We start from the raw sequence: 60,948 nt of genomic DNA, 5'->3' as shown, positions 1-60,948 counted from the left end.
CTCATTATAAAAAGGCTGAGACAAACTTTCAATAATTGGATTGTAACATCGAGTTAAGTCTCTTTTGTTAAGTCACCAGGGGGTAAATAAAACAGACCTTGATACATTTATCGTTCGTTTCAACTTGACCATTTGTTTAAAACTCAGCCTCCTAAATATTTGGGGTAGGTAAAATATGTACAAAGAAATTCATACTTTTCCAACCCGGCCAATCTTTAAAAAAGAAGCGAACAATAAAATGTAATTACCCTTTCCAAATAAACCTCTTCGGTGGCGAGCGTAGTCTACTCTGACGTAATTGTAAAATTTATGTAATGGGAGTTTGACATAGTAATGTAATGTTGTTTGGGGAATTATGAAGTTCTCTGGGATTTCGATTGCATTTATTCAGGTTAATTTTTTATGACTTCTAATTGTACTTTTTCTAACGAGTTTGATTACTCTGTTCTCACACATATGTCTTTTTTTTTGCGTCCTTTTCCGTGATTACTTTTATTTATATTTTTAAAGACAGGTAAGAAGAAGGCATATTGATAAACTGCATGAAGAAATAGAAGAAAAACAAAAAAAATTCACCCCCTGGAAAATATTCAGATTGTAGACACAAGATTTGTCAGACCTTTAGAAACAAACCCTTCCCAATCTCACGCTTGTTATTCCAGGGGAAAAAATGGCGGAAAGAATCTGGAAAAGTGTCAAGATTCTTGCAGTTGGGAATCTTATATCTGTAATGCAAAATAATACATCAAAGAATAACAAAAATAAATGTTGGCTCATGTTTTCAAAAATCAGTCTAGACTACTGTAAAATTGAACTACTTTTCCACATAATTGATATAGCTAGGGGGAAACGTATGGTGGTAACCTTTCTTTGCTGGCTGGAGAGGTTTGTCTCTCTTTTATGCTTTCTTTGCTATTATATTCAATTTTGAATTATTTTTTCTCAAAAAATTATGATATGAACACAGGAATCTGCTCTACCTTAGTCCTGGCAATCAAAACAATTTGCTGTATCCATCGACAAAAACACTCGACACGATAAAAAAAGCAAATTCATCATCAAAAAAGTTAGGATTCAACAAACTGTTTTTCATCGCCAGGTTTCTCGGTTGGTATGAGAAAAAACGGTACTAGTGAAAAGATTATAACAGAAGTCAACCTAATTTTTTCTTACCTATCCAAATCATGAGGCAATTAAGTTTGACCATCTCAAAAATGTCTTGTCAGAAAGTCAGAAAGTCAGAAAGGAGGTACGCTGGCCGCCATTATAGGCGTTTCAACTTGATCCATCTTCCGCGAGTAATCGATCCGTAATAAATCGACGCTCCAATCAATGAGTAAGTTGTAAACCCGTGGCTCCTTCTTTATCACGAATGAATGACGTATGAATGACGCGTCGTTTTTAGTGGACGGAGATTAGTGACTCACCAAAAGAAGTGATTTTATCATGACCGGGATCATGACATGCGTCATGTCAATCAAAAACGTGTAAATTTTGATACTTTTTCTGTCGTAAAAAATTCATCCTAACCCTGACTGCCCTGATTTATCACAATGACTACCATGGGTTATCCATTTTGAATTCCATTACGTCACAATTATCATAATCGAAAGTGGTTACTTTTCCGTCCGTACTCTGAGAAATCTCGGTGAAAAAATTGGGGATCAGACAGCTAGAGCGTAGTGAGACCCTAACAGGCTAAGAACTAGCTAAACTGAACACTGACATAACTGAACAGTAAGTAAATTTTTGTACATTCAGCCTTCATTTGAGACTACTTTTATAAGTAGTATGGGGTAAATTTCATAGTCTCCAAACTACGTAATTCTGTCAATGATTTATCTATAAGCCAGGGGGGGGGGTGAAGCAGTTAGTACAAGACATCATGCCTACTAACTGCTTTCTCGGAAGAAGTTAGTAACACCACCACCTTGGTACACTTAGTACAGTTAGTACTAATGAATTTAGCCTTGAAAAAGGCTTTCGACCTTCATAAATAGACATTTTTTCAAAGAGGATGTCCTTTTGAATAATTATGTAGTCCAGCCATAAAAACAATGATAGAGCCATGCATAATTACTGTATCATGCATATTGTAATAATTATGCATGGTTTTATCATTGTTTTTCTGCTGGACTACATAATTATTCAACAGGGTGGCCTCTTTGAAAAAAGGTCTATTCAATAAAATCAAAGAAAATAAAATTTAATATCTTAAAAACTAGCTAATAGCCAAGGCCATGATGCGCCCGTTGCAATGTTTTTCTGGGAAACTGACGTCGGTTAGTGAGAACCAAGGAAACAAAAAGCAGGAGGCCCAAATAATTACAGTTTCTGTAAACCATTTCAATGACATGTTAAATGAGTCAGAAAGTTGCAATAAAATTTGCTTTTTTAAGTTTTATTTATAAGAACTGCAAGGAAAATGTGTAAAAACAAAACAATATATAGTTTTCTTAAAAATCACACAAGAAGTTTTCTTTGCCACTCCTTTATGGTCCTTGTACAGGAAAAAATAAATTTAGCAGCTTCCAAGTGTAGAACACCTAAAATCAATATACAACAACAGAACAACAAAAATGTAATGTACTTAAATTTATAGTGATCGACTGCAATCGATATTTAATCATAATTGATTATTTATCAATAATAATCAATAATCGCACCATCTGGATTTTTGTCCATAATTTGTTGAAAAATACTTTGGTCTTACTTAAATCAAATTCCAGTAACACTTTATCATAATAAATTATCTAAAAGTTCATCAAACCACCCATTGTCTTCAATAGCAAATCGCAGTGGTGAAAAACTCAAACCCATGCATCAATCGCAATCGCAATTAATAACCACAAGAACTGGATTTTGTCCATAATTTGTTGAAAAATACTTTGGTCTTACTTAATCAAATTCCAGTGACACTTTATCATAATAAATGATCCAAAAGTTCATCAAATCATCCATCGTCTTCAATATCAAATCGCAATTTGGTGAAAAACTCCAAGGCGACAATCAAAAATATGTTCCGTTCGCGTCAGCCGACTGACCAAATTGGCAGACAAAAATTCCTAGTCAGACGAGTCAGAAAATTGTCGGAATTTTTCATCAAGCGAACGAATAAATATTAAAAACTATACTTTGAAACCATTTTCCAAAAAAACGGACTAAATTTACTACCGATCGACCGACTCAATTTTAAGAAGATTTTTGACGCGAACGGAACATATTTTCGATTGCCGCCCAACCCATGCATCAATCAATCGCAATCACAATAATTAATAATCGCAACGTCTGGATTTTTGTCCATAATTTGTTGAAAAATACTTTGGTCTTACTTAATCAAATCCCAGTAACACTTTATGATAATAAATGATCTAAAAGTTCAAATCATCCATCGCATCATCGTCTTAAATATCAAATCGTAGCAGTGGTCCACTGATTTTTGTCCAGACAGTGGTGAAAAAACTCCAATGCATCAATTGCAAATCGATAATCGCACCGTCTGGATTTTTGTCCATAATTTGTTGGAAGATACTTTCATCTTACTTAATGAAATTCCAGTATACGATCTAAAAGTTCATCGAATATTGTTCATCACATTATCGTCTTCAATCGAATTGCAGTGAAAGCCGCCATAATTTGGTGAAAATTACTTCTCTCTTCTTCTTCATTACATTTACATAGGAAATGTATACGTTAGGATACTTCATCCAATAATCCATCCATAACTTTCTCCAAGCCCAAAAGGAAAATATGTTTTTTATTGCAATCAACCATCGCATCATCATGGAATCATAAAACAACAAACCAAAACAAAGCAAAAAATAAGTCTCACTTTTGGTAAAAAATAGTTCATAAAAATCAACGAAAACTAGAGCAAATAAAGTCTTTACACGATGCAAAAAGGCATGTCCCTGATGCAATGAATGATCGAGAACAAACATGAATAATCGAGCCGGAAAACTGAATCGTGAGATTTTCCCTAGGTACTCCTCATTAAGGCGCCCTTGACGGGCGCAATGATTCAATTTTCCATAGCTTTCAATAGGAAAAAACAACATTTTAGAAAATCAAATTTCTATTGCAACCAGCAAATTGTTTTTAAGATTTTAAAAAGAAATTTCGAAAATTTGAAAAAATAATCTACTTTACTTCCCAAAAAATTTTTTTGGTAAAATACGGTCTTTTTTTTTTAATTTTCTCACAAAATCCTATTTTTTACAGAGTTAGTACCAAAATTTGGCAAATTTTTAGCAGGGGACCACCCGTTTTTGCAGTTAGTACATCTGAGTACTAAGTGATTTTATCCAATTCATATGGCACACCACCACGGTACTAACCGGCATGATGTCTTACGTACTAACTGCTTCACCCCCCCTGTATAAGCCAGAAAGAAGTCAGAGAAGGTTGCAAAAAACTTTCCAACCCTGTCTGGACAGCTGACAATAAGGCTAGGCTAGACTACCTCTTTTCTCTTTTCTTTTCCAACAATACAATGCTTATATAGTTGACACATAATACACTACACAAAAACACATTCATTTAATTTTTAAGTGTTTCTTGAACTAATTAGCGTCTGCATGCTAAGCCTAAAAGTACACATGCAAACATATTTAGGTTACACTGTTACAAAGTCCAATTCAGTCCAAAGTAGCAATTATGTACTTTAATGGGATAAATTTTCGCGGGGATTAATTTTCGCGGATTTCGCGGATTTCGCGGATTTGGGTGTCATCCGCGAAAATAAGTCCCATTGGAAATTTGAAACAGGCCCATCCGCAAAAATTAGTTTCCACGAAAAATTTGAATTTTTTTTGCAATCCACTGGAATCCGCGAAATTTCTATTCTTATCGTTTTTTTTTTTTTTTCTACATGAGGGCATGCAACCCTCGAAAAAGGTCAAATCCTCGATATGCTTGTTAGCAAAAAATCGTTTTTCTCAAAATTTTCTTCACAAATTTACAAACTTGGAAGAGGTATTGGAAAAATTTTTATTTTAAGTGATCGCCTATTGTTAACTTTTCAATGCAAGAGGGTAATCCAACTGGCTTGAAATTAAACATTTAAAAGGATATGTAAGAAAAGGAGGGAAAACGGAAAACAAAAGAATTCATTTTCAATTTAATTTTCTTATCCCGAATTTCTCTTCCGCTTTTTTTCCCAAATAGGCTGTGAAAATTTAGCTCCGCACCATGGAAGTTCAAATTCAACTTTTGATAGTTGTAATACATCTCTTATTACTTGAAAAAAAAATTCTTAATTTTCCTGGAAAAATTTTATTTCAATGTTTTAAGCCTTTTCAAAAATTTTAATTTGTACCCCAATCCGCGAAATTAAATCCCCGCGAAAAATCAGGAAATCCCTCATCCGCGAAAATTAATCCCCGTGAAATCTTAAAATTTCGTGGATGAGCTCAACCGCGAAATTTAATCCCCGCGAAAATTTATCCCATTAAAGTATGTACGGAGTCATTACGTCATGTCTTCGCCGTTTATAATGTTATCCTAACTAGTAATATATATATATATATCTAATAAATCAGCAGAGAAAACGATTAAAATGATTATTTCAAATATACAAACTGAAGTAAAGTAACTTTTCACTGTGACCCAGCAAAGACTGAAAAATACCATGTGGCAACCAAACATTGTTTGAGTCACATACAAAAAGCATTGTTTTTTAGGATACAAAAGCTACCGTTTTTTAAAATGTGAAGAAATTCAAAGAATTTCTGTCCAACTATCTTCTTTCAGGAGATTTGGGTGACAGAGCAGCATATGCATTTCGTCCTTATTAGGACTCGTCAGCACTGCATACTGCACCCTGGCTAGGCAGATCGAATTGCCTAGCATCTCACGCCATAAAACTAATTGTGGCGCAGACTGAAAGAAGAAGTGGACAAAGGGAAATTCCCTAAGGAATTCTGTGAATGACTCCTCTGGAGTCAGGCTTTGAAGAGAGCCAAGAGGGAGGAAAGCCTCAACACTGCATGGTCTCAAAAAAGAATATATATGGGTAAAGGCCACATTTTTGGTACACCTGTCCCTTCCGTTACACTTTTGACTTTTACTGCTCATATCTTGAAAACTAGCATTAAACTTGCAAAACTTCCAATTGATTATTGATCTGGGGTAGAAAGTGCCCTTACAATTAGAGTTTGGCCAGCAATAGGACAGTCTTTCCTCTTACAGACCCTGCAGAAGTCTAAATTTCACATTTTTCTACGAAAAATGCAAAAAAAAAAAGATTCAAAATTGTTTTTTCTTCAACTGGGATAAAAATATTCACTTTCAATTTTTTTTCAGTCCACCTAATATTGATAGGAGCGAGTTTTCACAATATTTTGAGTAAATACTTTTTTCACTGTTGCTCAGGTTTTGCATTTTTCTAAAAAGCATGTTTTGCGACTCTGATCTTGTCCCTTCCGTTACGCAAATTCATTTTCAAGAAAATCTTTGTCAAATAGCTATAGTTTATGTTAAATTCTCACAAGTTACCATTGGGATTACTCCAAATTCAATTTGCAAACCATTATCCTCTATTTTTGACATGTTTTTTCATTGACAGTCCTTCCCATTGGAAATGTGCCTTGGTTTTTTCCCTTCCGTTACGCAAACATTAAATTGAACAGCATCTCAAGTCTTTGACTTAAAAACTTTTCCTTTTGGTTGACTACTACCCTCATTAGACTTCTTACTTGCAGGTACATTTAAACTTTATATTAACAATGTGGTGGGAGTTATCTCCTTGGAAAATTTGATGTCCCTTCAGGTCCCTTCCGTTTTGGATGTCCCTTCCGTTACGCCTTTTTTAAAAGGGAGTGTTACAGGGACTTGGATGTTCAATATAGTGTCTCTTTTTTCAAAGCCAAGATATCTGAAGTTATTGCATTGTTGAAAGACCTATTGTAGACTGTTCTCACATTTGCTACACTACAATAACTTCTTTTTATCTCTTAACCCTTAGACTCCATAGGACGCGTTTCCGCGTCCTAAAACAGCCAAAATACCAAGTCCTAAAGTTGGGGTCCCATCTCCCTAGGACTTGATTTAAAGGGAAAGAGTATAGAATTACATTTCCAACAGTGCAGTGGCGTGGTGGGAAAATATATCTGGGGTGGCAAATATGGCGCCCTTTTTAAAGATTTTTTGTTTTTGGCGCCCCTCTCTATACGCTCATTATGAACACAAAAAAGGGAGTGTGCGAGCGAAGCGAGCCAGAAAATTTTGAGTTTTTGAGGTGATAAGGGGCGCCATTTTTGTTTTTTCATTTGTCAATCTTTCGATATGGGCGCCTGAAAAATCCTTCTTGGCGTCGCTTATTTTTGGGCGCCCCTTCTAAAAAGGGCTCCGCTGGGGGGGCCTGGCCCCCTGGCCCCCCTGGCCCCCCCTGCCACCACGCCACTGCTTTCCAATGGTTGGTACCAAAACGAGTGTCGGAATCAAAAGCTACAAGCTTTTACGCCATTTTGAAATTTCAAATTTCAAAAAAAATCATTGAAATTTTTCAAAATTTTCAAAACTACTGCCCGCTCAAAGGGTTAACCAAAAAATTTTTGATTTTTTTTTGAAGACTCCAAACTGCTCAAAATACCTGAAAATGACAATTAGGAGTTATTCGAAGTTGTTTTGACCATAAAAAATCTTTACCAGGGGTCTCATTAACCCTTAGGCTCCATAGGACGTGTTTTCGCGTCCTGAAACAGCCAAAATACCAAGTCCCAAAGCTTGGGTCTCAGCTCCCTAGGACTTGATTTAAAGGGAAAGAAACCAAATGTTTTTGAAAGAGTATAGAATTACCTTTCCAATGGTTGGTACCAAAACGAGTGTCTGAATCAAAAGCTACAAGCTTTTACGCCATTTTGAAGTTTCAAATTTCAAAAAAAAATCATTGAAATTTTTCAACATTTTCAAAACTAATGCGCGCTCAAAGGGTTAAATAAAAGATTTTTTTTGAAGACTCCAAACTGCTCAAAATGCCTGAAAATGACAATTAGGAGTTATTCGAAGTTGTTTTGACCATAACAAATTTTACCAGGGGTCTCATTAACCCTTTAGGCTCCATAGGACGCGTTTTCGCATCTTCTTTTTTGAATGCTCAATGTAAAATTTTAAAGAAAAACTGAAATGCAAGTCACATTTTCGGTTTCAGGGGTCACCTACAGTGGGTCACCTAAATTTTAGGGATCATCTAAAACTTGGGATGAGGCTTGGATGGCCCAAAACAGCTATTTTCAAATTTTGAAAAATTTTCAGAAAATTTGTCCCTTCCGTTACGCTTATTCTATACCTAATATTTACAGTTTTTAGGAGTATTTGTAAGTTTATATAGTTAGTTCTGGTTAGTTCTATCATTTTAGGTTAAAAGATCATATTTGACTATTAAAATTCAAACTATCTTTTGAAACAAGTTTTTTCCTAGTAAAGATGTTAATTAAAAATTTGAAAGTTGTCCCTTCCGTTACGCAAATTAGGCTACCCCTCCAACCCGAAAATGTAAATTCATGAAAAACGATTAGGAATTGGTTAAAACACTTTGTAGAAACATTTTAAGAGTAAGTACAGTCTTATAAGTTTTCTTTTTGTAGAAATAACAAGTTTTTAGTTATTGGTTGAAAATCAGAAAAAAATCAACCACAACAACTTCTAGGGTCCTACAGTTCTGCAAAAAGGTAATATAGAGGAGCACATACTTGATTATCATCATAGATATCCAAATAAATAGGTTTTAAGCAATTTTGAGGATGAAATTTTTTTTAGCGTAACGGAAGGGACAGGTGTACCAAAAATGTGGCCTTTACCCATATGTGAAGAAATTCAAAGAATTTCTGTCCAACTATCTTCTTTCAGGAGATTTGGGTGGCAGAGCAGCATATGCATTTCGTCCTTATTAGGACTCGTCAGCACTGCATACTGCACCCTGGCTAGGCAGATCGAATTGCCTAGCATCTCACGCCATAAAAAAATATACAGTGAAAGTGCCATTACCACTGACATCATTAAAACTTTTTGTATGTCTTGATCATTTAGGTGCATTCGAAAATACCCTACGAAAGAAGACTGAGAGAACCAAAGTAGCGATTTTTAAACATTACATAATAACCAGGGATATGTAATAGCAAAGCTGGATGAAGGACAAGAATTCTTTGGCGGGTTGCTTCTTTGTTTTTTCTATTCTAAACTGTTCATAATAGAAATCCATCTTTGTCCCCTTGAGTGTTCTGTTTTTATAAGAAAAATGAAGCAGACAAAGTATATTCATGCAGTACATTTGCACATATTTTGCTACAATGTTCCCGCTTTTCATCAAAATAATATTTGCAAAAGATACCCCAAAAGCTTCCTTGTAAATGAAATCTAATTTTATCAGCGTGTGTTCTGAATTTGAGAAGCTTTCAGGATTCTTCTTTAAAATTTTGGATGTGAATATTTTGATAAATAATGTTTCAATTGACAATACCAGTTAGAAAGTCAGGTACCCCGCGGTGTATTTCAAATGAAAAAGTACTATAAATAATGCTACTGAAGAACTTCCTCATAACTTTACTAATGAAAACAATGTTTTTCTTTTTTTTTAATTGTCATCCACCGATGTTTTACAAACCCTCGTGATAATTAAAAGTTTTTAATCGTGAAGGATAAATGCAGCAGCAGAATCATTGGCTAAGAGGAAATTCAAATTTCACGAGTTTGTAATTAAAAAAATTAAATTTCATTATCAAATTTTAATGTTAGGGTACAGAGATAGAAGAGGGCTTTTTCAAATGTGCGTTATCCAGCTCCGCTATTACACATCCCTGTTAAAAAAATAATAACAAAATATTTTCAAAAAAGCAGTGAGGAAGTATACAGTATTCATTTTTCAAAAGAAGTACCTTATTATATTTGGTTTATATGTTACACTTTTTTATCACTTTAACTGCCATCTTGAAATTCTTGCCGTAGTGTTAAATGCTTTTTTATTAAAGAAGTTCATCAGTCTACTTAGAGAGGGAATAATTTGGTAAACATTAACTATTTACTAGCATATGTCTGGGTCATTGTAATTAAAAGCTCTCAAGGTATCAAAAAGACCTTTTCCTGATCACTATGTCATGCTGAATAATAAAAAACTTCACTGTCTTTAGCATCAAAACAATGAAGACAAGACGACTTGAAGTCGAAAATTTCGCCTAGAATTTGAACTGCATGGGAAAAAAAAGAAGTAGAGATTGAAGCTAATCTAAAATCTACTTTACTTGATGAAACAATTTTACAAGAACAACGAGGCTTAAAATTGCTAAAAAAATTAACTCTTATAAAGTACCGGGTGCGCCACAAAAAAGTTTCTCTCTTTGAAACTGATTTGCTTGAAATCTTAAATTTTCAAAAGAACCATGCCTATCCCATTGGAAAGAAGAAAGATAAACTTAAATTTTGATGGGTCATTTATCAAATTCGGTTTTCTAGATCAAAAGTTATGCTCGATTGAATAAAAAAGTTACTTTCAGAAAGTGCCCGAAAACGTTAAAAATCGACCTATCAAATTTTTAGTTTAAATTTGGCAATCGCATTAGCCTTTACGTGATCAAGAGCATTTTTCAGGAATTAAACACATAAATTTTGAAACTGATGGGTCGAAAGGGTTTTAAATCTTCATCAAAATCATTTTAATTTATTTTTACCAAAATTTTCCACAGATTTTTGGTTCTAGACTGGATAAAGTCTATGTAAGGCTGGATGTACCTTGAAACCCATATTTGATGTATTTTTATGAATTTTACCAGATTTTTTGGCTTTTTTCGACGAATTTTCTTCCTTTTAATGTAATTCAACCTTCCTTTATATAACAAAAGGTCGTTTAGACAGCTAATTATCATTTTTGATGACTGAGGCGAAAAAACCGGTGCATCGTGTAATTATGCTTCTGTTTAATTTGATAGGTCGATTTTTAACGTTTTTGATCATTTTCCGAAAGTAACTTTTTTATTCAATTGAGCATAACTTTCGACCTAATGTACCGAATTCATTAAATGACCCATCAAAATTTAAGTCTATCCTTCTTCTTTCCAATGGAGTAGGAATGATTCTTTTAAAATTTTTAGATTTCGAGAAAATTAGTTTTAAAGAGAGAAACTTTTTTGTGGCGCACCCGGTATATGCTTATAAAAGATAAATATGCTCATATTGTGCGCCATCCCTTGTTTACTTTGTAAGAACTAATTACCGAAAGGTATATCACCGTCTATCCAAGAGTTATTGAATTGATTCTTATAAAGTATATGCTTATAAGAAAAATAAATATGCTCATATTGTGCACCGTCCTTTGTTTACTTTGTAAGAACTAATTACCGAAAGGTATATCACCGTCTAACAAGAGTTATTGATTTGATTCTTATAAAGTATATGCTTATAAAAAATAAATATGCTCATTTTGTGCGCCATCCCTTGTTAACTTTGAAGAACTAATTACCGAAAGGTATCTATCAAGATTTATTGGTTTGAATCTTATAAAGTATATATGCTTATAAGAAAACAAAGAAAAAATCAAAACTGTGAGGCTAAAGACACAAAGATATATGACGTAATCCAAAGAAAACCCACGAAAATTGTCCGTGGTTATACGAGCGTGTAATTTGTAAATTAAATTTAGTGAGTTCGTCCACCGTATCAAGTACCTAGGCGAAATTAACAAGTGGAATAGTTTAGTATACACTGATACTATGGCCTATGTTATGGCCTCAACAGTGAAACCAGTGAATACCTTAAGGGAAGAAATTTTTGCGAGAAGAAATTTTCGCGGAATTTAATTTAGCGAATCAGAGTTTCAAAATGGCAAATTTCGCGGAATTTAATTTCGCGATTGACCCGATTTTAAAAGTTTCACGGAATTTAATTTCGCGATTGAGAAGAATTTATCAACTTAGATTAACTTTTAAGCATCACGGAGTTGTTTATATTTGTTTATATTTGATAAAAAATACACGTTATAATGCTTAAAAATCAATTGTGTCCATCTTTTTAGGTAATACCTGGTCAAAAACAACAAAATAAAAGAAGAAGAAAAAAAATCGAATTTCGTGGAATTTAATTTCGCGATTTAACAATTTTGGTGTGTTTCGCGGAATTTAATTTCGCGAATTACGCCCAAATTCGCGAAATTAAATTCCGCGAAAATTTCTTCCCTTAAGGTATCCATTAAGATTTACAAAAAGGGGTACAGTATGTGGCCCCCAAAACGGCGATCAAATTTGAAATTTCTCTCAAATCTAGAGGAAAAGAGATTTTACAAAAATTTTTGCTGCATGAAAACCTTTAACATCTCTACTTTATTTCCTGGAAGTTCTTTTTCAAAATTTTCAATTTCAACAATATTTTTCAATCACTTAAAGATAGGTAGCTTTTTTCTAATGGCCCCCAAAACGGAGGTTTGAAATTTTAGCGATTTCTCGAGATATCTTTAAGATATGAATACAAAATTTTGACCATAGTTTTGAAATATGATTTAGAGGGTTTTGGGCATAAATTTATTTGATAAAATTTTTACAGTATACCCCTGGTTGTCAAAATGCAGGTTTGGGGCCCCCAAAACGGAGGTGTAGCTAAAATCAAATTATTAAGCCCAGTGGTAATTGGGGGGAAAACTATGAACATATTTGTGTTTTCCCTTAAATTTACGACCCGATGGATGTAAAATTTATGTTTTTTATGAAATATTTCAGGATTTTCGATATTGCAAAGTCCAAACTGAAAATTTAGAAATTTTCAAAATGACAATTTTGATTTAACAACGTCTCAATCAAGTTTTTGAAAACAAATCTCTTTTGAAAATAGTTCCATTCATGTATGGAATAAGCTGTGAAAATTTTAGAAAAAAAGCTTAACTGAAACTGAAAATATTAAGCTTTGAAGATATTTTTCTCCTATATTTTGCAAAAAAATGACAGAATTTGCCGTTTTTGCTGATTCAGCGAAAAATTTTAGCTATAAACTCAAGGTGACAGGAATAGAATTCCAAGATTTTTTGCTTTTTCTCATATTTAGAATTTTCGGTTTTGTCAATGCTGATTCTAGGGCTCCAAAAAACTGGTTGACCTTCAAGATACTATATCTTTTACCCAGCCTCTAAAGTCACAGATGTATTTACATTTTCTGAACGGCATTAGGTGTAGAAAGTTTCCTATACCCCGTTTTCATAACTTATTTTCAATATCCAAGGAGCTAGAGTGAGTTATATGCAATTTTTATCTAATTTTGGTGTTAAAATATTTCCTTTAGACGCAAATATGTTATTTTGAATCCGTCTCAAACCAGCAAAAACATGCTCATTTTTAAGTATAACCATCATTCTTTCAAAATAAACAAAAATCGTTTAATTTTGATAAATCTACAAGTCAGAATCTTCATTTTAATGAAAACCTCCGTTTTGGGGGCCGTCTCCGTTTTGGGGGCCATATACTGTACCCAATATAGTAATGTTATGAATAGTGGGTGGAAAGTGAAAGTGGAACATTTCTTTTGTGAAAGTCAACACTAGTTGAACTTCTTCCCTGCTTTGGTTTTTAGTTACAGTAATTTGTTAGAGTAGTACGTACTCTACCCCTTAATAATAGTATAAAATGTTTTTTAAAGTGTGATTTTTTGTTGAGAAACCAAGCTTCACCCCCTAGCCGTAAGGGGGGGGGGCTAAAAGGTTCAACAACAACTGGTACCTAGAAATAGCTTCAGGTCAGGGGTCACCTACTCAGCTAGGGGTCACCTACAATTATTCAAACTAAAATGGGGGCTGAATTCTAAATTATTGTGTTAATCTCATGGTTGATTGAAATTCGATTGACGGTTTTGCTTACGTTAATTTGTAATTTCCCGCGAACTTGTAATTTCCTTCCTAGATTTTGTAATTTCCCGCAAAAGTACAATTTCCATTTCTTGGAAATTCATCACCAATCTTGTTCTTCAAATTTCTCAAACTTAGGGGCCACCTAGAATATTTTTTCTTACGCATGCGTAAAAAATATGTTTGCATAGGAACGGAAGGAAAACAATTCCAAACTATCTTCGAACGTCGGAAATTTAAGTGATGTTGATAATTGTGGATAAATCTTCAAATGTAACTCAGGCCAGGGGGGGGGTCAGGCAGTTGATCCAGAACACTATGCCTGTTTTAACCGTGGTGGTCCATTTTCAAATTTCTATAAGGCGAGACCAATTTGATTGGTTGTTTTACGGGCCCGACCGACCCTGAAATTCCAAACGTCAAAATAAGAATAAAATTGATTTTGGTAGTACATTTTTATTTTCATAGCTTTATAGACTGCCAATTTTTCAAAATTTTGGTAGTTTTTCTAAGGTTTTGAGAATTTTATGTTTAATTTTTCATTTTATCCGTGAATTCGACTTTTTGTGTCTTTTTAGTTTCTATTTCTTATTTTTGTCAAGATGTAGTAGTTTTTGCTGCCTTTTTAGGCAATTTTATAGATGAAATTCTACTTTTGGATCAGCAGTTTTGGATCATCTATTCCAGTTTTAAAAATTCTTGAGGCCTTTTTCATTAGCAAATATATAGGCTGGTGACCAATTTCTTTTGTTGTCGGGATAAGAGTTTCCAAAACTGTAAACTCTTCTTTATTTAGAAATCGTATTTTCAATACTTTGGGAGCACTCAGGGATTCTAGAATTCCAGTCTTCGACCAGCACTAACCTAGCACAGCCTAGCACTGCTATTTTTGGACATTTGTTTGATAGAGCTCTATTTCTTGATAATAAATGTCATCGTGAGTGACTGTTTTGATTTTAGGTCACTTTAATATTACTGCATGCAGAAAACTCAGTTTGAAGACTGTTGGAGCGCTTAAGGATTGCCTATTCCATTTATTCCTACATTTGCAAGGTTTGAAAATGGAACGTCTAATCCTGTAAAGCTTGCGATTTTGAACAATAGAATGCAAGAATACGAGAGAGCTGTTAATAATGAGTCGCTCAGCAATATTTTAGTTCTGAAAAAGAGCTTTTTAGGATGAAGAAAATCCTTATTTTTTCGATGTTCTTTAATAGAAACTTCAAAACCTTTTCATTTTCCTCAAACTTTGGAAGTTTTTTATTTGGAATTAGGGACAATATAATATCCTTGGAGATGATTGCCAGAGTCTCATAATAGATAGAAACAGAAAATCTTTATTTTTGGAATATCTTATCCCTCTCTGCTCGAATAGAAAAAAATACATGTTTACAATCCGATTTTGCATCTTTGTGGAACTTTTCATCCAATAATGCTGATTTTTCTTTCCGTCAGACCATAAAAACTGTTTTTGACGAAAATTAAGTGTCAGGTTTACGCCAAAAGTGTAAAAAACACCGACATAACACAACTTTGTAGTTTTAAACAGATCTTTATTTTTTTCAAAAATCAAGAATCAATCCATGCTTAGCAGAGTAAACAGTATCTGCTTCAACATTATAAAAATGTTTTAACTGACTTTTTCTAGGCCAAACAACAATGTCAACCAAATTTCTCTCCAGAAGTTTCATTTTTTCTATCGGAAGACAATGGTGTCAGGTATGGTTAAATTCCTTTCTTGTGATAAAGGATTATACCTTTATCAATAAGTAAAGAGGTAGACAGGTTTTTGTGAGGAGGACTGATTTCAATTCTCATATTGGTATTTCAGTTCATTTTCTGAACACACCTTAAGCCGCACTTTTACTGCCTTACGCAATAGTAGGTGATGCCATGCATTGTGTTGTGTTAAAACAGAGTAAAACATCCGATAGTGACAATAAAAATGTACATGATAAAGTCCATTGGATTCCTTTATAACATTTTCATGGTGATAAGTGGTATGAGTTTTATTTAGAAAGTATGGTACGAAATTGCGAGAATCTGATTGATTTAGAGAAGTGCAACGAATCACTAATTGCGCTATTAAAACTTCTTGTTGTAAGACCCAGCGGCGTTTATTTGAGAGAATTTGGTAATTGCATCCCTCTAAACCAACCAGAGTGACTCGAGTGATTCTGCCCAACTGGCGATTATCAAATACTTCTTCAAATTTTACTCAACTCTAAAATTTTTATTTTCGTCATCAGATTCGAAATGGAAGCACAAGCACGGGGAAAGTGATCGTAGCATCAAAAGAACCTTTCTGTGAGAGCTTAACCAAAGGAACTCGTTACTCATGGTGCACTTGTGGTTTAAGCCACAAACAGGTAAAGAGAATGCTGTCATCTTTTTGCGATTTCTAAATGATGGTTTTTGAGCCCAAAATACGGCATCGCTCCTACTCGCTCTAGTACAGTATTTGAACAAACAAAAAATCAACATCTTATGACATAGCGCTCATTATTCAAATTTCAAAGAGTACTCTTTTTCGTTTCAGCCATTTTGCGATGGAAGCCACAAAGGTTCGGGAATGCGGCCACATCGTATGAAAGCAGAAGAAACTTGTGAAGTCTTCTTTTGTGGATGTAAACAAACCAAAACACCTCCTTATTGCGATGGCTCCCACATGAGTGACGACGTACAGGCTTGCGTTATCGGTTCTTCTTTATCGTAATTACTTTCACGGGTTGAAGAAATTTCGAGGTATTAAACTTTCCTCTCTCAAAGACTCATTAAAGTAGACTTAATTAATGAAATAGTTTTATATATAAGTTTCCAATTGAATATATTATACATATTTTTTAAATGATACTGTCCTTTATTAGTTCGCGTTTTTTTATAGATGAAATGAAAATTGATAGCGAGAAATTAAAATGGCTGAATGGTTGCTTCTTGCTCTTTTGAATTTATCCCTCTACAATCAGACTTGACCGTGGGAACTAAAGGTCTTCATTGGACATTTTTAGAATACACCCCCTTCTCACAGACCCGATGAGCCAGTGGGGCGGTAAAAATAACGGACCAAAACTCGATGGGGGATCGATATCCATATTCACATGTTTTTTTATGGTTGGGGTTGAATTCCTTTGTTTTCTTGCCAAAACATTTAGTGGGGATGGAAAAAATAGAACAATATTTTGCAGCGATGATTTGCTTTTCTGATTATTTTTATTGGGCTCAAAAAATAGAGTATAATTTTCCACTGGGCGGACAATATTTTGGCCAGTGGGTCTGTGAGAAGGGGGTGTTAAAATGTCATCTAGCTGCCGAATTTCAAATCTTGTGTATAGCATGGCGCTCTAAAATTGAAACTGAGATACTTACGCTCGGACAATTAGCAAGAGAATCATTTGCTTTAAAGACTCTTTCGAAAAAAAGTTTTTAATGATTATAATATTTTATTTCAATGGTGTTTTTACAGAAAGAAGCACACGAAACAGGAGTTTCGGGTTACTGTATTGAATTTTGATTCTGAAATATATCTTGATTCCAGTTCTTGGTTTAGTCGTCAGAATGTATTTCACCTTTGACTTATTATATGGTTTTAAATATAGATGGTACCATTACCTCGCTGGAAAGATAACTAACAAGCCGATCATTTTGAAGGCTCACAAAACTAAATTTTTTTTTTACCTTTAACTCAAGGGTTTAGCTCCAGTTTAGATAGCCGACTTTCTGCACTGCCAATTTTAATTGTTAGAGTAAAGGCAGAAAGGAGGCAAAAAGTTGGCAGCTAAAACCTTTGCTTGAAAAAGGTTGAAAGAAGACACTGCATTGACGTCAAAAGAGGGCAATGCATTGACTTTAGACAGCTAACTTTATGGCCACTTTAATTCTCAAAGAGCAGGGTAGATGATTATCCTATCGTCTACACAAGATCACTAAAAAAGGGAATAGTTTAGGAGAGGCGTGATAAATTCGGGTGGAGTAAGCAGTGGCGGAGATGTTTACAGTAGCTCTGACGCCCTAACTATTTCCCGCGTTTACTGACCTCTAAACAGACGATAGCATCGTCTATCAGCAGGGCGAAAACGGGCCGTCTAAACTAAAGCTATTCTAGTTTTCATCGGTACCTATAACTCAATTCTAACCATTTCGTCGTGCTGAACCTGAGTTGTAGGGGTATACTCTTTTCTTATAAGCATACGGGGAAATCGGGTCGAGGCTCGATAGATTTAGCAAAATTTCATTTTCAGCCTCAATTTATACTTAGTCATATCATCAATATCATAACATCGGCAATTTTGACTGATTTTCATTTTCACTTTTTGATGAGTTTTCTCAGCTTTTTAGATTTTGAGCCTAAATAAGTATGCTTGTAAACGTTTAGACGATATGTTATCGTTCGTTACTGTGATGGTAAAAGGCGGGAAAATATTATACGCATGGATTTTACAGCCGTTTTGGCGGTATATGGAAAAAATCGGCGTGAGAGTTTCTAAGAAACGGGTAAAGTCTATCGGCTGTAAACTCTTTTCGACAAAAAAACCCGTTTGCAAATTTTCTTCGGCTTTGAGCTTATTTCTTGGACAGTGATTTTTCTTAAGTAACTTTTTCCCTTAGGATTCGAGGTCAGTCTATCCAATCAGTTTTATACACAGATCTTTCTTTGTGGGCTCTTCCAGAAAAAAAAAAACAGTCAATTTAGTATCGAGGGGGTCGATTTTGATGCTTATCACACATATCACAGACCTGACGGAGCACCTAATCCATTGGAAAATTTCGTTCCCTGGTCGGAAAAAAACCTACAAATTTGGGGGATGGAAACTCGATGTGAAAATTGCATTTCAAAACCATCTTCACTAGATTTTTTGAGCCTGGAACAATCGAATTTCTTTCCCCATTAGGATTTCGATATGAATCTTTATCCCTACTGGGAAAAATTCCACTAGGGCTTCAATACAATATAAAATAGACTTGCGAATGGCTTTGCCATTACTTTAACACGCCTTATTTTTGAAAGAGGAAGAAAATAGATTCTTTGTACTTAAAAAAATTCTGTAATAAATATATTTCAAATGTTCTAAAAGCTTCTAAATAAATATCGACTTAACATAAAATTAAAAAAAAAAGTTTGCACTGCACGACTTCATATTGTGGGGTTAAACAAGATTCAACTTGAAGCTTTGTCCAATACTTGTAATGTGGTCTTTGCTCTTCGATCGACAAATATTGTGAAGGTCTATAAATTGAAGAAGATTTATGCTAGACATGAGGGATAAATTGACTCTTTTCTGCTAAAAATGACTGTTTTAATAGCTTTAATCCAAAGATAGGAGCTTTTCAGCAAGAAACCACCATCTTGCCAAAATTAAGATAATTTCTACTATTGTTGCTATTTGAGCCGTACATTATCATGAGTAGAATTTGCATCTTACTTTTATCCCAATCAGCAATCACACCTAACGTTCTGTAAAAGATGGACTGACCCACCATAGAATTACATTGACAAGTGTTCTTATCCTCTTCAAAGCTAAAAAGGAGAAAAGTGAATTTTGTATAAGGTTAAAGAATACATGAGCCACACAAGTCCCAGCTTTAGACAAACATTGAAGATCTAATTAAAGACAAAAGGTATCTTCAACACATGCCTTATACGTCAATTTATACTCTTGACTAGCTTCAGTTGCTGACTTAAACAACAGTAGAGTACAAAGTTGTACCCTAAGGATGCGATTGTGATACGCACGCAAAACGGTCGGTGAATCAAAGTGTCGGTAAAAAGTTAAACATTTCATGACACGAGCCTTCCGAGTACTTGAAAACGTAACTCGATCTTTTCACTTCACTGTGTAAATGGTATCATCAGAGGACGGCCAACTTGTAAGGAAAGGAACTAATATTCCATTGCAAAATCAACATCATGAAATTTTATCGAGTTGTTATTTACTTTCACATCGATTAATTAAGTACTCATAAATTATAATCGTCTGTATGGCTCGAACCGATTTATTGGATGTATTGTAATTCGGAACAGCTTTGAAGGAAGCATTTTTCATCTCGAAAGATCTTAGAAAGAACCGGGTGGAGGGAATTTAAAGAAAACAACTCACCCTTTAGGACAGATCAAGTTGTAGATTAGTTTATTTTTACAACTTTTGCGTCCACAGACACATCTTTCTTGACAACCTTCATGTGAATACACTCCAAGAAAGTCTGATTTCCCTTGAGCGTTTTGCAAGTGAAAACATTCAATGACCATCTTGCTGGGTTGACATTGATAATTCTCTGGATTCTTTAAGCCACCTTGGCAGCGTGATGTAAACACTGTCTTAGGTGTTTGAATTCCTCTCTCGTGTGTAAAGGTGCTTAAAGCTGTCAGTACAGGTCGACATGCTTTTTGGCCAGCTAGTGTTGCGCGTTTTTGGACCAGTAAATATAATTCTGAAATTAGATAAAATAACATTATTTTCACGAGATGGTCATCCTGGACACAGGATATAGAGCCCTTTTCAGGGAGGAAAGTAACTCATTCACACTGTTAATGGCAAACCTCCTTTACGAAGAAAATTGCGTACAATGGGCTCTTCCAGAAAAAATTTGTACATGGGGGGTTGGAGGATATAACAATTTTTAGTGATTTACCCCCCGAACAGGGTGACTTTTGGCCCCCGGACACCCCAAATTACCCCCGGACAGAGCAAATTTACCCCCCGGACAAGACAAATTTTGATGATTTTTAGCTATCCCCGGACAAAATATCCTCCACCCCCCATGTATAATTTTTTTCTGGAAGAGCCCAATCAGTCTTTTACGAGCAGGGAACATATTGTTAAAAAATGAGGTACATTTACAAACCTTTGTCATTGGGTGTAAGATACTGACTCCAATACAAGGGGTTTTGACTGCTCATGTCCTGTCTTGTGTTCAATTGATCTTCATTTGTTGTAGCACCACTCTGTAAAACAAGCGAGTCCAAGCTCATCGTATGGACAACTGAGGCTATACAAGTCACAGTGAGCGAAATCAAAATTTGCGTCATTGATGCAGCCATTTTCTCAGTCTCAATTTGTTCTTCGATATTTGCGAATGATACTGAAGCACGCGTTGTGCGCTTTTATAAGGTGTTGAAGCAATTGAAGTAGCAGAGACAGGTGACAGATATTGCGTCTCCTAAATCAACAAACAAAACCAATAATATCATCATCATCAATCAAAATTTCAAACATGTTTTAATGTTTTGTTTTTGTTTGATTATAATTGTTCATCAGTTAATGAATAGTCGATAGGAAGGCCAATACACGAGACCTATAAAATGTTTATTGAAAGGCAAGTGTGAAATAAATGAGTCAAATGGGGGTTGGCTTTCTCTTTCTTACTCCTCTAAAAAGTTTCTGAAATAATTTTGAGTGGTTTAACCCTAAAACATATATGGTAGTTGGCTAAAAAGACCGTTCTTATAATTACATCTTTAACACGTGTTTCAGTGCGATCGAATTGGTTTTAAAGTTGATATTGAACATTCTAACACTTCCTGTTTCAAAACCACACTTGAAGCAACAAAAGAAAAGTAGGTACTAAAAGTGAGGTTGAATTTGAACGAAATCAAAATAAACAACCCAATGAAATACTCGAGTTTAAGCACTTAGTCTCCAAAATATTCAACATTTTCACAGTAAAAACATGAGGCGGATAAGAAAAAGATGAAAACTTGCTCACCTCGGCGGATTCTTGTTGAACATCAATTGCACACAAATTCCACAAGTCTTTACCCCAAATAACGCAAGTCGGTGAAGAAATTAAACACACCAAAGCTAAAAGACTGTTCATAACATCTAGAACAATCATCAATCTTCGTCGCTCCAAAAACGAATTTTTGAGTAGTTAAAGGATTTTTTGGGGAAAAATTGATCAAAATAAATGGCTCTAAGAATTGCGCTTACTTTCAATAAATAAGTCGATCAAGGCATTCCAAACGAAAATCCCATCTTATCATTGGCGATCTACTCTACTGTAACATAGCTGTAAAAAGGACCAAGTCGAATTACACTACACTTTTTTGTAAAGATTATTGATTTATTCTATCATTCTACGAGAGCATAGTTACACAAGGTTGCTCAAAAATCTCATAAGGTTAATAAGGTTATTTACAAAAATTGTAAAACTGAAAGTTAATGAATTTTACAATTTACATAATTATATTTTTAGTACGTAGGAGTTGAATTCGATAAGAAGATACCAGGCGTCAAGCCTAAAAATGGAACCCTCAGTTTTATTAAAATGGAAATATGCAGATTTCGACAAAAACTAGATAGAAGAAGTATTTGTGGAAGAAATACCTCATTCTCGAGTGGATGACGTCTTCACTTGTCATAAAAAGACTTGTAGCCAACCACATCTCCGAATCTCATTGTTGTCTAAATGACGAGGTTCTAAATTAAATATAGATTCTATGTAAACAAATCCTCTTCATCGCTTGAAAATACTGGATTCAACCGAACCGTTTTTCGTTTCTTTTCCGTTGTTTTTCGTTTGCCACCCGGTAAGGCTTTCCGATTTTCTTTGTCTGAGAAATCGTCATCGCTTTTATCTTTGGTGGTTTTCTTGGAGACGTTTCTGGTGGATTTTCGGGAAGGGTGTTTGGGTGGTTCGTTGTCGTTCGTTTCTACGTCTTCTTCACTGTCGTTCACTTCCCACGGTTTTGGTTTTCGTGCGGTGCGAGTCGACTTCTTCCGATTTTTCGTCGTGTTTTCTAAGTAGGACAAGTTAGAAATAACGAAATTTTTATACAAAAGAAATTTATTATAAAGAATTTGCTGAATTATCTGAAGGTTTGCAAAAAAGAAACAACCTACTTTAAAAACAAATCATTCAATAAATCGCAAAAGTTTTTAGAGCGAAATACTTCGAAAAGCTCAATTCACAAATTCAAAAATTTCGCCAAATGTAGACCAAATGTAGTGAAAATATACCCCCCCTATAAACATTTTTATCAACGCTTCAGATTTTGAGAAACTGTTTTTACAACCAATAATCACTTTTAACAAAAGGAACCTGAATAGACGATGAAGCAGCTAAAGTAAGATTATATCTGATAACAGTTCATTGCCCTAATGAAGTATACTGTTTCCAATGGATAACGAACAGAATAAGGAAATTACCATTGCAGTCTTCAGTCAAATATTCAAATCATGAACCACTAGGAAAAACCGCTAGAAATACGGTGCTCTTCTTTTTAAGAACTTTTGAAATTCTATTTAAAAAGATTCTACTTACCTTGTGTAGCAGCTTGAGAGAGAACTTTTGCAGCTTTATCGAAATCAGCATTTTCTTCAACACCTTTATTATGGTATCCTTCTATAGTGCTTTCGAACTCTTCCACTAGTGTCTGAAAGGAAGAAAATATTCCATTATATTCAAGATCAATATAGCTTTCTAAGCCAGGTAAGCAAGAAATATTACAAGGGTTAGGGTTTCGTAATTTGTGACCGTGAAAATCAATCGAAATAAAAAGAAGATAAAAGTGACTTATGCTAAGTTTGACGGCATGATTAGAAAAAAATACCTTGAACTCTTGTTTGGAGAATTTCTTTGATTTGCTAATGATTGTGGTGAAACATGAATAGACATCGTCATCAGAAAGTTTGTCATGGTAACAACGGATGTTCTCCATCAGCTTCTTGAACGTTTTCTCAGTGTATGGTAAGAGCGATAAACAAAATGATAAGTCGCGCCATTGACGATCCGTTCTAGTAAGAAATTAGCATGGATAAGACTCAGTAATCATTGATGGAAGAATCTTGATTGTGACCTGTTGAGTTCTGTCTAGCCTTGCCTTGACGCAATGACATTTTCACTTGGTCGTGGTGGACCACTCTATCAGGGAATTGGCTCCTAAGCTGAACGTGAAATTTGAAACTTGAAAATATCCTCAAATTAGAAAAGAAGTAAAACCTTGTAGCTCTGAATCGATGGCACAGCTTCTCCACCAGAGATTCCGCTTGCTTATCCTTCTGAATGAACTGCAATATGTATCTGTTGGAGAAGAGAATGATTACCTGTGAAGATTTCTTTGCTTGAGAGAAAGAATTTTTAGTCTTTTAGCTGAAAAAAAGTAATTGTAAGATTATCACCTGGCTTGTAGTAAAGTTATGAATTGAATCTATGGTTAGATGTAGAGGGGGGCTTACTTCATGATGGTCCGGAAGACACTTTCATCGACACCAGTGTCCGGATCTGAGAGACGACTGATGATGTCCGGTGCTATGTTGTACAATGCATTGCCCTGAAAAAGAAATGATTAGGTCAATTCTTTTAAATTGAGGATCAAGTAAACTCTGGTGAAGAGAAGGTGATAGATGCAGATTTGAAATGAAAATACGAAGAGAAATGTGAACTTTTGCGATTACAAAGATATAAGTACCTTTCTAGCCAGCTCAGCGAATAAGCTTTTAGCCGAAGAAGCGATTTTGTCTTCTTTATCTTCCAAGCAGATGGCCATTTCACTGATTTGTCCTTTCACTTTCAACATATCGTTCAAAATGAGATGTGTTAGTATGGTGACAGCTGTCTTGCGCACTTCAACTGATTCATCACGAAGTCTGAAAAACAAAAAAACTTCTAGTTGTACGTCTTTCTAGTGCTAGTGGATATATAGTCATTCATCGGCTTCGTTTCTCCTTTCGGCTATCGTTTTTTTTTTCTCAAGAAAACATACCGGGTGTTGATCACCAGGCTCGTAAAATATTTGTCAAATTCAAAGGTCAGCCAAGGTAAGAATAGATTGGTTTTCAACCTCGTTCGCCGCATATTGTTCAACTGTTCGATGCTTACTGATGGCACCGGATAAACATATTATCTGGTGTCCATCAGTAAATTGAATAAAGCCTGGAATACAGGGGGACATTTTTTTAATGCCGAATTTGGTTTCACGGATACTCTCTAATATTTTCTCATTTTCTTAGATATAGACGGTTGCTCAGTAGAAATGTAAGGTGCGATTACCTTGCATAGAGATTTGGTGTCCATGGTTCGATGAGGTTGGGAAAGCGGAAACACAGATCGCCCAAAGTGATCATCATGTTGGAACGCACGATCGCAAATTCAGACTGAATGAAACAGATATAATGCAAAAAGTTTCTTTCGGGCGTTTCCAATCTATAATTATTCTTTTCGAAATGTCTACGAGGTAAAATTAACTTAAAAAGATATTGTTCAAAATTCCTTCTTTAGCTTTAATTCTTCTGTATGGCCTTCTAAAAATAATCCATTCCGGAAAATCGATAAAAACCGTACACAGAAAGCATGTTTTCGAAATAAATTATACGAACCTTTTCCAATATGGTGAAAACAAGTTGCAAATGCTGATCACAAAATTCAGAACTAAGTGTAAGAAAATACCCAAAATCAAGTTAGTATTATGCTTTGTCACAACCAATATGAGAACCAAAATAAAGCTGAAATATCTAGCACGCAAAATAAAGCTGAAATATCTAGCACGCAAAATAAAAACTAATTTTTTCGAAAAGGGTTCCAGTGGGGGCAATATGTCAAAAGATGAGCAGCAGTACAAAAGCAATCTATACCTGACCATCATAAATCTGGACAAAGCCAAAGCAGCGCTGGATCGTAATTCAGCATTTTTGTAAGCTGACGGGTTTTTGCAAATCATCACTGCAACTGGAGCGAATACACTCAATAGGTTGTCACCTAAAACAACGATTGACTCTTTAATCTCCTCCAGTGAAGCAGCAAGTAAGCTTACTGGCTGTTTATGGACTAAATACTTTCTTATCGTTTATCTAAATCATCGATGCAAAAATCGTTCTAATTGTTCCATTTTGCCACCTTTAAGGCCATTTTCAGCTGCTTTAAAACTCATTCGCAAAATTAAATCAACACGAAATTTTTCAAAACATTGGCTTGCGAAATTAAATCTCCCGAAAATTAACCCAATTAAAGTGACTGACTGTACATTTTTCCTAAAGCATTATTTTGTCAAAGAAAGTAACTTCCTAGCAATAATCAAATTTCAAATTTCAATTTCAATTTTTAAGAAATCAGATAACATTCATACCAGTGACGATTTCTCTTTCGCAGATCTTACGAATATATTCCGCCTCTGCATCTTCTGCGGCCGCCCCTCCAACGCCCATCTCATCATCAAGGCCTGAATCCTGTCAATTTGAAATTAAGATATTTTTTTAGATTGAGCTATAAAAAGTCTTTGCTCTTTTAGTTACAACAAAAACAGGCGATCTAAATAGAGAGAAAATTAAATAAAAGACTTTTATGGACCTACCTGGTTATGCATTTAACACATATATAATTGATATCTACGTGAGCGTGACCGTTAAAACAATCATTCAGAACACAAATAGTGACGATTTATTAAAATTCGTCGCTTGCTTTCATCATTGATTGTCCCCGTTGGTGGTATTAAGGGAGGCGCTTGGAAGGAAGAGAATATCTACCTCATCAAAAGATTGAGTAATTTGGCCAAGAACATTAATGTATGCTTATAAATAGTGTTTCTTATAGATCAAGGTTCCTTTTATGAAATAAGATTTTTTTTGTTGAAAATCTGCTTGAGCTATCTTTTACCAAGACGGTACCCTACTTTTATGCAAAAAATCAGAAAAAATTAATGATCCAATTTTTCACACATTTTCTTTTTTTTTTAAATCAGGCTCCGTAACATTCGAGGGTTTATTGGTTATGCATCTTGAGCAAAAAAATCAGAAAAATCGAATGAGCCAATCTCGAGAAAAGCTGGTAATGAACAAAGGAACGAACTAACGAACACGGGTTTATTTATAGGACCTCAGGTAGGTCCAAAAAGCCAACTTTAAGGTTTACACTACCTTATGTATGCTGCTATCACGAGCACCGCTTTTCCTTCGACTGCCACCTGGCGTTTTGCCGTTCTTCTTTCCTTTTCTCTCCTTCTCCTCCTCCTGAATGTTGTGACGTCGCTTCAACTCACTTAATATGCTGACGTCCAAGTGATAGAGATGCATGAGTGCAATGTACCCTGCGATGGAGAGCACTCTAGCAACAACACGTGGGTGTGTTTTATTGTTTTGTTGTGACGATGATGGCGGTGCTTGTGAAGATTGCTTGGGAAATACATCGTCCTCATCTATAAAGTGAAATTATAAGGCCGTAGTAAAATTGTGGTAAATATATGGGTCCGCATGGGGCTGTACCGGGTACACCATAAATAAGTATACAGGTTTGTTAAATGATTATTAGTTTACGGATAAGAATTTTCTGTTGATTCATTATTTATTGTAGGGAAGTTTTATACACAAAAATTTAAGTGAGGCTTTCTTTTGTGCAATAAAAAATAAATAAACGCAAACTAACAATAATTTAGCAGACCTGTATACTTATTTATGGTGCACCCGGTACACTTCCCGTCAAACTTGGCCCACCCATCGATTTTTTAGTCCCTCAGGTCTCAGTATTGCGGTAATCGAAATGAAAACTAAACCGACAGAAAGAGCCAAGAGATGAATAGGTTGAAAAATACCTTGTTGTAGAGGTTGGTCATTAGTTGGAGGTCCACCGAACAGTGTTTGCACCAATGCCTTTAACAGGCGACCAGTAATGACGTCAGGTTGTTCGGCCAATTGATAGATGACTGATATCGCATCCTCACTGAATGGAACCCAAGTCATGTCATTCAACTGTGCTAAACCTTCTAAAATCATGCTCTCTAGCTGTACGAATACGCCGTGTTCGGTTGGTAATCGGAAAGGCTCCTTGTTTTCACCCAGCTTTTGTTTTTCTTTGATCTTCAGAATAGCATTACACGTATCACGAGCCAGAAGGAAATTTGATTTATATTTGAGACCGTGTTCAACAAGGACGCTCAAGTTGGATTTAATGATGTCTTTTTCAGCGCCTGCTACCATGGAAAGAATGTTCAAAGCACCGCGCTGTTCCTTCTCTGTTGTTTGCGGTAGTTTCAATGCAAAACGTTGCCATAACAACTGGACGACATTTTGAGGAATCAAGTCTTGTTTCATCAGTTCGCATAGCTGAAATAAGAAACATAGCTTTCAGAAACTGATGATGCCATATTAATGTTATGAATGGTATCTTGGCAAATGGGAATTTTGAGTTCTCAAAAACAGTATATGCTACGTTCAAAATAGGTTCAAAATTAACAATGGTAAAATAAATACCAGCTCCTCGAGGGAAGTCAATTCACCAAGATTTGCACTCGTTATAAGCGATGTTAAACTGTTGACAATTAACGTTGGTTTATTTCTAAAGTAGAAAGATAAAATAGTTAAGTGTGTAAAAATGGAAATACGAGAGACGACACCTTTCTAAGATATAATTCCAACAAATGCTTTGCAAATACCATGGAAATGTTAAGTTTCATAGAAAATGTGAAGCAGGCTTAGAAGACTTCGTAGAAAATGTAACCTTCATTAGCAGAAAACAAGACAAAAACAATTACAAACCTTGGATTATCGCATGCAATGTCCAAATATAAACGTTCGAAAGCAGTGACCACAGCTTTCTTTACGATGGGGTCACGTGACCAGACCAGGTTGGCCATGCGGCGAATGCCTTCTTCAGAATGAGCCAATCCGAACTCATGGGCAGCAATGAAGAAGTCCATGGTTTCCAAAACGTCAGAGTTCGTTTTTGAGCCCAAGTGTTGGCAAAGGATTGGAATTGCTCTTCGCATTTGATGCGCGAAATTCACACAATCCTGTTCGTGGGATAAGGACGGAGAGCTTTACTTTCAGAATATTTTACACACAACCCAAAGTCATAGACTTTGCAATATTTAAAGCGAAATAATTTCGAGTTAGAAAATTTTCAGTGTCCACTTTGTTTTAATTCGCATATAAAAAATAATTAACCAGTCGCACAAAAATGATCAACCTTGAGGTAGTTGACGAGAACTTTTTGTTGTTCAAGTTGAGTATTTTTGAGGATTTGTTCTTCAGTGGGTTGTTGTTGAGTGACAGCGTCCAAATCAATCTCCATATCATTACCACTGGCATTCACTACATACATTCAAAAGAAACAGAAATCTTATAGCTTCACTTCATTCGAAACCAAATAGAGGTTTTAGATCATTCAAAGGGAAAAGAGACTATTTAATAGTGAATTGAACGTTTTGTTTCATTCAGGATTACAAAATGTTTCAAGCGTTTTGGGATGAGTCCATTAAATCAAATGAAAGGGAGTGCGCCTCCTCTTTACGGAGAAAACGTTGAGACTTTCGCTAAATGGAAATCGAACGGGAAAACTTCTTTGTTCGAATCACAGACAGATTCAAATTGAAGAAAGAATTTTAAGAGATTTGTAATAATAGAAGTTGGAATAAACGTGAGCTTACTTTATGTTGGTTACATCATCAAATAGAAGAAACTTACAGCAATATACTTTCTTCAACAGGAACAGCTTTTTCTTTAATTTCTTCTCCCTTAAAAGTAAGAAGATATCAGAACATGAAGAACAAACGGTATTTGCATTCGAGAGAAGGAATATCGAGTATCTACATCTCAGTTCCCATACGCATCCGTTGTAAGGAAATCGAAGATTTTTTAGCTTTATTACATCCTGAATGCTGAGCTATACTATGACTACATTCCATTTTGTAGTGCACTAAACAGAACGTTCACGATCTAGATTAGAGGTATAGGTGGGAATTCCTGCGTACACCATGAAGGTAACCACTTAAACAGCCAATCACCATATATACCGTGATTGTTTATCTTCCGTTTCTTCGGAGTCCTCTTCATCTTCATCCTCCTCAACTTCATCGGAGCTTTCCATCATCTTTTGCACATCTTCATCAGACACTTGCAACTCCTCTACATCTCCCCACACCTCAAGCACCCTGCTCAACATCTTGATCGCCTTGTCGTGTAATTTCTCTTTCAGAAATCCTTGCACTTTCAATAAGGCTCTGTAATAAAAAGGAAAACGAGTCGAGTCAAATGGCAAGTCAAGTCAAACGAAGGTTTAACCTTTTTGTCAAACGAAGATTTAACCTTTTTTCTATTTCATTCTACTTTTAGGAGAAATCTTGTTCTAATGCTGAATTCAAATTAAGCCTATTTGATACCTAGCAAGCTTACAGAATCCTGAGAGACCGCGAGAGGAACAGTGGAGACAATAACAAAGTATATAGAGCGGGAAAAACCGACAGCTAGGATGACAGAAGACGCACTTATCTAAACCATCCTCGTCATCTTCATAAATTTGAAATGCTTCTTCATCCTCTCCTTGGTCTTCCTCCATCTCCTCATCTCCGCTCGTTTCTTCTTCATCTGACGTCTTCGTTAACTCTTTCCATAAAACTGTCTCCAATTCACTCCATTCTCTATCAAGTTCTGTAGTGGGAACAAAAGCTTGACGAATACATGTCAAATATCATTTATAGTACCTTGGTTAAAACAAAAATCTTTTATCAACAACAACAACGTGTAGAAAATCTTTTACAGCCTGTGTCGACAAAGTTTACATGAGTCGACCACCTAAACTATATTGAAAGAACAATATGATTATGTTTTGAAAATCGTCACAAAGTAAAATTAGAAAAAGGTTTCCGAACCAATGTCAATCTGGCATTTCATGTTATTTTTCTAAAAAGCAGGCCACAAAAGCTACCGGGTGTTTAAAAAGTGAGGTTGTGAGAAAACTAAAAATGCTATAAATCTAAACTTTTCCCCATCAGAAAGAGGAAAAGAGTAACTTAAATTTTGAGCTATCATAATTTAAAATTTGCTTAACGTGAAAATTCGAAAAAATTCTCTTTCGAAAAAGCATCATTTTTGTGAAAAAAAGGGGATCAAATTCAAGAAAAACACAAAAACACGCTATTTTCTTCTACAAAAGAAAAAGAGAAAAAAAATCCATCCCCTCTTTTTTTCTCAAAAATGACGCTTTTTCGAGTTTTCTTTATAACTTTTGAATACGTTAAGCAAATTTTCAAGTATGATAGCTCAAAATTTAAGTTAGCCTTTCCTCTTTCTGATGGCGAAGTTTAGATTTATAGCATTATTTAGTTTTCTCACAATATTATTTATTTCAAACTTGAACACTTTCTTTTGAAACACCCAGTACAAAAAAAATAAGAGTACCATTGCTGGGAGCGTTGTCTTCGTTCTGTGAACTAGTGTCCATCTCTTTCAATTTGTCAGTTTCTTTTTCAAGACTTGACGTCAATTGTTCTATCGGTAGCTGAAACAAAAAAAGTTATGTTTGTAAATTAGAGTAACAATAAGTTTTGCAAACAAAAAAACCATAAACATATTAAACCTGCTGAAACAATTATACATACTTTTGCAGCGAAGGGGTTTCCGATTAAACTTGCTTTCAAAAATTGGACAGCATATTTTCGAACTTGACTGGACTTGTCCAATAATCTACCCAAAATAAGTTCGATGATTCGGCTCTGCCTTGAAATGGGTATAGCCTAAAGTAAAGAAAAATTGCCTTTTATTAAATAAACTCTTAGCCATCGTATCGAGTTGAATAAAATACTTATACAGGGTTGCTACAGGTTTACCAAGCTCAAAATTCCAGACTCTTAGTTTCAAAAGCCACCTGAAAATGTCAAAAATCTTGGGTATATTTTTCAGAGATTTAATCCACTAGGAAGGTTTTCAATTTTTCCGTAACGTCCATCTGAAAGTCTTGCCTGATGAATACTTTTTCCAGACTTTCCAGACATTTCCATACCTTTACCTAATTCCAGACATTTCTGGCAGACGTAGCAGCTCTGTGATATTTCGTTGACTACATTGCATGTATGCAACAAAAATGAGTACCTTTTCTTGACATAGACGAAGCCATATTTGCAAGTCTTTGCTCCTCACAAACGCATGTACGTCATGTATATGCTCCTAAAACAATTGAAGATCGGAGAAGGATACGTTACAAAAGGGCATTAAATTAAGTTAAAAGAGAGCAAAATTGGTTCAATTGGTTCAGAACAATAGTTCTGAAAAACATGTATTCGTTTACTTCCAGTTTGTCCAAGAAACTCTCTCGTGATTTCTTCATTGATTCATCCAAGTCTTCCTTACTCAACACCTTGATGACAATCTCACCAAAAACACCCAGCACACCATTGCGCATTGTGTACGACTAAAGAGATAAAGAATAAAGAAATTACTCTTTAGTTGTCACATTGTCATCTAGAGCTAGCTAATTTTTGATTTTGTGTAGCTCTAAATGTATAGAGACTTTCTAAGAAATAATGAAAGGGGAGTTGTGGCGAGAAATGGAAATGGCTCAGATATCAGATTTCACATTGGTATGGTAAATATTTAAAAAGAAAGGGTAAAAAATAATGTAAGAACAATTTCCAGCAGAGTTTATTTCATTTCTCAATCAATTCATTGACCGATTAAAATTTATTTAATTCTAATTAAGCAGAATAGGCTGAACTATTAAAGTTTTAAGGAATACATAAAGTACAGTAAATAGAGGATTAATCCAAAGGGATTTGATATAAATACCGGGTGCGCCACAAAAAAGTTTCTCTCTTTGAAACTGATTTTCTCAAAGTCTAAAAATTTAAAAATAACCAATACTTTTTCATTGGAAAGAAGAAAGATAAACTTAAATTTTGATGGGTCATTTATTAAATTCGATTCATTAGATCAAAAGTCATCCTCAATTAAATAAAAAAGTTACTTTCGGAAAGTGCTCAAAAACGTTAAAAATCGACCTATCAAATTAAACAGAAGCATAATTACATGATACATCAGCATTTTCGTTTCAGTCATTAAAAATGATAATTAGCTGTCTAAATGACCTTTTGTTATATAAAGGAAGGTTGAATTTCAATGAAAAGAAGGAAATTCGTCGAAAAAGGCCAAAAAAATCTGATAAAATTCATAAAAATACATCAAATATGGGTTTCGAGGTAGATCCAGCCTTACATGGACTTTATCCAGTCTAGAACCAATATCTGAGGAAAATCTCGGTAAAAATAAATTAAATTGATTTTGATGAAGATTTAAAACCTATTCGACCCTTCATTTTCAAAATTTATGTGCTAAAGTTACTCAAAAATGCTCTTAATCATGTAAAGGCTATTGCGATTGCCAAATTTAAAATAAAGATTTGATAGTTCAATTTTTAACGTTTTCGAGCACTTTCTGAAAGTAACTTTTTTTTTCAATTGAGCATAACTTTTGATCTAATAAACCAAATTTTATAAGTGACCCATCAAAATTTAAGTTTATCTTTCTTCTTTCCAATGAAAAAGGATTGGTTATTTTTAAATTTTTAGACTTCGAGAAAATTCACTTTAAAGAGAGAAACTTTTTTGTGGCGCACCCAGTAGGTTAGTGAATTCATAAGATCGGGCTATCAGGCCATCAATTAACCCCTATATTGACATTTTACAAAATATAAGCCAGTTGAAAAAATAAATCACAACACTTACATCACCATCGAGATGGGCCATCAACAAACTGATGTTTGGGAGCACTTGGTTTGGTATTTTATCAGCTAATTCTACCAAGAACTGTGAGAAAGCTCGCGTGCCACTCGTATCACGTGACAAGTCCGACGATTCCATTCGACCAATCTCCCTAAGAAAAAAGTACAGAAAAATACAAAGAATAGTAAGTAAGAACAACAACAAAATAATATTCGTCCGGTACCTTTGTATAATAAACCCTACCTAATGACATCACTGACAAGGTTTTTGGCTCCAAAATCAGTTACAAAGGTGGTGATAGCTTGTGCAAGAGGCGACACCAGATGCTCGAAATGTTGCAGCAGCTGAATCATTTTCATACTGGCACCTGAAATCAAAATGGCTTAAAATGTTACCTTAATCCCATTAATTTTTGCTCACTAGGCTGTGCGAAGTGTGCGTGAATTAGTGATTATTATAAATGTGTAGGAATATCATCTTAGCGCTCTTTTTAAGAAACGAGTCCTCTAATTAGGGTTAAATATAGGTAGATTCGCTGGATTGCAGGATTGGGATTCAAGCGTCTTTTTTTGGTTTCAATTTGTTTATACATTGTTCATACCATTTCTGGTGCTATAAATAATTCCAAGAACTTGAAAAAAAAAACAGAGAAAGGGAGTTTTTTTTACAATTTGTGATCTTCGTAAACTTAGCAGAAAAAAAAGACTTTTGCAATATAAAAATTTAGTGAATTCATGTAACCTTGCATTCGTTTTTGGTTTGGGATCGTTAAAAATTGATTTCCCAAGTTTCTAGAACACCTAGTCCATAAGATCCGGTGTCTAAAATTTGATCCGAATACAATGAGGGGACTGGGAACCAGTCAAAGTGTGCAATATGCTGGCAATTTGAATCCTAAAAAGGGGAAATTCCCAAATTAGCATCAAGGCCTTGCCCGTATTGATAACGGTTTTTCTTAAGATTTGCTTTATGTTATGTAATCTTTCAAGATCTTTTGGTTTGAAGTCAATATCTTCTTTCAATTTTTTTTACAAAGCTTTTTTCGAATCCTGAATCCGAATCTGAATCTTTGAATCCAAATCCTAGAATCCAATAAATTTACCTTAAATATATCCCTGGGATGTAAGAAATGGTTAAAATGCAAACTAAAAGTGAGCAAAACTTCTGATTTCATAGTTTTTTGCCCTCTTTAACTACGTTTCTCATCAAAAACACTAACTACGTTTCTCATCAAAAACACTTAAAAAATGTCCCAGAAATTACAAGATGCACAAAAATTAAAGAATATCCTGATTAAAGGCGTGAAAATAAAAGGTATTGCATTATCGATTAATGCCCTTGCTCTTTCATACATAACGTTTGTAAAAACCACTTTGTCAAAAATTGTTCAAATGTTCAAGAGTATTGCATTCAGTGCAAAAGGTAAAATGATCCATATTAAATTCGAGCCCAAAATAAGCATGATTTTTGGAATCAGCACTTAAATAATGTCCAAAATGTACTTGAGGAACACTGGAGAAAGTGAAAAATAAACATCAACCTACTCTGGTAGGAAGTAGACGAAATGTCCTAAAATAGATGTACTGGATGCACAATTATTTTAATGTTGTCTCTCACCTAGTTGATGTTTATATCGTTTGATGAGCTGCCCGAGGATGTTGATCACCAATTCTTTATCTTCTTTTTGACGAACCACGACAGGATTTTCCAGCATTTTGTAACATACGGAGCTGAACAAACTGAAAAAGAAATTAGAAGGCATTCCAACATCAATATTTTATGTCCAACTATATATTTGTAATCATATGTTAATAAAATTTTTTAATAAGCAGATAATGGCTGTGTCATTACAGAGCCTTATAGCATAAAACGTTTCTTTAAACGAAACCTTAAGAAATGAAATCAAAAAGAACATGTAGAAGAAAAAGTGAAAAACTAATTACTTGGCGAATTCTTCTTCTACAATGGGTGGATCCCACAATCTTTGGAGTTCAAGTTGTAAAAATTGGTTGATAACACTCAACACCTGACTCCTCTCTTTGGACCAGTCCCATGATTGATGTGACTTCTTCTTAGATCCTTTACCTCTCTAAAGTAAAGAGTAAAATCTGATTGGTTTGAACATTTTAAAAAGCAATTTTCTAAAGAGATTTAGTAGAGGTTATTGTTTACATGCAAACAATGCCCCCCCCCCAAAACTAACAAAAAAACAAATCAAATAATATGAAAAAACATCACCATGCATATTATATTGACCCTACGGGCAGTATTTATGCATCATCTTTTAAAATATTACACATTTACAGAGTTTTAAGATTTTAATCTCATTTGGTCAAAACGAAAGGTACCAAAGAATATACAGAACCTCAAAAATAATTAATACACACATTGAAGTTGAGAACAAAGAGAAAAATCACCTTTGTAATATCGGTATTCATGTCAGGTTTCGCAGCTTCACTTTCAAATTCCTCAATCAATTGCGTCAAAATATAAATTTCCATCTGAAATTCCAAAGAGAATAAAATGCAAATAAATTGTGGTGATTCATGATTTGTTTTGAAAAAGGGATCAATTATACAGGAAGACAACGAATATTTTGAAAATTCAAATAGCTTTAAATAAAATACTGTACACCTTTGTATTAGTTGAGTGGATTCCCTTGAGAACGGACCGAGGCCGAAACATGTAGGGGAAAATCAAAATATAATAGCCGCATCCTTTTTCACTGTTCAACATATTAGTACCAGGTGACCCACGAAAAAGTTTTCGGAAGTAATAGCTCAAAGTTTAAGTTAGAGCATCCTCTATCTTTTAAAAAAAAGATTGAGTTTATATTACTTTTATTACAGACCCTAGCCAACGAAAACCGTCCGAACTTTTTCGTGGGTCACCCGGTAGAGTTGATAGATATAGATATGAGCCCTCCAAATACATTTGGGATGGGTTCGACGCTTGAGTGGGAATCACGGCGCTGACAGGCGTGAGCTGTCAAGCCATGGCGTATACCATGACACTCGAACGACACTGGGAGAGCAATGCTCATGTGAGGCCGAACCTTATGATTGTGCCACAGCACATCAAAAAATCTGTTTAATCTACCCACACTCTTGTATCAGAGTGTACCAGGCGAAGGTATATTCACTAGCCAAGTGAATCGTACAGACATGGTGGGTATCGAACTCAGGCCTCACATGCGATGGCGGGAGTCAAGGATGACTCTAGTAGAGTGGATGAAATTATAAAAAAAGTAAATTTAAAAAAGTGGAAATGAAAATCGAGGATATTTTGAGAAAACTTTGGTAAGCATAAGACCAAGACCAAGCTGAGCAATTGAAGTTGAACATGAAGATTTTCTAAGCATAATGAGCCTCAGCCAGAAATTATCATATTTTTATAAAGCAAAATTTAAATTGTCTTTTTATTCACTTATTCTTCTTCAAACAACCGTTTTTTGTGTTACTATAGATGTCTTTAAAAGTACTTTATGCCTTGAAATCTAATTATTATTACCTTGACTGTATTTAGATGACTTTTTCGTAGTTCAATATCCATACCTTCTGGATCAAGAATCATTGGAAGAGAATTCATGTGTATTGTAACATCTAAATAATAATTGAAAGAGCTAGTTAGTATGAATGAACATAATAATGTTGTGTACTATTCTAACTTTATCTAAATCTCTAAAAACAAGGTCAACATACTCTGTAGTACCATCTCCCATGCTTGTTGTTTGATTTCTTCTTGAAGACGTGTCAAATGGCTAAAAAATAAAACAGAAGTTTGTTACTTTATAATATAATAAAATATAATACTGTAGACCTTTTTATTAGAGATCAAAAAGTAAAAAAGAAAGAATTTCGGCTGATTTTCATTTCCACTTTGACTTTTTTTATGATTTTAATAAAAATGTGTACTATACACTACCTGTAGTGCAATTATAAAATGAAAACAAAAATTTATTCGGTGTCCAAAAAAAATCTTTACATATTTCTATTTCTGAAGTACAATAACAGTTTTGCATATATTTTGTGTTTTATGCAGTTTTTTTTATTAAAATTTCATCCGACCTTGCTCAAATTTATATTGAGAAACAGTTTTTCCAAACAGGAATTTCAACTTACTGTAATACACTGTAGAATACATCAAATTGTTTGAGAATTGCAGTGGGGCCATCATTTCTGTAGTCAATGTTACAATCTGAGTTTGTTTAAAAAAAAAGATTATCAGATTGACAAATGATTGATTGATACCATAAAAATGTATTTTTCATTTTCTGAATATAAAAAGTAAAAACTAAATGTCATGATTCATGAATGACCATATTTGTAGATTAAAAATAAAGAATCAGGCTTTTAAATGCAGCATTGATGAGAAGAGCTCTTGCAAGCATTACAAATAACATCTTTTACCTTCCAGTTTTTCTCCAAGCTTTGCAGGTTCATATATCTTTCGAACTCCATAACCATCTGCAGCTCGATTGCTCAAAAGATCTTCTTTGTTCAAAGGTAAAACAAAGTCACAATCCATTTCAAATCATTCAATTAACTTTCTTTCCTATAATACATAAACATTTAAAGTTTACAGCTAAACAGCTCGTAAACTTATAAGTGTTGAGCCCAGAAAAAATAAGTATATTATTAAATGGATACTGGAGTTTAGGTTGACTTGTTTTAGCCTAGTAGCTATTTGTTCTAAGGTCAACATTAGATAACAATTACAAACAAAATGGCATTGGGTCACAGGCCTGTAAATAGGCGTCAGTCATCAGTCAATGTCCAACTGGAAAAGCCATCTGGCCGACTGAAAATTTTTTTGTATTGATGTAAGAATGAAAAGAGGAACACCCCTGTCTCTTACTCTATTCTTTATAGAAGTGATTTCTTCATAACTTTTAAGAGTGCTTGTAAGATCACTTTTATAAAACCGTTTTCTTTGTAACTTTTAAGAGTGTTTCAAAGGTCACTTTTACCACATCGCTTTTCTCATAACTTTTAAGAGTGTTTCTTAAGATTACTTTTATCAAATCGCTTTCTTCGTAACTTTTAAGAGTGTTTCTAAACAGTTAGTCACACTAGCGCCCGCCAAAATGTGTATCAAAGATCAATGCTGCCAAATAGCTCTATCGTTTACTTGACTCACAACAACCACAAAATGTGCCGTAAAACTTCTAAAAGAATTCATGAAAAAACAAACTCGTGCTTATTTAATGAAATTAACACTTTCATAAACTATATGAGAAATGACCTTTTGAGCCATGGATGAAAAAATTTGAACCGAGCCAACTTCCAAAAAAGATTGATGGGGACAAAGAAACCAAACTACATCTGCGCATTGCCGGATAGGCTATTTCCTGGAAATTTTTGCCGAACCTCAAACACTGACCCATATACATGTGCGGAATTATTTTTACTTTAATTAACGTATAATGAAGGTCTAACAGAACAAAGAGCTGTCTTAGGAATTGAATGACAAAATTTGGTTTCTTGATTCTGGCTACTGCATGCAGTGATCACAATAGTGGTTGGTTATCGTTTAAAACTGACCAGAAATGAAAACCAACCGACCAATTTTCAGATTCAAAAAAATAACCGACCAATATTTGGGTGATCTATATCTATCCTATACTGTTTGGTTAATGTTTGTCCTAGTTATCTTTTAGAAGAATCATTTTCTAGCTAGAATTTTAATGTATTTTTAATAAACTAAGATAAGCATTTTTAAGGTATAATTCCTAAAAAGAATGTTAGATTCGTACCTTTTTCAAAACATCTCAAAGAAAAGGTAACTTATCTGCTACCTATGCAATCATTCAAAAGTATGGCGCGCCAAATTACTTTTAATAAATTACCAACTTTTTTCTTTGACATCGACTTTTATTTTTGACACCAAAATTTTTTTTGACACAAACACTCTACATCCTATGTCATGTATACAAGGCACGCCTTATATGGAGATGCCCTGGAGCTTGCTTGTGGGGGGTGAGGCAATAAAGTCAGTTGCACTTGCAGTTGGTTTTTGGCAGGCTAATGGCTGGTTAGCCTTATACATGATTATACGTTAATCAGATTAAATTTAGCGAGTTTAAATTTCTGACTAATTATCCCCCTCTAGCAAGCAAGTCTTTACGAGGCCAAGTCAAAAGAAAAATAACAAATTGGTCACCATAGGAGCCAATTCATACACTATGTATTAAACAGAGCTATAAGAAGTATAGGTCTGCGAGTCAGACTAGGGTAATCTCTGATCAAAAGTGCAATGTGCATGCTATTTCCCACTATATAATATAAAACGTAAAGGGGTTTTTATACTGGGTGCACCAAAAAAAGTATACAACTTTGTCGAGATATTGTGAGCTTCAAATCAGGATTTAGATTTTTTGTTCATTCTTTTCTTTTTTGTGGAGAGGATGCTTTAACTTGAATTTTGAGCTATCCAGCGCTATCACACATTAAATTTGAAAAAGTAGTTCGAAAGTTATTTAAAAAAACTTTTTTTCCAGGTCGAAATTTCAAAAAATCATTAAAAACAGCAATCACGCTATAAATAAGACAAAATGACAAAAACACAATTTCATTGTTTTTTTTATTCCTTTTTCTCCTTATCTTATATTTTGCCAACAGTTGTTCCATCTTAGCCTCGCGCACACGTAAAGACATGCGAAACCCCCACTGTACCTTTAACTTCTAACCCAAGCAAAAATTTCCTATATAAATCGCATCTTCAACAAAACGGTAATTTTGTCAAATGATTTTGTATGACTTTGATTGCAGCCAAGGAAATATTTTAAAATGGTACCCGTATCCGTATATCCCAGGCTTAACTTATGTTTTACCGTGCATATTTTGTCAGTGCCGTGCATATTTTGTCAACATCCTTTTCATTGGATAAATACCACTAAAATGTACAAGATAAGTAAACATAAATTTATCGCCCGCGAGCGTGGCTTAGCTGAGCACACCTCTCTTATTCATTATCTTCGAATTGAGGCGGGCAAAGATTACCGCGCGGGCTGATGGCGGACAAAGGTTATTTGAAGATATTTTCAGTTATAATCCAAGGTAGAACAAACTAAACATAGAAAGGGGGTATTTTTTAGTGCTCTACACAATGATCGGTATTTTTTTGGAATTCTATGTTTAGATTTTTCTACCCAGCCTCGTTGCTATGTACGCGCGTCCTGTTGCTAAGACTTTCGTTTGAAATCAAAAGCGAAACCAAAATAATTTAGCGCAAACTGCTGTTCACGTAATATAGATAAAGTGAAAGGGAAGTCCTGACTGGCCACGGTAAATTGTGAGATCTGTTATCGACACTCGGTAACTTTGACATGTCAATCAATATTGCGCAGACTGGAAAATTAAGTCTCTAGAAAAAAACAAAAACACAAATGATGTCAAGACGTGAGCAGCGTGTGTGTGATTAAATTGTTAATTAACTTCTTCAAATTATGTACCGTGAGATCGGGTAACTTGCATCAGTGGAGGCTAACATGCATAGCCCTCAAATGAATGACCTAGCTGGTCATTAAAAAATACAAACTTAGATCAAATTAAAAATGGTAGAGTAGAGCTGCAAGCAGAGCTGCACAGATCATTTGTTTTGAAAATTTGCTGCATTGATTGATCAGTCATTTCAAGTCATTTCAGTCTGAAAATCTTAAAACAAGATTGAGACTTAGCGAGATCACAAAAACAAACCAAACTAAGTGAGAAGTGGTCTATCAGTCTATGCTTAAACTCCTACCGCTAACTGCTCTAACTTGGGACGATTCAGGACGATTGGTCGAAACATGGGACTTTTTATATCTGGCCTGTATTTTCACTTACTGTTAAATCTCTTTGACAACAAATTTGTTTTGATAACTCCACAGTACTAAAGTGTGCATTTTTACCTACCGTTTTCACGGTGGAACACGGTGGAGATAGCGAGACTCCTAAACGGTGTATTATCATTATACCTTTATTTTCATTCCTCAAACTTTTGCAAAAAAATGGAAAAATAGAAAAGTTGTATTTTTTACTGCTCTATTCATATACTAAGTTTGAAAGATATCCTGAGATATCTTCCTTATATTGTGGCGTATTTTTGCAAACTTCATAAAACTGATTTTTGTCCCGCTTTTGCGGGGACTTTAGCTCTTAAGCGCTTGCGTGCAGCATAGGGTGCACAGTCCAAATTTGCGTTTCCTGTAAATTTTGTATGAAGAGTTAGGTCTATACTGATTGGTGGAAATTTGATAGACAGCTGCAAAGGAGCACCGGGAAGCAATCAGTAAAATAGACCACTTTTATTTTTGTTGCAGATTTTGATATAAACTTCTCTCACAGGGATTACTTGTCAATGTGTTGTGTCAACTTGTCAGCATTGGGACCATTCCAGAAAATTTTTGTTAATCCGCCCCTCTCTCGGACGACGTGCATTTTTTAATTTTTTCCAGCCTCTGAAATAATTTTTCTTTTCCAGTGGTGGTCAGAAATTCCGATAAAAATCCATGTTCTTTTGCAAAATGCATGAGAAAATTCACTCTTTTTTGCCGTTTTTAATTCAATTGCCTTGGAAATTCATACATTTATGCAAAGCGAATTTATGACCGAAGCAGAGTTTTGCTATATTGTGCACGTACCTTTAACTTCTATCCCAAGCGAAAATTTGCTATAAAATTTGCTAAAAAATTCACATCTTCTAACCGATGATTTTATCAAAATGACCTTAAATGGTTTGGCTTGAAGACACAAAAACTTTCTCGGTTTGGTAGCTAGGACTGCAAAAAATGCCGTTTTAAAATGGTGTACTCTAACAGTGAACAGCAACAAAATTACCGGAAGCCGAAACACGGACTTAGAATCTGAAATTGATCAAATTGCCGTGCGGGCAGCACACATCTAAGCAATCTAAGCAGTGGTTCTTCGGTTTTAAATATTTATTTTGCTGTTAAATGGAAAAAAATTAGTTTGAGCGTTGACAGACAGTTACATCAATATGCCTTCTTACCTGTCTTTAAAAATATAAATAAAAGTAATCACAGAAAAGGACGCAAAAAAAAAAGACATAAGTGTGAGAACAGAGTAATCAAACTCGTTAGAAAAAGTACCATTAGAAGTCATAAAAAATCAACCTGAATAAATGCAATCGAAATTCCAGAGAACTTCATAATTCCCCAAACAACATTACATTACTATGTCAAACTCCCATCACATAAATTTTACAATTACGTCAGAGTAGACTACGCTCGCCACCGAAGAGGTTTATTTGGAAAGGGTAATTATATTTTATTGTTCGCTTCTTTTTTAAAGATTTGCCAAGTTGGAAAAGTATGAATTTCTTTGTACATATTTTACCTACCCCAAATATTTGGGACGCTGAGTTTTAAACGAATGGTCAAGTTGAAACGAACGATAAATGTATCAAGGTCTGTTTTATTTACCCCCTGGTGACTTAACAAAAGAGACTTAACTCGATGTTACAATCCAATAGACCTTTTTTCAAAGAGGCCACCCTGTTGAATAATTATGTAGTCCAGCAGAAAAACAATGATAAAACCATGCATAATTATTACAATACAAATGTATCTTTGTTTTTATGGCTGGACTACATAATTATTCAACAGGACGTCCTCTTTGAAAAAAGGTCTATTATTGAAAGTTTGTCTCGGCCTTTTTATAATGAGCGAGACATACGTTCTCTGATTACGCAATTTTCATATCAACATTTTCGAGGCATTTTGATGTAACTGACAGAACAGTGCGACACAAACAGCCATATAAACAAAACTCAACATTCTCACAAAAGTTGTCTTTTTGATTTCCCAAACATTCGTCTCAAGCGTTCCCTTCCACAATAATTTATGTAATTGCAATTGCGGTCAGTCCACAGTCGGGTTCAACATATACACGTGTTTTTATTTACGTGACCGAAGTGCCTACTAAAACAATCCGGGGGTAAATAGCGAAGCAACACAGCAGATTATTCGTAAGTATCTTTTGGCATTGACAATCAAATACAATATATTATACTATATTTCCTTAATTCAAAAATCAAAAATTCATTTTTCATTCGCGAAAAATAAAGATAAAAGAACAAAGAATTAATATTACATACTAAGACGCCCCCGTCTTTTACTCTCATTTAATTTCCAATCTCGGCACGTGCAAAACGCCCGTCCGCCCAATATCCACCCAATCAGCTTAAATTCACTTTAATTGTCCTTTGGCATTCAAAAAATAGTATTTAAAAATTATGAATATATAATAATTACAAAAAACAAAAAGTTTGATACTTCATTAGTGAAATATTCAATAAATTCCTGGTTTCAATTTTCACTGGGCGTTCTTCTAGGGCTTCGTTTATCGCGCAATTTTTGCGTCACACAAACTTTCTCGGCCGCTCGTAATAATTATACATTGCCAAATTTGGTTCTCCATTGTCGAGTCAGGATCGATGGTGACGTCACCTAAGCATAAAAAAGAAAGGATTTCGTCAGTTTTATGCATATATTAATTTGCGAGATATTCTATTCGCCGCGCGAGCGCACTTTTCGTAGACTAGTCGGAGTACTTTCTTTTACTCGCGGGATTGATGGTAACTTTTCATCTTCGTTATTTTTAAAATGAAGCACAACCGAAAAAAAACGAAACTTCAGAAAGTTGCGTATTTCCAGTGAGTAAACGACTCTGACAATTAACAAAATTGATGATGATGATTTTTTTTCGGTCAGGCCAATGTCTCGTATTGGGGGTTCTAGTCTTGAGCCCAAAGCCTACGCAGGATTGCAGCGTTTGGGTAAACGAGACAAAACTCTAAAAAAGCTGGTGTTTTGACGCGCTTCCGTGCTCTCGAAATATCGCAGTTTGAGACGCACTGCAGAAAGGATCTTTTCATCATCCCTTGACTTTTAACAGCAAGTATCAAGTATCAAATAAGGTCAATTAATGAGAGGTTTTTGCAAGCCGCGCAGGCGGGCGGGAGGAGTGCTCTTTTAGTGAACGAAACTTACCTTGCAAAACCAAGTGGATATTCTATGATAAAGAAGTATGGAAGTAATCAAATTTGTCGAATTTGTCAAGAAATAAATCAAAACTGCCCAAGAACCAACTAGCCATCTTTGTACATTTTTGTTTTTGTTCTATTTTTATGTTTTCATGATTTTGACAGACGATTCGTGATTTGAATAAAAATGTTCGATCGTTCGACTAATATCGTTCGATTTTATTAAGGCACCATTTACACTAGAATAACTAACTAGAAGGAAAAAAAGAGCGATGTGCGGCGGGCGGCGGCGGGTGTTGTGCCTCCGTGGATTATGTGGTGTGTTTGGGGCATTAAGGCTCTTACGACCCTGTCTCTTATAGCGGCTTTAGCAGCTTTATTAGCGGGATTTTTAGAGTGTCTGTCTCTTATTTGCTAGCAACTTGCATTGCGAACTGAGATGGAGTCTGGATTGTTTCGCAACCCTTATACAATACAGCTAGTTTTTATTAGGAGACTAGGAGATTGAAATTAAGTTACCTTCGGCATGCATAAACCTTGCACTTGATAAAAAAAATCCTGCAAAATCCATAAAATAAAATTCAGAAAAAATGAGAAAAAGTTTGTTGTTTGTTTTTATACTGTTTTCGCGGTCTTTCTGGAAATTTACTAATCCAAGCTGGCATGTCATCCCTGAAGAAAAGAATGATTGTTGAAGTTGAGAAAACTGTTTTTGAGTTTGGTGGCTGAGCATGGAAATATCGGAAAAGTTCGAAAATTAAATATGGTAGCTAGAGAAGTGAAAAGTGATCACATTTACAGTCGGGTCCAGCTAAATACATTACTGAAATATATGAAGTTCAGTTGTATCAAGCTGAATGCGACTGTTAAATTTTATGCAGGGACGCAAACGATATGTATGGGTGAGCAAAATATTTCGAATTTTATCCTTTCTTCAAACATCTCTTTCCCAGGCATAGGCTTTCTGAAAAATTCGATCTGTTTGCCAATAGTTTGAAAAACCTCATGCCTAGCAATTATTACATGTTTCTTCGGCTAGTTCGAAACGCAGGTCACAGGTCACAGGTCAACAGGTCACAGGTCACAGGTCAACAAAGTGCAGACCGGAAAAAAGATAATAAGATCATAACATATACATAACATAACATCAATACATAACGCATTAAATTACAAAAAAGTAATACATGTTATTTAGATATTATAAAATGACAATTGAATAAAATAACAACCTAGTGACACTTACTTACAAAAATAATGACAAAATCATAAAATATCATGCCTAACAAGACAAAAACACGAAAAATATTTATAATACAGAATGTGATGTTGATAGTGTGAATGGATATAAAACGGCACCAATCAGAAGCTTGTGAGGTCCCTAAGAGAGTGGTTTTAGAAGGATGATGAACCTAATTATTCATCATTCAATTGTTATTTTAATGACTTAATGACAATTTTTGACAAAAATGTTGACAGATCATCACAAATATCATGTCTTACAAGAGAAAAACACAAAAATATTTAGCATACCGAATGTGATGATAACAATATGGCTGGATATAAAATTACACCAATCAGAGAAGTCGTGAGTTCTCTGAGAAGGTAGTTTTAGAGCGATGAGTTTTATTATATGTAACCATCATATAACATTACAAACATTACAATATGTAATATACCTGTTATACGTATAAGATGGTTTTAAATTTTCTGGTCTGCGTTATACACGGCGCAAACTGCGAAAGATCGATAAAAGCACATGGTTAAATTTTGATGTTTGAAATGGTTTTATATGGATGAAATTGCTTGAGAATTATGTTTTTGATAATTCTTTGTGTTTTCCAAACATTTTCCTCTGCAATGACATTGATTAGAGTCAACCTGTCATCACTGACCTGTGACCTGTGACCTGTTGACCTGTGACCTGTGACCTGCGTTTCGAACTAGCCGATGTTTCTTCTTCTCAAAAACTATAATTTATTGTACTACGATTTTACTACCTGGTGGCTTTGTGAACCTATAAAGGTTGTTTCACCAGGTAGGTTTTGTAAATTTTCTTAGGTAAAGTTCACAGGAAAGAAACTTCAATTTCAATTTCAACCACCGTAAACTTCATACATATATATATGTCTTGTCAAATTCCGTCATAGCAACTATTTGGTCTTTAAAATGTTTTTATATAGATAAAATCTTCTAAATAAGCTCTGTTTGAATAATAATAATCACAATTATACCAGGCGTAGTTAATCGATATAATCGATAATCTTGAGTAATAGACCTTTTTTCAAAGAGGACGTCCTGTTGAATAATTATGTAGTCCAGCCATAAAAACAATGATAGAGCCATGTATAATTACTCTATCATGCATATTATAATAATTATGCATGGGTTTATCATTGTTTTTCTGCTGGACCACATAATTATTCAACAGGGTGGCCTCTTTGACAAAAGGTCTATCGATAAATAATCGATAAGTAATCGATGGAGTAGATATCGATTAACCGATAGAATCGATAGGTAATCGATACTCAAGATTTTTTCAAAGCTCGATTATTTATCGATCAATTTTGTCATCGATTGTTTATCGATGATTATAGATCGATTATACTTCGATTAAATTAAGTATCGATTAAAAATCGATCAGCTATCGATCACAGCTTTTGATCGATTACATATCGATCAGAAATTGATTAATCATCGATCAAATAGTTAATCGATTCGTGATCGATTATTTATCAGATTTAGCAACTCCAGAAGATTTTTCAAGTTTTAATTTTTTTTTTTAAATCTATCCTATCTTGTAGAGCTTTGAAAAAGAAAGAAAATGAGGGGTCATAACCCAATTTTCCAGTCATGCTTCTTAAATTTTGCCTATCTCTTTTTCTAGTGTAGCTAGAGACCTCAAATTTGGAGGGAGAATTCTTTGATGGTGTTAAAATATTATTATATAAAAATATTTGTAAAATATTTAGTATATTTATCAAAATAACGAAAGATATATCTTTTTTTGAAAAAAGAAGACATTGCATTGTTTTATTTTTGTTTTTGAAGAAAATAGCTTGGAAAAGGTTGAAAAGAGTCAAAAAAGGTGGTAAGACCCATTTTCAAGGGGCCTCTGGAAATGGAGGAACAAAAACTTATGAGTAAAGAATAAGTTTTTCTAAAAGGAGAAACCCCAAATGAAAAGAAAATCCATTTCGGCAGAAATAAAAACTTTTTTTTTGGGACATTCCCATGCTAAAGAAGCAAAAAAGTTAAAAAAACTACATGAAAATGAAAGAACTAGAATTAGCGATTGTGATTTTTGAATTCCTCACCCTTTTTCTGATAAACATACCAAGTTTCAGCCTCCAAATACATTTTCCTCCGTTTCCAGACACATTTGTTCTTCGATAGTTGTAAATTTTTTTTCTCCCGTCGGCAAACAATTTTCAAAATGTTGCAAAACGTTCGGCATTTTACCAATTTGCCGTCTAGCCCGTGTCCACAGTGTTATAATACCGCTGGAAAGCTAAGATCATGGGCTTTCATTTAGTAAAAACCGGAACGCTTTAGCATACATAGAATAAAAGTTCGAAGGGTTCAAAGTTCACGGAAAAATGAAACATTTGGTTTGACGTCAACGAAAGTTGCATGACTTCTGGAGTCGCTATCAGATTTTAGGGAGTGGTACTTTATTTTTAATTGGATTAACTTTCGCCTTCGCGAGATTAAATTTCTCGATTTCTCGAATTTTCGCCATTTTCGCGAAATTAAAAACAACATTTTTCGCTGACCTTGATTGGGATGTACTTTTGAATTGAATCCAATCCCCTGGTAGCATCATAGGGCCTAGAAAAGCTACTACACTCATTTTTTTTATAAGCATACGGTAAATTTCGGCTGAGGCATTCTCAAACCCTCTGATGAAAGGCTGAACAAAAAAAAGTTAAAAAAAAACAAAGTTACCGTTTTATTTAGAGAAGGGGCGTTATTGAATCGTTTGCCTTTTTGGAGGAGCATTATTAATTCGAAAGCGGGTGTTTATTCAAAGAAATACGATCGGTATGAGATTTGGCGGATTCCAGAAATTTTCTTTACTTCATTAAATACCTTATCTTGGCCCTTTTTATGCCAGACTTTATTAGCGTTATTTTTGGGCTCGTTGGTGGAATAAGGGCCGGCGTAAAAAGGGCCAATAATGTAGTCAATAGTCGGTCACGATCTATATATAATCGATAACGATACGTGATCGAAGATAAGTAAATAATTGATAAGTAATCAATGCATGAACGATAAGTAATCGATGATTGTTAACAATCGATACATAATTGATAAGTAATCGATAGGTTGTATGTAGTCAATATGTGATCGATAAGTAATCGATAGCTTGGAAATAATCGATCGCTGATCGATACTCAAGATTTTTTGAAGGTCTGATTACCTATCGATTCTATCGGTTAATCGATATCTAATCCATCAATTACTTATCGATTATTTATCGATTACTCAAGATTATCGATTATATCAATTAACTACGCCTGATCTATATCACGTGCGTTTGCGTAGGGTAAAATGGAGAAATGCGAAAATCGAATTTGGCAAAAAAATTTTGAAAAATGACCCTACAGGATTTGACTATTATCTTTTTATTCCATGAAGAGATTACTTTCAAATAAAAAATGTACTAACAATGAATGGGTAAGCTTTCTAGAAATCCAAACATAAATTGCATAGCTTTTACCAAAAAATAGCACTTTAGGATCAGAAACAGTCAAAAACCAGCTTTTTCCAATTTTCTTCGAGTTACAGGAATTAGTAGGGGGAAATTTGTTCGTTTTTTTGAGGTCACTCGATTTTTTTAGTCAAAGCACTTGTTATACATTTTTGGAAAGCTAAGGAGTAGGGGAATCAAAATAACTTGGGTGCCAATTTTGTTTCGGACACTTTGGTGTGATTTTCGGACAAATACGACGGTCTCGGGCAAAAATCATAGGGTGAAAAATTATTGAAAATTTCAGCTTGAGAAAACGGAGACCTGTTGTATATTTTTGGAAAGCTCTCAAAAAATTAAGATTAGTGATATATTGCGAGTATAGGTGATTTCTTTACCTAACTCGAGATATTAATCCTTAAAAACAGTGTTTTTCAGTGTTTTTCAGCCAGAAACAGCTGTTTTGTCAAGTTTTTGCGCTTTCGGAAGCTCAATATCTCGAGTTAGGTACTGAAATCACCTATACTCGCAATATATCACTAATCTTAATTTTTTGAGAGCTTTCCAAAAATATACAACAGGTCTCCGTTTTCTCAAGCTGAAATTTTCATTAATTTTTCACCCTATGATTTTTGCCCGAGACCGTCGTATTTGTCCGAAAATCACACCAAAGTGTCCGAAACAAAATTGGCACCCAAGTTATTTTGATTCCCCTACCCATTAGCTTTCCAAAAATGTATAACAAGTGCTTTGACTAAAAAAATCGAGCGATTTTACAAATTTCCCCCTACTAAATTAATTCCTTGTTTGTTTTGATCTGAAATTTTCAGTAGGGGTGGCCAACATGGTTCCCTTGCTCATATCAGGGGGGGCCCGAGACGGGGGTAAGAGAATTAAAGTTTCTAAGTAAAATCTTAATTATCACCCAAAAAAAGTGCCTTTTTTTGTCCATATCTTTAAAATAGATTGTCCCAGCCTTATCCCTCTTTCAGTAAAGCTTCCTATACCTTTTGTCCTTCAGAAAAACCAAAAATATTGGCCTTAATTGCTTGCTTTCAGTTCCTGTAGCCAGTAGTGTGACCCCCTGTATTTCGTGCGGGTTTTTAATAGAGATGTCACATGACTCAAATCCCGCAGTTTTATTGGACTAGAGAAAGCGAAAGTGAAATCGCGCGATCTGATTGGATGAAAAACGACCGCGGGAACTGGAAACGAATGGAATTCTCTAGAATTCTCATTCGAAAAACAAGATGGCGGCGTGTTTCGCGTTCCCAAACCAAACGCACGTGATCTTACAGAAAAAGTCCAACAAATTTACCGACTCCACCGACTCAATTCTACTCAATTTTCGAGAGTCGGTCGGGCGACACGAAACAAAGATATTTGTGATTGCCACCTAGTTAGCCATTCCAGCATGCTTGTTTTTTATTTGACACTCATGAAAATCTTCAATTTTAAGTCCAACTTTGACAAGCACTTGTTCTTTGTGTAGTTGAGCTACAAAATTAATTATTTTTGAGTAATAATTTAGAGCTTTCTTTTAGCTTTCCAACCATATATAATATGCAGGTGTAATATTCTACACTTTTGTCTAAAAATTCGTTCCAACTAAGGCCATTTTTAGAAAAATTAGATCTGCGGGACACAAAAGATTTCACAACTCATCTTTGATTTCAAAGCGCTGCGGAGGAAAAAAATGTTCAGACAGTCAGTTAGTCACACTAGCGTCCCGCCAAAATGCGTATCAAAGATTAATGCCGCGAAAGCGCTATATCGTTTACCTGACTCTCAAGCAAAAAATGCGCCGCAAAACTTCTAAAGGGATTGATGGAAAAATAACCCGGCGCTTTTAAATGAAATTAACGTTCTCAAAAACTATGAGAAATTGCCTAAAATTTGAGCCATAGATGAAACAATTTGAGCAAAGCCAACCTTGAAAACTAATTTGAAGATCAACTTCCCAAGAAAAAGATCTACAGAGGAGACGGAACCCACCGAGATCCGCGCACTGCCGGATAGGCTATTTCCCAGAAATTTTGCCGGACCTCAAACACTGACCCATTTACAAGTGCGGAATTGTTTTTACTTTAGTGTATAAACTAGGCCTTAAAAATCGAAGTGCTGTCTCGGAATTGAATGACAAATTTTGGTTGGTTGATTTTGGCTGCTGCACGTTTTATTTTGTTTCAAACTTTCAAGTTTTAATTAATTGTCTTGTGAACTTGATTCAGGCAACTCTCATCCTTGTTGTTGCAAATACATCCTGTAAGTGACTGATGTTGTTTTTTCTGAAAGCTAGATTTCCTAGTGTGACTAACTGACAGTGAAACTTTCCTTTTTTATCAGAAAATACCTGAGAAATCCAATGGTGCTACCAGGCAAAATTCCAAGCACTTTTCCCACTGGCCATTTTTTGATCTAGAAATTGAGTTTCAGCCATGCCATTGCTATTATCTGAGACCCCCCTAACAGACTCCTAGTTAAGAGTTTATTAATGATATCAAGAATTAAAATGCAACAAAAATAAGTACTTTTCTTTCGTAACATAAACAAAATTATCGTTTACTAGTAACTATAATAGAATACACTTTAACCATGCATGGATAGGGGCCGTGGCTCCACTTTGAAAGTGGTAGGTGTTAGGGTGCTAGGGCCGTAGTTTAGTGTCCCTTAATTAGTGTCTAAGGAGACGCCACGATGGTTGGCGTCGACGGGAGAAAATTTTTGAAAATTAGCCCTTCTAGACTGGTTAAAACAGGTCTTTTTTATAGCTTACGGCCCCTGATGGAAAGAAATGCTTGGAGAACAAAAGAGATGCTTCAAGAACAAAAGAAACAAAGCTTTATTTATTAAAGTAAGATTTCAAAATAAAAAAGGAGCAAACATTGTGGAATGTACTTTCCACTCGATATTATTCTCACAAATCTGGAGTTTTAAAAGTGAATATAAAGGAAAAATTGATCAGAAAATGGGACATATTTCTAGCGGCCTTCTTAGAAGGAAAAATATTATATTGTTAAAAGATATAAAGAATGAGAGAAATTGAGCTTACCTTTGATTATAGAGTAAATAACTTTGACTATTGTTTACTAAGGTTTACTGTCTATACTTTTCCGACTTTTTATGACTCAAAAAAATTTTTTTCTTCAAATATTGAGTTTCAAAACTCAATTTAAAATTGAGTTTTCTGGCCGTATAACGGCCACAGAAAAGTGCTTGGAATTTTCACTGACTCTCTGAAATTAATTCTTTCATTAAAGTTATTATTTTTTGGACCTACCCCGGTGGGGTGGAGGTCCTATAAATTCACCTCTGTCCGTCCGTCTGTCCGTTCGTTACCAGCTTTTCTCAAGATTGAATCATAGGAATCATTTGATTTTTGGTACAAAGGTGCAAAACGGTGGTGGCCAAAATGTGACGGAACCCGATTTTCGAAAACAATTTTTTTGGGCAAATTTGGGCCATTAATTCTGGCGATAATGAAACCCGTAGTTTTTGAGCTGTGAGTGATTGTCCGAAATAAATGAGAGCTGAGTGAATGATGAGACACTTAGTGTTTTAGCGCTAATACTAGATTGTCCGAAATAATATCAAAAGGTAAAGTAGGCTATCCAGGTTGGTCAGAGTAAGTAAACAGAGACGATTGAGTATTAGCCGAAAGTTGAAATGTATTGAAACTCAACATATGAACTATTCAAAGTAGATATAAGTTATAAGTCTAACGCAAAATGCTAAGGAGGGAATTGGGGGAACATTGGGGATGTATCAAGGCATGAGTAGACTGACACACAACTAGCCGGTTACGAAGTAACCCAAATCATCCCTAACGCGAATGACTAAAAAAGCTAACTACACTAGTGAAAGAGGGGACAAAGACCCGTTGACCCATCGGGTGAAAATGCGTGTGTATGAAGCAGCGGGGAGAAAGAATGTGAATGTATTTGTACCTGGTAAGCGAGAAGTTGAACCCACCTTCCTGGGTTGATACGCCCACCGTGCTGGGTCTTGAGCAAAGGGTTGGACCCAACGTTCCGGGTTACTGTGCCCACCGTGCTAGGACTTAAGTATGAAAAGTATGAATCAGTGCGATGAGGTAAGAAGTGAAAAGTGTGCCCATACCATAAGTGTGCGTCATGTATAGAAACTAGTCTGTATATAAGTATGCCTTGATACAACCCAAATCGCCTTGTTTCTGGGCTAAAAAACCAAGGTCTGGAAAAACCGTGAAACAAGGACTTAGTTGCGCAGGAGATGCTCGACGAGTGTTGATCATCGACCTAAAAGAGAGAGAGGAAACAGCAGACAGATTGGACCTGAAAGGGCAGGGTGGGAAGGGTGAATCTGAAAATCTGAGGGACCTGTGCTCAAGGAGGGCCAGAGCTTAAATAAGCCTAAGACCATGTGGGCTGGACTAGGTTCCAGGCTCCTCTAGCTTGTGTACCTAGCTCACTTCTCTCTGACACTATACTTGTGATGTGCATCTAGGCTATAGTAAGTAGAGTGTGATGTGCATCTAGGCTATAGTAAGTAAGAGTGATGTGCATCTAGCCTATAGTAAGTTGAGAGTAGTAGAGAGGTAAGTAGAATGTTGTGGTTTAATTATCTGGGAATTAATCTAAGTTATAAATAACTCCACTTAATTCTGGCGATAATGAAACCCGTAGTTTTTGAGCTGTGAGTGATTGTCCGAAATAAATGAGAGCTGAGTGAATGATGAGACACTTAGTGTTTTAGCGCTAATACTAGATTGTCCGAAATAATATCAAAAGGTAAAGTAGGCTATCCAGGTTGGTCAGAGTAAGTAAACAGAGACGATTGAGTATTAGCCGAAAGTTGAAATGTATTGAAACTCAACATGTGAACTATTCAAAGTAGATATAAGTTATAAGTCTAACGCAAAATGCTAAGGAGGGAATTGGGGGAACATTGGGGATGTATCAAGGCATGAGTAGACTGACACACAACTAGCCGGTTACGAAGTAACCCAAATCATCCCCAACGCCATCCCCAAAACCCTGTACATAATGAACACCAAAAAAAAAAAAAAAATAATCACTAAAAGAAAAACTAGCTTAGATCATGTCAGGGTCCCACACGGACGTAGTACTGGATACCTTTGCCATAAGTTTTTGGAAGTCAGCAACAAGGTTGTCAGAGACTCGTAAGTAGCGGATGTAGCAGTCACTAGACCATCGACCGAGTATTTTGATAAGAGCATCAGAAGCGCCAGCAGACAAAGCAGCAGAAGCACCACCTATTCTAAAGCTGTGGGTGCTAATGTGGTTGACTCCCGGGAGCGCCTGTGAAAGTAGATTGCTAATATGTCGTCGTGTAAGGAATTGTCCTTGGACAGTTCGAAAGAGAGGGAGTGGGTCATTGGGTAGGTAACGCAGGTAAGAGAGCATAGCAGTGACTGGGTCAAGGAGCGCAGGGACTCTACAGATGCGCAAGGTGTGTCCAACTCTAAAAGGATCTGTTTTGCTACCCTTGATGCGCAGGAACATGATACTGACCTGTCTGTTGAATGAGATGTCTGATCTCGTTAGATGTAGTGAGCTGTCATAGTGAGTTGTAGATGGAGAGGTGTACTCAGAGACCCGAAGAAGTCCAAAGAATGCTGTAAGAACTGCTGCCATGTACATAAATTTGTCTCTGGTAGGCATTTTTGACTGCCGGATGTGATTGGCGATACGAAACATGTGTTCAACTGTTATTGGAAGCTTTGGTGCCCTGCGACGAGAGTTACCTTGGGCACGGCGGATACCACGTAGTGTGTGAAACAGAAGAGGGTAGGAAGACATTGATGAACTAAAACCAAGCAACGTATTTTGGTGAAGTACTCCACAGACGTAAACCTTGATTGATCCGTGCGCCAGGCCTCGGTTGGCTTCGGCTGTGACAAAGTAACACAATGAAGATTCACGTACTGGAAAAGCAAGGATGCTAAGAGAACCACAAAAGTTGATGTAGGAGCGAACTCCTGTCATATAAGTGGCTGATGTGGATTGGGCGACAGACTGTCTTAAGAAGCTGACCAAAGATCTTTCCAACACTGCCAGACTGCCGGTGGGATTGGTGATGGAAGCGGATGTGCGGAAGGGCAAATTGACAAGAAATGATCGACCTGCAACCGAGAAAGAAGATCTGCATAGACATTATCAACACCTGGAACATGCTTAAATGAGATGGAAATATTGTGACGAGTGCAGAGAAAGAACATTGAACGCATAAGTGCCGAAATAACCGCATCCTTAGAGGAACCTGATGCCCATATTGTGACAATAGCCTCGTTGTCCGTGAAGACACAGATGGACCTGTGCTGGAGCTGGTTTGACCATGTGCTGATGGCTGTGAAGACAGAAAACAACTCGAGGAGAGCGATGTTGATACCTACCGTGTCGTCTGGCCATGGTTCAGAAATCCATTGATTGTGGAAGAAGGCTCCAAGGCCCAGCTTAGAAGCATCAGTGAATAAATTGAGGGCAAAAGAAGATGTAGTTGGCTGCTGGAAAAAAGAACATCCGTTCCAAGACTGTAGAAACACAGACCACATGGCAAGATCCTCCCTAACTGAGACCGAGATGTCTATGTGATGATGCAGAGAGCGAACAGAGTGAGCAAGATCAATAAGACGTCTGAGAAAAATTCTTCCGGGCTTAATAACACGACAAGCAAAGGAAAGTGAACCAATCAATGATAACAGCTCTCGTTTAATGCATTTGCGTCGAGTGGACCAAAGAAGTACTAAGCCGCGCAATTCTGTAAGTTTCGGTAAAGGAAGTCTCAAAGTAGAAGCCTGAACATCAATTTCGATACCAAGAAAAGTGAGGACTTGAGCTGGGCCTTCCAGCTTGTCCTCCGAAATGGGGACACCAAGCAAGGAGAAAGCTAGGAAAACTTTATCCCTTTTAAGTAAGCAGTCCTGGAGGGAGTGGCCTGCTAATAAAAAATCATCCAGGTAGTGGCAGATACTGGGGATAGAAAACTTATTGACCAGGATCCAAAGCAAAGCGTCAGCGAAGCAAGTGAAAATAAAAGGTGAAGATCTCATGCCAAATGGAAGACACATGTCGAAATAATACTTACCCCTCCATTTGAAGCCCAGCAAGTGCCAGTCATTAGGATGGACAGGGCAAAGTCTAAAAGCGTGCTTGAGATCAACCTTGGCGAGAAAGCAATCTTTGCCAAACAATCTAACCATCTCCACAGCATCGTCAAAGGAGGTGTAATGGACAGAGCACTCTTCTGCGGGGATACCGTCATTGACTGAAAAACCGCGAGGGGATGAGAGGTCAAGGACTATGCGTTGAGTGCCATCTTTCTTAGGGGCTGCGCCAAGAGGGGAACACTTGAAATTGGAAAGGGGAGGGGATGCAAAAGGACCAGCAGTGTGTGAGCGTTTAAGTTCCTTGACAATGGCTGTGGAGATAGCTTCCTCATTGAGTGATGCTGAAAAGTTGTTTGTTGTAGAGTTAGTTGGAAGAGGGCCAGAAAAACCAACATGAAAACCGTTACGAAAACCTGAAACTAAGTATGAGTGAATGTAACTGTCATAACCACAAAGTAGAAAATCAAGAGCTTTAACAAGAATAGGGGAAAAAATAACAACGTGGGGAGGGAATGCTGCCTCTGAGAGAAGGTCCAGCTCTTGGGAGGAAGGATTCCCAAGTGACTCAGTTGCCCCCTCTGGCGACGTGGGGGCATCGGATGATGGGATGGTCCATGCCACAAGCGAGGCACTTGTGGACGCGGGTGCAACCTGAGCATGAGAGGCCCTGATTGTACCTGAAGCACACTTCCCCTGATGTTCCTGCGGCTTGGGCTTTCTGGGGGCGTGGGAATGAAGACTGGCGCTGCCCACCCTGAGGGGCGAGAAAGGGCTGACTGGGCGCAGGAGCAGACTGGCTCAGGGTGGAAAAAGCAGAGTTGGCAGGCTGCAAGAAGGAGCGAGCACGGGACGCTGTGGCGCTGTTACCTGACTGCTGAGGCGCAAACGAACGCTTTCCAGAAGCCCGCCTAGGGCAACTGGAAACCAGATGGTCGGACCCCCCACAAAAGTAACAATTACCCCTTCCTTGGGAGCCCCTGACGTGTAGGTTAAAAATTAAGTCATTTGACTGGTCCCAACGTTCCGATGGATTGTTTGCAACATGGTGTCTGAATGCCTGATCATATGCGTACCATGCGCCGAAGTTGTAGGTATAAGCCAGGTTTGAAATGAATTGCTGGTACCTAATCAGTTGCTCAGTTAAATGAGGACGGTAAAATAGAAAAATTTGCATAAACACAGTCCAAGCTAGGAGCCACGATTGCATGTCAATCACCTTATATTTGTAGTCCTTCGGGGTATCGTTCCAGGCATCGTCTTGAGCAAGGCTGAGGCTATCCCCATCAATTAGAACCTTCAGCGACTTTTTGTCCTTATCATTTATGTTCTGGGGGAGAAGGGAGTTGAGATTAATAAACTCACCGCGTTGAATTCGTTGAATAACTCTTGCAGGCGCGGGCGGAAGCAATGACGATTGTTGCTGGACGGCTGGAACATGCAAAGGAGCTTCGAAAAGGCCATTATGGATATTTGACGTGTCTTGCTGATGGACCGGCAGCCGAGGGTCTGGAAAACTCGCATTCAATCCCGACGACGGGTTCGAGGGACGACACGACGACACCAATTGGGCGGCATGACGGAGGCTTCTTTGTTGTTGTTCAGACGTTTCCCTCAACTGGCTTGTAAGTTGAGCGATCAATGGCGCCAGGCTGCCTAGATGGTTTTCCTGTGATTGGCTTCTTGTCATTATTGGAGGCCTAGTTAGAAGAGGATCCAACATGGTGGCAGGACGACGTAGTGTGACTTGTGCTGGGGTCGCTACAGCAGGGGGTTGGTGGATGGCAGCAAAACGTGGATGTTGCTGTCGGCTGGACATGGTTTGTAAAACGAATGGGTGGTGATGCTCGCCACGAGGTGAAGCTGGGGTGGTGAAAATTCTTGGGTCGTCGAGGGGTGGTCTTACATGGATCTGTTGCATCATCGAGAGAGGAACTGTTGATGTGTCTTCTGCCGCCGGTCTTGGAGTTTGGGTAGGTAAAATTGGATTTGGGGATTCAGTGATGATCGAGCCGCTAGGTCTTGGCATCATTGGATCGTTGAGTAAGAAACCATCGTACGATTGGTAGCCACCTTGGCTAAGGTTACCGAAAGTGTTCAGGTTGGTGAGGGGAGAGATTGCAGGATTATGTTGTGGAATTGGATTGCCATCTGGAGCTAGAGTGAAGGTTGCTGTTGATGTTTCTGTCTGTTGTTGGGTTGTAGGAGTTGTGGATGCTGCTGCTGACGTTATTGTGTTAGAGCTTTTCTTTGATTTCTTTTTCTTAGGTGTTGCACTACCAAGTTTTAAAGATAAGCTTAGGCAGGCAAAAATGATGATAGTACAGATTTTCATGGTGGTACAATGTAAAGTGAGGATTGCTAAACTAAAAGTCTGAATCTGAAAATCTGAGGGACCTGTGCTCAAGGAGGGCCAGAGCTTAAATAAGCCTAAGACCATGTGGGCTGGACTAGGTTCCAGGCTCCTCTAGCTTGTGTACCTAGCTCACTTCTCTCTGACACTATACTTGTGATGTGCATCTAGGCTATAGTAAGTAGAGTGTGATGTGCATCTAGGCTATAGTAAGTAAGAGTGATGTGCATCTAGCCTATAGTAAGTTGAGAGTAATAGAGAGGTAAGTAGAATGTTGTGGTTTAATTATCTGGGAATTAATCTAAGTTATAAATAACTCCACAAAAACGGCTTAAAAACAGGTTTTTTGGACTTTGTGAAAAATTGGATCATTAATTTTTTCTGATTTTTTGCATGAAAGTAGGGTACCATCATAGGTAAAAGATGGCTCAAGCAGATTTTTGCAAAAAAAATTATTTGGCTCAAAAAGCGCATGTTTATCTATAAGAATCACTATTAATAAGCATACATCAATGTTCTTAGTCAAATTACTCAATTTCTTTATGTGATAGATTTTTTTTTTTGCTCATGAGGGCTTACTTTTGAAGAATATGTGTGTTTAGACATGAAATTTTGGTTGCTTGGCGTGTTTTTACAGAAAAACTGGCCAAGCTCAATATTTTTTTATAAGCACATTATCAATTACTTAGGTATTAGCTTTTCTCGAGATTGGCTCTTTCATTCTTTAAGACTTTTTGCACAAAGATGCATAACTATAAACCCTCGAATGTGACGGAGCCCAACTTTCAAAAAAAAAATGTTTTTGGGCAAATTTGGGCCAAAAAGCGGCTAAAAAAAGGGTTTTTTGGACATTGTGAAATATTGGATGGTTGTTTTTTTCTGATTTTTTGCATGAAAGTAGGTAAAAGATGGGTCAAGCAGATTTTTGTAAACAAATTTTATTGGCTCAAAAAACGCATGTTTATCTATAAGAATCACTATTAATAAGCATACATCAATGTTCTTAGTTAAATTACTCAATTTTTTTATGAGATAGATGTTTTTATGCTCACAAAGTCTTGAATATAAAATAATATTTCAAGAGCATGAAATTTTGGTTTCTAAACGTTTTTTTTATAAGAAACAAACGACTAGTTTTAATAAATCGTCACTATTTGTGTTCTGAATGATTGTTTAACGTTCATGCTCACGTAGATATCAATTATATATATGTGTTAAATGCATAACCAGGTAGGTCCATAAAAGTATCACTTGTTTCAGTCTGAAAATGAGGACTAGAATTATAGAGAGTGGTACCACTGAAAAATTTGACCCTTTTTTAGGCTAAAACAGTTATTTATATGTCATGGGGAATTTTTCCTCCGCAGCGCTTTGATTACAAAGATAGGTTAATATTAATAGTCGGCTATGTCGGTTAATGTTAATAGTCGAAATGATTATTTATATTTTATTATCTTATTATTATTTTTAAATTATAGTAGGTCCACATCAATGCTTGTAGTCTGGAGATCCATACTCTCTATTCAAACTTACAACACATAAGCAAAATTCCCATCAAAAGCTACTCATTGAGAGTATGGTATTTATGACCCAGTTTGAATTTCATGCCAAAAAAGCTGTTGATAAGGTTAGCCAATCAGATTCGCGCACTTCCAATCAAAACAATAATATCACGTGATTTCAACAATTGTTTAACAGCCAATAGAATTCTGCGTACAGATTTGACATATACAAAAATACCCGGCTACTCTGTTATTTCTATTGAGATTTCTACATTATTATTCGTTTAAACTAAATGCTATACTTCGTAACCACACGAACAGAGTAGACGGGTCTCCCAGCTACAATGCTTGTAGTAATGACTAAATTTTAGACCTTCTTGACCAAATAAATTTTACATTACATTACATTACAGGTAGGCTCAGCAATTTTAACTTCCGCTTTATAACGTTTTTATTGTTTTTTGCAATGCAATGTCTTCTTTTTCAAAAAAATGTCTCTTCACTTCTTCCTTGAAGTGTTAGCAAGCCATTACAAAAAGAATTCGATAAAAGTTTGCAGTCAAAATGAAGATATCTGGAATATCTTGACTCAACAGGGGAGGGTACAGAGGCAGGGTACTAACCCATAGGGTACTAACTTGATTTTTCACTCAATTTCTTTTTAGTACCACCCACCCATATTTAGTACCGGGTACTACTTCATTTTTGCTGTAAAAAATAGAGACACCACCCCCTAAAATCTTATATTTTACAGATTAGATTACCCTCGTACTATGTTAGTTTTTCTGACTGAAATGGACAGATAATTCAAACAAACTATCATTGATTAAGTCAGAGGCTTTTGTCCTTTGATTTTAATAACACACTTCTTGACCATTTCGTAAGTTTAGTCTTCACAAAAATCAAAAAAATTCTCAAAAGAGTAAAACAAAGTTTCTCAATTAAAAAAAATTTCAAATCAAAAAAATAATATTTGAAAAAAGTCAAAATATTACAAAAGACTACTTTTTTATTGAAAAAGGAGCAAAACTCTGTGAAAAAGTACCCAAATAGTACCCTGTACTTGCTAGAAGAGTGAAAAATAC

General features: G+C 35.8%; 3 protein-coding genes across 3 annotated transcripts; 1 reads left to right on the top strand and 2 right to left on the bottom strand.

The window, feature by feature from the left end:
* Positions 1–1,648: 1,648 nt before the first annotated feature.
* On the top strand, positions 1,649–16,613 carry LOC136799522 (CDGSH iron-sulfur domain-containing protein 3, mitochondrial-like). The gene is made up of 4 exons (XM_067056236.1): positions 1,649–1,737; positions 15,462–15,532; positions 16,063–16,182; positions 16,353–16,613. The coding sequence occupies exons 2-4, from the start codon at positions 15,473–15,475 to the stop codon at positions 16,527–16,529; spliced, it is 357 nt and encodes a 118-aa protein (XP_066912337.1). The 5' UTR covers positions 1,649–1,737; positions 15,462–15,472; the 3' UTR covers positions 16,530–16,613.
* A 2,229-nt stretch (positions 16,614–18,842) lies between these two features.
* On the bottom strand, positions 18,843–20,913 carry LOC136799521 (uncharacterized). The gene is made up of 4 exons (XM_067056235.1): positions 20,654–20,913; positions 19,909–20,239; positions 19,234–19,328; positions 18,843–19,037 (listed from the first exon to the last, which is right to left on the bottom strand). The coding sequence occupies exons 1-4, from the start codon at positions 20,847–20,849 to the stop codon at positions 18,958–18,960; spliced, it is 702 nt and encodes a 233-aa protein (XP_066912336.1). The 5' UTR covers positions 20,850–20,913; the 3' UTR covers positions 18,843–18,957.
* Positions 20,914–21,850: 937 nt separating this feature from the next.
* On the bottom strand, positions 21,851–44,868 carry LOC136799516 (condensin complex subunit 1-like). The gene is made up of 32 exons (XM_067056230.1): positions 44,733–44,868; positions 37,637–37,781; positions 37,349–37,424; positions 36,929–36,987; positions 36,738–36,829; positions 35,645–35,728; positions 35,171–35,316; positions 34,845–34,966; positions 33,471–33,594; positions 33,231–33,378; positions 31,799–31,921; positions 31,603–31,677; positions 31,113–31,247; positions 30,913–31,012; positions 30,000–30,162; positions 29,529–29,735; positions 29,200–29,249; positions 28,703–28,827; positions 28,273–28,526; positions 27,988–28,072; positions 27,330–27,840; positions 26,659–26,936; positions 25,872–25,971; positions 25,381–25,504; positions 25,126–25,177; positions 24,800–24,903; positions 24,219–24,396; positions 23,986–24,080; positions 23,750–23,830; positions 23,361–23,544; positions 23,072–23,183; positions 21,851–22,547 (listed from the first exon to the last, which is right to left on the bottom strand). Exons 2-32 carry the CDS (start codon positions 37,752–37,754, stop codon positions 22,246–22,248), a joined length of 4,407 nt encoding a protein of 1,468 aa, XP_066912331.1. The 5' UTR covers positions 37,755–37,781; positions 44,733–44,868; the 3' UTR covers positions 21,851–22,245.
* Between the last annotated feature and the right edge of the window lie 16,080 nt (positions 44,869–60,948).

The sequence above is a fragment of the Clytia hemisphaerica genome, unplaced genomic scaffold, assembly GCF_902728285.1.
Source record: "Clytia hemisphaerica strain Z4C2 unplaced genomic scaffold, Clytia hemisphaerica genome assembly, whole genome shotgun sequence".
Taxonomy (NCBI): domain Eukaryota; kingdom Metazoa; phylum Cnidaria; class Hydrozoa; order Leptothecata; family Clytiidae; genus Clytia; species Clytia hemisphaerica.
This window is presented reverse-complemented; position numbering and strand designations above follow the sequence as displayed.

Excerpts from the sequence above, each read along its gene's own strand:
- LOC136799516 (XM_067056230.1), bottom strand. The coding sequence starts at position 37,754 with ATGGATTGTGACTTTGTTTTACCTTTGAACAAAGAAGATCTTTTGAGC. Across the intron at positions 31,013-31,112 it reads GAAACCCCTTCGCTGCAAAA|CTACCGATAGAACAATTGAC; the intron begins GTATGTATAATT and ends TTTTTGTTTCAG. Across the intron at positions 30,163-30,912 it reads AGACAACGCTCCCAGCAATG|AACTTGATAGAGAATGGAGT; the intron begins GTACTCTTATTT and ends TTCCCACTACAG.
- LOC136799521 (XM_067056235.1), bottom strand. The coding sequence starts at position 20,849 with ATGGCTGCATCAATGACGCAAATTTTGATTTCGCTCACTGTGACTTGT. Across the intron at positions 20,240-20,653 it reads TCTTACACCCAATGACAAAG|AATTATATTTACTGGTCCAA; the intron begins GTTTGTAAATGT and ends ATCTAATTTCAG. Across the intron at positions 19,038-19,233 it reads GATTGCTGATTGGGATAAAA|ACCTTCACAATATTTGTCGA; the intron begins GTAAGATGCAAA and ends TTCAATTTATAG.
- LOC136799522 (XM_067056236.1), top strand. The coding sequence starts at position 15,473 with ATGTCAACCAAATTTCTCTCCAGAAGTTTCATTTTTTCTATCGGAAGA. Across the intron at positions 15,533-16,062 it reads TCGGAAGACAATGGTGTCAG|ATTCGAAATGGAAGCACAAG; the intron begins GTATGGTTAAAT and ends TTTCGTCATCAG. Across the intron at positions 16,183-16,352 it reads GTGGTTTAAGCCACAAACAG|CCATTTTGCGATGGAAGCCA; the intron begins GTAAAGAGAATG and ends TTTTCGTTTCAG.